Raw genomic sequence first — 72,089 nt, 5'->3', positions numbered from 1 at the left:
TTTCTTCCAAATTCTAACTTCTTTATTTTCTGATTTTTCACTTCCACATTCTAATATCATTTTATATCATAAAGTGTTATTTCCAGAATCGGAAATTATCACCTATTCACAGAATGCAGCTCCATTCAAGCTTTTTCTCACTGCACGGACTACAGTGAGGAGAAACTGGGGATCACACCTCTATTCTCGCAATCAATGGGAGTCCAAGCGGTGGGGCCCCCAGTGATAACACAATTATTACCAAGTCTATTGAGGGATCCTTGAAAAAAGACAATAATAGGACGTGTCCTATTTTTTCAGGGGCCGTCCACACGGTCTGTTAAAAAAAATGGCCGTGTGAAGAGCCCAACAGAAGTACATTGATTTTAATGCAGTTGGGTGATAGTCGTTAAAAAAAAGGCTGTCACAGGGCCGATTATCCAGTTCGTATGAATAAGTCTTAAGTCTTGTTTAACCCCTTAGTGACCAGCCTATTTTAGACCAAGCCATTTTTTACGTTTTCCATCGTCTCATTCACTTTTTTATGTTTGCGTCGAGATAGCTGTATAAGGTATTGTTTTTTGTGGGACCAGTTGTAATTTTCAATAGCACCATTTTGGGGTAGATAGAATTTATTGATTAACTTTTATTAACTTTATTTTGGGGGGAATGGAAAAAAACCTGCAATTTCGCCACACTTTTTTGCATCCTAAATTTACGCTGTTTACCGTGTGGTATAAATAACACAAAAACTCTATTCAGTGGGTTGTTGCGATTGCAACGATACCAAATTTATATAGATTTTTTATGTTTTACTACTTTTACATTGTGAAAACACTGTTTTTTCAAAATTATTTGTTTTTGTGTCTCCATATTTGAAGAGCCATAACTTTTTTATTGTTTCGCCGATGCAGTTGTACGAGGGCTTTTCTTTTGCAGGACGACTTGTAGTTTTTATCGGTACTATTTTGGAGTAGATGCAAGTATTTGATCACTTTTTATCACATTTTTTTTAAGGCAGGATTCAAATAAAACAGCAATTTTTAAATATTTTTTTTATTTAATTTTTTACGACGCATACCGTGCGGGTTAAATGATGTAATAAGTTTATAGCCGGGCTGGTTACGGACGCGGCGATACCAAATATGTGTAACTTTTTTACTTTATTTTGTTTTTTAATAATAAAGCAGTTTGTAAGGGGAAGTGGTGTTTTGTAAAAAAAAAAAAATGTTCACTTTTTGTTTTCTTCACCTTTTATTAAACTTTTTTTTACTAGTCCCACTAGGGGACTTCACTATGCGATTATCCGTTTGCATTTATAATACACTGCAATACTTTTGTATTGCAGTGTATTATGCCTGTCCATGTAAAACGGACAGGCATCTGCTAGGTCATGCAAGCAGGCATACACTACAAGCATTCACGACAGGCAGACCTGGGGACCTTTATTACGCTGCCATAGAAGACACAGACACTCGGCGATCTTATCGCCGGGTGTCGGTAGGGTGAGAGGGAGCTTGCTATTGAGCGCCGCATCTGAGGGGTTAAACGGGTAAGATCGATACTGATATCGATCTCACCCGTTCGAGCAGGGATGCACCCAGCTACCTCTGGCAATATAAAATGCCCGGAGAACCCCTTTAAGTCATGAGGTATATAGAATACTTTCTAGTTAAATACATGCCCAAAAGGGAATGGCGTTTACACAGGTGCAAGTGACTAATCATGAGTAAATGCAATAATCACCACATATATACTCTGTGCAGAGGATGATGCATAAAGAAGTTTAACCTTGAAGTGATATGACTTCTGAAAAGAAACATAAACTGACATATACAGAATACATTTTCCCTAGGAAACTCCACATACCTCATAAATTCATTAAGAAATGTTTAAAAGTTGTTACGATTTGTCTGAACACCCTGATGGTAGTTATTAATATGATGATAATGATGGACATAATAATTATACTGTACTAATGCAATTAATATTCTACATTAGATATAAGCATGAGAAATCTTAGTGAAACCGTGCTGTGGAGCCACATTAATGTTTATATTGAACAATTAGATCACACGCAAATAAGATGCCATACAGCTCAAGCAATACCCCACCCAATACAGTATTAATATAATGGTGCTAACCAAATTAGTGCCTATGCAACAGTAACAGTCATATCAGTGTCCAAATCATTGAATCATTCGTATCAGTGCGTATTTTATTTTAAGTGTCATCCATAATGCCAATATAATAGTAACAGTCATAGTTCTCATAAAATAGTGCAACCATATAATACTGCACAGCAATCTTCTGTGGACAGACATTAATTATTTAGGTCTTTTTTTATTTCATTTAATGTGTACTTTTTCCAATAAAACCTACTAAAGTGTTTCATGATTCTGAGGTTGTCAAGATGTTTCCTATCAAGACATACATCAATTGCAACAGCGAATTGGTGATTTACATCATCGAGTGCGCGAGTGCAATTTCATGTATGTCGGATGTACTAGTAGAAAATTTAAAACGAGAATTTTGGTGCATCTTGGCTACATCAGAAATCCCATTATTAACATCTCTAATGCTACTAAACATTTTGTTACATATCATCAGTGGCGGATCATCATTAGGGCGGTTCGGGCGGCCGCCCGGGGCCCATGGTTCCCAGTGGGCCCATGGGCGCCGGAGCTGCACATGACCGCACGGGCCCCCTCATACCAGGTGGCATCTCTAGCACCGGAGGGGGCCCCGGTGGTAGCGGCAGCCACATTTGTTTGTATCTGAGTCCTCAGGACTTAGATACAAACGAATGTTAAAAGCTGCAGGCCACGTTAGGTCTGCAGCTTATAAGGCGCTGGGATGCCTCCCTGCGCAGGACGGCGTGATGAGGTACTGCATCACACCGGTCTGCACATGCGTCTCGTCCTGAGGCTTCACATGCGTCCAGCTGGAGCGGCCGCCAAGGAACGAGGCAAGGTAAGTAAACTGTATATTTTTTTTAGGTGGTGGTAGCGCCGTGTATATATTCAAAGAGGGGGGTGCACCGTGACGCTATATACAAGGGGGGGTGTTCTCCGTTACACTATATACAAGGTGGGAGTGCTGGGTGGCCCTATATACAAGGGGGAGGGGAGTGCTGTGTGGGCCTATATACACGGGGGAGAGGAGCGCTGTGTGACACTATATATAAAGGGGTGAGTGCTCCGTTACACTATATACAAGGGGGGGTGCTGAGACCCTATATAAAAGGGGGGAGGCGAGTGCTGTGTGGCACTATATACAAAGGGGGAGCGCTGTGTTCACTATATACAAGGGGAGCGCTATGTGGCCCTATATATAAAGGGGGGAGCGCTGTGTGACACTATATACAAGGGGGAGCGCTGTGTGACACTATGTACAAAGGGGGAGGGCTGTGTAACACTATATCGAAGGGGGGCTAAGTAGCGCTATCCACAGCGGTATTTGTGTGGCGCTCTTTACAGGGTGGCTGTGTGGTGCTATCTATAGGGGGCTGTGTGGCGCTATCTATAGGGGATGTGTGGCGCTATATATAGGGGGCTGTGTGGCGCTATCTAGAGGGGGCTGTATGCCTCTATCTATAGGAGGCTGTGTGTAACGCTCTATACGGGGGGGATGTGTGTGGTGCTAACTATAGGGGGATGTGTGATATCTACAGGGGGCTTGTGTGTGACGCTATCTATGGGGGTGTGTAATATCTACAGGGGCATAGTGTATGGCACTATGTACAAGGGGCTGTGTGTGGCACTATGTACTGGGGGATGTGTGTATGTGGTGTTTTACAGTGTGTGGTATTATTATATTCAGGCGTGCAGTGTTTGGTGCTATTATATTTAGGGGCACAGTATGTGGCACCATGATAACTTTATTTTCATTTATAGGTGTGGAAATGTTGGAAAAGTGAGGAGCCGCAGACATAAGAGTGGCAAATTCTGCAGAAATGCGTCATGGCCGGTAGAAGTCGTCATGAAGTCTGGACCAGATGGAGAAGAAAAGAGGAAAAAAACTACTAGAATCTGAGACGTCGCCACCTGTGAGCAACTAGATTTATAGAGAATCTGTCACCTCTCCTGACATGATTATTATAGGAAATCCTTGTATTTCACAAAAAGTCTTTCTGCAGTCCAGGACTGATAGACAATTCCCCTTGTCAGGAGGATGTGTCCCTGCACAGTGTGATACTGTCAGTATGTAGGGACACAGCCCTGTGACAAGGGGAATCGTAAAGGTAGTGTTAAAAATAGTTACGGCGCAGCAGGGCGGCGGTGCGGAAGGGGGGCCCAAGTTTGGGTAACAGCCCAGGGCCCATGGTGTACTTAATCCGCTACTGCATATCATAATAGATCAGTTATAACACTTAAGTGTTACGCTATAGAGAGGTTTAATACCCCGATCCGAGGAGGCAATCTAAAACACAAAATATTAGACAGAGAAGCTTTTTGGATCTACAGCCTTAAAACTAGGTTTCCTAAAAGTCACAACCTCAGGAAAGAGTTAATGTTCCACTACTGACCATAGGTAGACTAGTACCCCTATAATAGTTGCTACGATAATGGCGGGATTCTCACTTACAGAGAGCAAACAGTCAAAAATGCAGATGTATTTTTTAGCCTTTTTTCCTTTGTTATATATATATTTTTTGTGTGAGTATGTATCCATTCCAATGTTTACATCCGGTCGTCATGGTTTTGCACTAATACACGTATAATAATATGGGATCATTTGAAACCGCGACTATCATGATAAACTATTATACATTTAAAATTTCTCCCTTCGTGTACTTTGGAAAACGCCTCAAGATAGGGCATGCCTCTTCTTTTACCCGCGAGCATTTTTTCCCGCTCGCGGGAGAGAAACGCCTACACCACCCATTGAAATCAATGGGAGGCAATTTTGGCCATTTTTGCCACAGTTTCTGCGGCAAAAAAACGTGTAAAAAAAAACTCTGTGTGAACCAGGCCTAAAGGTGCCCACCCCACCAGTAGTCAACAGGTTCCGCTAAAATCAGCAGGTTCGGCTGACTTTATTCTAATGTGTAAAGGCAACCATAAAGTAGTAAAGTACAGCAAAAGAAAGTTATATAATCAGTGTCGGGTAATATTGTATGACATGTTGAGTCAGTAGTTACAGAGTATATTCAAAATGTATTTTGGGTATATGGTAAAACCATCTAGAATAGTATATAGTTGAGCATAATCCTGTTTTTGGTTGTTTTTTTTGAGAATTTAATTAAAAAATGTTTTTAATCCTGTAGGGGTTTTCACCAAATCATAAATGATCACCTATCCACAGTACAGCAAACTTTCCGATCGCTAAAGGCCCCACCACAAAGACCACTACCGATCATGAGAAAAGGGTAACTGAACTCACCGTTCCTATTCACTTCTCAAACGCAGTGAGGGGGCCATTGAATGGAGTAGCAGTCAAGCATGCATGTTGCCACTCTATTCAAGGTCTATGGGAATTTCGGTAAGAGCCGAGTTCACCGCTCGTCTGTTTTTGGCATTCTCATAGACAGTGAATGGAGCAGCCGGCGCATGCTCGACCATTGCTCTATTCAAGCTCCTTCTCACTGCGGAGGGTGCAGTAAGGAGGATCTCGCGTGTTCTGGTCCCTGTTCTCACGATTGGTAGGGGTCCTAACTGTGGGGCCAGTAGCGATCAGAAAACAAATACCTATCCTGTGGATAAGTGATAATTTAACCCATTAGTGACCACCAATACGCCTTTTCATGGTGATCACTAAGGGGCCTTAGGCTAGGCCGCCGCCTTTTCATGGCAGCCTAGTCTAAGTCCTGCACGGGTGTCCCGTGCAGGCTGGAGCGAGTGCTCGGCTGTCTCATAACAGGCAGAATCCTGCTGCAACAGTAGCGATCGAAGTTTGCTTAGATCTCAGCAGTTTAACCCGTTAAATGCTGCGGTCAATAGCGACCGCAGCATTTAACTTGTTTACAGAGGGAGGGAGCTCCATCTGTCACAAATCGGCGGCCCATAAATGCAATCGCGGGCCTCCGATGGGGAGTCATGGCAGCCGGTGGCCTAATAAAGGGCCCCAGGCCTGCCTTTGCTATATGCCTATTAGGATGTGCCAGAGGCCAGATGTGCCAGATTTACATTGACAGGCAATAATGCTAAGGTATATTTATACCAAAGCATTATATCTGCGATCTAAAGATCGCAAAGTGAAGTCCCTTAGGGGGACTAAAAAAGTAAGTAATTAATGTTAAACAACAATGATTAATAAAAATGACAGTAAAAAAAACAAAAAAAAACATTTTTTTACACAAAAAGTGGATTTAGTAAAAGTGTAAAAAAGAAATAAAAGTACACATATATGGAATCACTGTGACCGTAATGACCAAAAAAATAAAGTTAACATGTAATTGAAACCGCAAGATGAATGCCGTAAAATTAAAAAAAACGCAAAAAACTATGGCAAAATTGCTATTTTTTCCATTGCCCCCCCAAAAAGTCATAATAAATGTTAATCAATAAGTCCCATGTACCACAAAACAGAACCAATCAAAACTAAGTCTAATCCTGCAAAAAAAACAAGCCCTCAAATGACTACATTGATGGAAATATAAAAAAATAACGGCCTTTGGAAAGCGAAAATGCAAAATCAAATAATTTAAGTTCAAAAGAGTTTTATTGTGCAAGAGTCGTAAAACATAAAAAACCTATACGTATGTAGTATCGCCGTAATTGTATCGACCCTAAGAATAAAGGTAACATGTTATTTACGCCGCATATTGAACGTCGTAAATGCATAGAACAAGGGCAGAATTTCAGTTCAACTAATCCCGCAAAAAAAGTCCTCATACAGCTATATCAATGGAAAAATAAAAAAGTTATAGCTCTTTGAATGTGACTATAGAAAAATTGCTGGGTCATTAGGGCCTAAAATAGGCTGGTCACTAAGGGGTTAAGATTCTGGGAAAACCCATTAAAATTGTAAAACATTGTGTATATTTATATACACAGTGAATTTGGAAAGTCTTCAGACCCTTTCACTTTTTTCACATTTTGTCATGTTGAGGCCTTGTACTAAAATAAAAAAAAAATTCACGTTTTTTATTCTGCACTCAAAACCCCATATGACAAAATAAAAACAGAATTTTAGAAATTTTTGCTAATTTATTAAAAATGAAAAACTAACATTTTGCATGGACATAAGTATTCAGACTCCTTGCTATGACACTTCAAATTTAGATCTGGGGGCCTCTCATTTTTCAAGATCATCTTTGAAATGTTTCTTCACCTTGATTGCAGTCCACCTGTGGTAAATTTATTTGATTGAACATGATTTGCAAAGACGCACCCCTGTCTATATAAAGTCTCACAGCTGACCATGCATATCAGAGAAAAAACCAAGCCATGATAAGGAAAGAACTGCCTGTAGAGCTCAGAGACAGGATTGTGTGAAGGCACAGATCTGGAGAAGGGTACTAAAAAAAATTCTGCTACTCTGAAAGTTTCAAAGGGCGCAGTGGCCTCCATAATTCTTAAATAGAAAAATTTTGAACAACCAGGACTCTTCCTACAGCTGGCCGCCCTACCAAACTAAGTAATCCGGGGGGGAAGGGCCTTGGTAAGAGAGGTGACCAAGAGCCCAATAGTCACTCTGGCTGAGCTCCATAGATCCTGTGTGCAGATGGGAGAAACTTGCAGAAAGTCAACCATCACTGCTTCTCACCTGCCCAATACCATCTCCACAGTGAAGCATGGTGGTGGCAGCATCATGCTGTGAGGGTGTTTTTCAATGGCTGGGATAAGAACACTGGTCAGGTTTGAGGAAAGAATGAATGGAGCAAAGTACATAGATATTCTTAATGAAAACCTGACCTCAGACTGCGCCGAAGGTTAACCTTCCAACCAGACCCTAACCCTTTTCTTGGACCCCTTTCTACTGCCCCTAACTACATTAACCCAGCTACTTGCCTGATCCTGCTCACCCATGTCTTCAACCTCCAGTTCTAACCCACTAACTGCATGTTCTGTGAGCAGCATGCTCCGCTCAAGATTGTCTATCTTCCTCAGTGTTGCATTTTGCTCCTCCAGATCTCTAATGCGAGCTGCCAGGTGACCAACATGCTCACATCTGCCACAGAGGTATTCACCCTGGAACTCAGGCTCCAGTCGTGCATACATATGGCAAACTGTGCACTGAAGAAAACCTCCAATCTTGCTGTCCATTATCCCAGTTACAAAAAAAACAGCGAACAGTTGTTAATGCAAAAAGAAAAGAAGAGTACTTACTGGGGCTTTAACTCCTCTTTTTAACTCCGGTTTTGTAACTCCACTTGATATACAAACCACATGTTTTACAAGCCCATTAGAGCAGGCTCTCTAGAGCCCTGAGGGCTAATTTATACCACCTGGGACCATATATATATAGATCCTTCTCAATGAATTAGAATATCATTAAAAAGTAAATTTATTTCAGTAATTCTAATCAAAATCTATATTATATAGATTCATTACACACAGATTGATCTATTTCCAGCATTTTTTTTCTTTTAATGTTGATGATTATGGCTAACAGTTAATGAAAACCCAAAATTTAGTCTCTCAGAAAATTAGAATATTGGGTAAAAGTTCAAGATTGTGGACTCAGGGCTTATTTAGACGAACGTGATATACGTCCGTGCAACGCGCGTGATTATCACGCGCCTCGCACGGACCTATGTTAGTCTATGGGGCCGTGCAGACAGTCAGTGATTTTTACGCAGCGGGGGTCTGCTGCGTAAAACTCACGACATGTCCTATATTTGTGCGTTTTTCGCGCCTGACGCACCCATTGAAGTCAATGGCTGCGGGAAATTAACGCGCACCACACGGAAGCACATCCGTGGGACGCGCGTGATTCACGCAACAGCAGTGAAAAGTATGAATGAAAACAGAAAAGCACCACGTGCTTTTCTGTTTACAAAAATCCAGAGTGTCATCATGATGGCGGCTGCTCGAAAAGCACGCAGCCGCGCATCATATGGTGATGACACAAGGAGCTGTTAAGTGCCTTTTGCGCACGCAAAACGCCACGTTTTTTGTGTGCGCAACGAACACGCTCGTGTGAATCCGGCCTCATGGTGTCACACTCTAATCAGCTAATCAACACAAAACACCTGCAAATGTTTCCTAAGCAGTTAACTGGTTCCCGACTACTGGCTGTGTTTTTACGGCCAGCGTTCAGGGTCCTTAAAACCAGAGCCATAGACTTTTTACGGCTCGGGTTTTAACTTGCTGCCCGAGCGATCGGGCAGCTGAATGTCGGGTCACCGGCTGTCAGTGACTGCCGGGGACCCTGAGGAGAATATAGAAGCAGCTTTCGCTGCTTCTGTCTTCTCTGATCACTTGTACACAGCGCTCAATGAACGCTGTGTATAGGAAAAAAGGCGGCGCACGCGCCACTGTCTCTATTGCTCCTGGTGTTCATGTGACTTGTCACATGATCGCCAGGTGCCGTTAGTGACAGACTGCTGCTGGGTCTTACTAGACCCAGCACAGCCCTATTAGTAACAATCGTCACTATGAGAGGGCTGATTTCCCCTGTAACTGGGGCTGCTGTGCAGCTCCAGTTACAGCGGAAAAGCATGGTGCAAAAGAAAGAAAAAAATATATTTAAAGTTCCCCAAAGGTCTTTTCTGACCTTCGAGGGACAGACCATAGTAATAAAAAAATAAAAGTAAAGTAAAGTGAATTTTTTTTTAATAATAAATACACATAAAATACCCACCCCAAAAAAACTTTCCCCTCCCGCCAATCATTGTCGTAACGCTAGCACGACCCATATACTCTAATATAGACATGTAATATATTAAAATTTACGGTAGACAATGACGATCACAAATAAAAGGTCTATTTTAGGGTAAAACTATGTTATTACCAAAAACAAATAGCTCAAACATAAAAAAGCTTATTTTTTTACTATTTTCAAACTTTAAGAATAAAAATTCTAAAATAGCAAAAAGGATGTGTATAAAAACGATAAAAAAAGAAACCTCATTATCTACGAAATAAAACATTGCAAAAATCACGTAGTTAGCACAACAAATAAAAAAGTTATAGCAATTTAACTAACACGTGCTAAAAAGGGCTAAACGGTGTCTAGTCCTGAAGGCTCAAAATAGCCCGGTCCTGAACTGGTTAAATGGTCCAACAGTCTGGTTCAGTAGGCTACACAATCATGGGAAAGACTGCAGACTCCACAGTGGTCCAGAAAACAGTAATTGACACCCTCCACATGGAGGGTAAGCCACAAAAGGACATTGCTAAAGTTGCTGGCTGTCCACAAAGTGCTGTATCCAAGCATATTAATGGAAAGTTGAGAGGAAGGAAAAAGTGTGGTAGAAAAAGGTGCACAAGCAACAGGGGTAACCGCAGCCTTGAAAGGCTTAGAGTCAGTGCTTCAAGAGCCACCACACACAGACATATCCAGGACATAGGCTATGGCACTGTCGCATTCAATTGTGTCAAGCCACTCGTGACCCAGAGACAACGTCAGAAGCGTCTTACCTGGGCTAAGGAGAAAAAGGACTGGTCTGTTGCTCAGTGGTCTAAAGTCCTGTTTTCAGATAAAAGTAAATTTTGCAATTTATTTGGAAATCTAGGTCCCAGAATCTGGAGGAAGAGTTGAGAGGCATACAATCAAAGTTGTTTGCGGTCCAGTGTGAAGTTCAAGTCAGTGATGGTTTGGGGAGCCATGTCATCGGCTGGTGTTGGTCCGCTGTGTTATATCAAGTCCAGAGTCAACAAAGCCATCTGCCAGGAAATTTTAGAGCACTTCCTGCTTTCCTCTGCTGACAAGCTTTATGGAGATGCTGATTTCATTTTCCAGCAGTATTTGGGACTTGCCCACACTGACAAAAGTACCAATACCTGGTTTAATAACCGCAGTATCACTGTGCTTGATTGGCCAGCAAACTCTACTGACCTAAACCCCATAGAGAATTTATGGGGTATCGTCAAGAGGAAGATGAGAGACACCCGACCCAACAATGCAGATGAGCTGAAGGCCTCTATCAATGCAACCTGGGCTTCCATAACACCTCAGCAGTGCCACAGGCTGATCGCAGTAATTAATTCAAAAGGAGCCCCGACCAAGTATTGAGTGCATATACTGTACATACTTTTCAGTAGGCCTACATTTCGGTTTTAAAAATCATTTTTGAAATTTGGCTTATATAATATTCTAATTTTATAAGAGACTAAATTTTGGGTTTTCATTAACTGTTAGCCATAATCATCAACATTAAAAAAAAAAAATTCTGGAAATAGATCACTCTGTGTGTAATGAATCTATAAAGTATATTTCACTTTTTGAATTGAATTACTGAAATAAATAAACTTTTTGATGATATTCTAATTAATTGAGAAGGGCATGTATATATATATTTGTTTTTTTGTTTTTTTTTCAGTTAGGTCCAGAATTATTTGGACAGTGACACAATCTTCATGATTTGGGCTCTGCATGTGTCAAGATCTGTGGGTATGTGGATCCATTGGGTCCCACCGCCGTAGCAGGGTTGCAACTAGCCAACAGCCACAGCAGTGTACCAAGTCAATATAAAGTCCAAGCACAAGGGTACCTGTAATAGTCCAGACAGTAGCAACCTCTTATGCGCAGATGGGACCTTGGTGGCAGGAGATGCAAAATGTAGCGGATGACACCAGACGGGGTGTAAGTCAGCAGGCGCAGTAGACGGCACAACACGACACCAACACTAGAGATGGCACAGGAACAAATACAGCACGGGACACAGGATACAGGTAGCAGAGCACGGGAGCACAGGGAACAGGATACTACTAAGGGACCATTTGCAAGGCTAACACAGGAATACAAACAACGCTCAGGCAAGGAGTGAAAGTGCAGAGCCCCTTTTATAGTCCAGAGTGATTAGGGCTAATTTGTTACATTATTAATGTGCGCACGCTGGCCCTTTAAGGCCAGGCAACCTACAGAGCGGATGTGAGTGCTGGTGTCTCCTGGGGAGGAGATGCAGGCCTGAACCCATAGATCCATGGCCGTCGAGGGGTGAGTCAGAGTCAGGGTCCGCGGTCATCGACGTTACAGCATGCCAGCACATTGGATTTAAAATGAAACAACTGAGATGCAATTGAAGTGTAGACTTTCAGGTGTGAAACGTTTAGGAATTGCAACCATTTTTCTACACAGTCTCCTCATTTCAGGGGCTCAAAAGCAATTGGACAAATTAACATTACCATAAATAAAATGTTTTTGTAAATACTTTATAGAGAATCCTTTCCAGGCAATGACTGCCTGAAGTCTAGAACCCATGGACATCACCAAACGCTGGGTTTCCTCCTTTGGGATGCTTTGCCAGGCCTTTACTGCAGCTGTCTTCAGTTGTTGCTTGTTTGTGGGTCATTCTGCCTTACGTTTTGTCTTAAGCAAGTGAAATGCATGCTCGATCGGGTTGAGATGTGGCGATTGACTTGGCCATTGTAGAATATTCCACTTCTTTGCCTTAAAAAACTTCTGGGTTGCTCTCGCAGTATGTTTTGGGTCATTGTCCATCTGTACTGTGAAGCGACGTCCAATCAACCTTGCTGCATTTGGTTGAATCTGAGCAGAAAGTATATCCCTGAACACTTCAGAATTAATCTGGCTGCTTCTGTCTTCAGTCACATCATCAATAAACAGAAGTGACCCAGTGCCTTTGGCAGGCATGCATGCCCATGCCATCACACGGCCTCCACCATGTTTTACAGAGGATGTGGTGTGCTTTGGATCATGAGCCGTTCCAAGCCTTCTCCATACTTTCTTCCTCCCATCATTATGGTACAGGTTGATCTTAGTTTCATCTGTCCAAAGAATGCTGTTCCAGAACTGAGCTGGCTTCTTTAGGTGTAGTTTGGCAAAGTCTAATCTGGAATGACAGCGGAGGCAAAATGGAACATCACATCCCAAGCTTAGGGCGGCAAACAGTGTCGACACAACCATCAGAAGGCATAAGCCAGATGTCCAGCTACAGGTGTTCCATTGACCACATACCACTGCTCTCAAAGGCTATCATGGTGCACAGCAAGATGGCAATGGAGGCTGGAATGGAGGTCTATCCTCTTTAGGGATGAGTCCCGCTTTTGTCTTAGACACAATGATAGCCGGAGATTGGTCTGGAGACCACGTGGGCAACGCCATAAAGAGGCCTACACAAGAGAACGTCACACTGGTCCTAGTCCCGGGATTATGGTGTGGGTGGCATAATGTATGGTAGCCAGACCCCTCTAGTCTTCATATCAGGCACACTTCTCGGCATTACATTGATTTGGTCGTGGAACCAGCGGTAAGGCAATTTCTCCAAAGTGTCCCAGAAGCTGTTTTTCAACAGGACAACGTCAGGCCGCGTGTTACCCGTGCTACTGTGAGCAGCCTGCAAGGCCTAAACGTGCTACCATGGCCTTCAGTGTCTTCGGACTGGTCTCCCATCAAGCACATCTGGGACGTCATTGGTCGGCAATTGCAAAGGGAGCTGCCAGCAGCCAATCTTGAGGATTTGTGTTCCCAAGTGCTTTCAGTGTAGCATAACATTCCTCAGACAACCATTAATAACTTCATCAATAGCAGAGGCGTAGCTAGGTTCTCCAGCACCCGGGGCAAATATTCCGTTTGGCGCCGCCCCAAACTCTTTCCCGACATCTCCATCCCCCTCACCATGTTTGTTTTCTCTACCAATCAATGACGTGTCATTTCTTTTCCACGTGTTTTTTTATGTAACTTGAGCATAAAAACATTTGTACATTCTACAAGCAATATAGTTATATACACAACACCAGAACCAAGCTCATTACATATATACAGCACCAGAACAAAGCTCATTACATATATAAAGCACCAGAACAAAGCTCAGAACATAAATACAGCATCAGAACCAAGTTCAGTACATAAATACAGCTCCAGTACCAAGCTCTGTACATATATACAGCACAAGAACAAAGCTAATTACATATATACAGCACCAGAACTCAGCTCATTATATATATACAGTACCAGAACTCAGCTCAGTACATAAATACAGCTCCAGAACTAAGCTCAGTACATAAATACAGCCCTAGAACCAAGCTCAGTACATATATATAGTACCAGAACCAAGCTCAGTACATATATACAACACGAGCACAAATACAGCTCAATTTAGTGCAACCCCTGCACTAAATTGTTTCCAGGTCCCAGCATGGCCCGAACAATAGTAAGGATATGCTGGGAGTTGCTGTTTCACAAAAAAAAAATCATATCATAATCATACCCCCCATCATCTCGCTGCAGATCATACAGTGACTACAGTACTGATTAGAGGCAGAATAAACATTTATATTAAGTGTGACGTCTCAGATTCTAGTTCTATTTCTCCATCCAGTCCAGACCTCTATGATGACTTCTCCCGGTCACAGCCCTCAGATGTCTTCAGCTTCTCACTTTTCAAACATTTCTACACCTATAAACAAAGATAAAGTTCTCATACCACACACTACGCCCCATAATATAATAGCGCCATACACTGCACCTCTAATTATAATAGCACCATACACTGTGTCACACACACACATTCCGTGTCCCCTGTAGATAGTGCCTGCCATAGAGCCCCCTGTAGATAGTGCCCCCCATAGAGCCCCCTGTAGATAGTGCCCCCATATAGCCCACCCCGGTCTATAGTGTCCCACATATAGCTCCCCCAATAGTGTTCCACAGATAGCCCATCCCTGTATATAGCCCCCTGTATATATAGCCCACCCCTGTATATAGTGCTCCACATATAGCCCTATAGCCCACCCCTGTATATAGTGCTCCACAGATAGCCGATCCCGTATATAGCCCTCCTGTAGATAGAGCCCACCCCTGTATATAGTGCTCCATATATAGCCCACCCCTGTATATAGTGCTCCACATATAGACCACCCCAGTATATAGCCCCCCTGTAGATAGAACCCCCGTAGATAAAGCCACCCTCCGTAAATAAAGCCACCCCCTGTAGATAATGCCACACACTTTTTAATCAGGATAAAAAAGCAAACTATACAAACTCACCTTAATCCCATTCCTGTGCCATCCAGCGGCAATGGAGACCTGCCCTCTTTTGCGCAGGTCTCCTGGGGTTGAACGACGCAAGCAGCGCGATGACGTGATCGCGCTGCTTGCGTCTATGAAAGGCGCTGATTGGCAGGGCAGAATAACTTTACCTGTCAATCATTGCCTTTCAACGACGCAAGCTGCGCAAAGTATCGCAATGCTTGACTCGCAGAAAGACGCTGAATGGCCGGGCACGGAACATACCTGGCCATTCAATGCTTCTAATTGTACCTGTGTCCTGTAGACGCAGGTACAATTATAGTGCAGAAGGGGGTAGTGGCGGCTGGTTTCAGTGGCGCCGCCGACCTCTCAGAGAGGCAGCAGGCCGCCGTCGTGTATGGTGCGGCCCTGGCGCCCCCTCTAAGTTGTGCCCGGGGCACATGCCTCACCTGCCCCCCCTATCAACGCCCCTGTAATTAGCATGCCAAGGCGTGTAAGTGCATGTGTTTATGGCGTGGTGCTCATACTCAAAACTGAATAAATCAAGATGTTTGGAATATTTTGTTTCTATCTTTTTATCATTTGCACATCTTTAACATCTCTATCAATCCTGCAATTTCCACAATTCCAAAACTTTTTTTTCTTGGTGTTGCAATTTCAAAGTTGAGGAGTGTATATATACACACATATATATATATATATATATATATATATATATATATATATTTGTATACTAGTATATATACAAGCAGTGATAAGCAGCACTCAATGTCAAAATCCGAAATGGTAGCGGGTGCAAGCGGGTAATCCTGATACAAGGATTTTTAGAATATTGTAGAAGAAATCCCACAGCACTCCAATGTAGCAAAAATATGTGCTTTATTTGTGGTTTAATCTGAGCAGAAAGTATATCCCTGAACACTTCAGAATTCATCTGGCTGCTTGTGTCTTCAATCACATCATCAATAAACACTAGTGACCCTGCGCCTTTGGCAGCCATGCATGCCCATGCCATCACACTGGCTCCACCATGTTTTACAGAGGATGTGGTGTGCTTTGGATCATGAGCCGTTCCAAGCCTTCTCCTCCATACTTTCTTCCTCCCATCATTCTGGTACCAGTTGATCGTAGTTTCATCAAAGTCTAATCTGGCCTTTCTATTTGTGAGGCTGATTAATGGTTTGCACCTTGTGGTGAACGCTCTGTCTTTGCTCTCATGAGGTCTTCTCTTTATGGTAGACTTAGATACTGATACACCTACTTCCACGAGAGTATTCTTCACTTGGGTAGATGTTGTGAAGGCGTTTTTCTTCACCATGGAAAGGATTCTGCGATCATCCACCACTGTTGTCTTCCGAGGATGTCCAGGCCTTTTGGAGTTCACGAGATCACCAGTGCGCTCTTTTTTTTTTTTCAAGAATGTATCAAAGTATTGATTTGGCCACTCCTAACATTTGTGCTATCTCTCTGATGGATTTCTTTTTTTTTTTTTCAGCCTAACGATGGTCTGTTTCACTTGCATTGAGAGCTCCTTTGATCTCATGTTGTGCGTTCACAGCAACAGCTTCCAAATGCAAATGCTAGACCTGGAATCAACTCCAGACCTTTTACCTGCTTAATTGATGATGGATTAACGAGGGAATAGCCCATGCAGCCCATTAAATAGCTTTTGAGACAATTGTCCAATTACCTTTGGTCCCTTGAAAAAGAGGCAGCTACATATTAAAGAGCTGTAATTCCTAAACAATTCCTTAAATTAGGATGTGAATGCCCTCAAATTAAAGCTGGAAGTCTGCAAATAATTCTGGACCTAACTGCATATACAGTGTATATACATATTGTAACGCATTTGCTTCTGTTTCATAAATCATTCATCTGACAGCAGCAAGTGTGTTTAACCCTGCTATCTTTCTATGGAAAGGGCCTTGGATATTGTTATAGAACATAAAAAGTGCATGTGCTGAGTACCTGAGGGAAGTCACCATCTGCTGAAGATAAAGAAAAATGCATGTTTGGTCAATGATCTTCTTAAACCTCTGTGTGTCAAGGTATGCAGAATTAGAAATATCGTAGTATAATGATATTTATTTAAAGGCTATGTAAACCTTTGATGGGCGTTTTTTTTTTGTTTTGTTTTTTATAAACAGGGCAGTCAGTGTGTTTGGTGTAACTTTATAAATAGTCTTTATTAAAACTTAGTTTTACTTTTTGAGATACAGCTGCTCTGCAGTCCCTATACAGAGCATCTGAATGTAGCGCTAAATCCTGTTCCCGTCAGGTCCGCGGGACTGACGGGTTCAGTGACAGCGGGTTAGACATGCAGGATTCACCTGTAATCTATCACATCTACGTTTATAACTTAAATGTGAACGATTACAGGTGGATCTTGCGTCAGAGTCACGCAGGACTTATTGTCACTGAACCTGTCAGGCGTGCAGGACTGACGGATTCAGGTCAAAACGAAAGATACAGCTGCTGTGTACAGAGAGTACAGAGCAGCTGCATCTCAAAAATAAAAACAACATTTTAATAAAGACTAATTATAGAGTTACACCAAACACGCTGACTGACATGTTTATTTAAATTTAAAAAAATGCCCCTCAAAGGTATACATGGCCTTTAATAATCTTAGAAACGTACTTTCTATAAACTTACTATCAACTTTATTTTGGCGAATGAATACTTCCCTGTGAAATTATACTACATATAATTTTTTTAAACTGATTACAGTTATTCATATCCTATATAATATGTATTACTTATCTTGCTGTAATATATATATATATATATATATATATATATATATATATATATATATATATATATATATATTTAGGGCAATTACAGAGAACGAGCTTTCGTTTGCATGCTTGTTTTCCCGATCATTGGCCAGTGTAAAAGGGCCTTTAGGCTTGGAGTATGATCGGCAACATAGGAATGTTTACACTTGTATCCACATCAGATATCTAGTGGTGTAAGTGGTTTTGGGGAGGGAGTTCTATTCATTTTCACTTTTGTGCTTGACATATTTGTTGCCCCGAATATATTTTTCTGTCTACTTCACAATAGAATAAACTAAAATCATATGATTTTTTTTATTTGTTATTTCTTCTTAATTCTTTCTCTGCGTTCACACATGGTGTTTTTCTGGTGTCTTTCTTTGTATTTTGCTACAGAGGTCAAGCTTTTAAGGGCCTCCGGCATATTCTATACCACGGTATAGTCTGTCTTTCACAATTTTGTTGCATTTTGTCCACAGAACATGATGGGTAGGGGTAGGGCCAGATTGGCCATCTGGCAGTTCTGGCAAATGCCAGATGGGCTGGTGCACAGTGGGCTGTTGGATGCCACCCACACAGTCCTTAATACTAATAGCTACGGACTAAAAGCTATTCACTCTGGGTATCTGGCCAAGCTTATGGCAAGGGGTAGAGTGATTAGGTTGACTGGCTATGTACTGTACAATTGGGCAGCGGAGAGGAAGCTGTGCTTCCTCTGCCAAGAAGGAAAGAGCATGCCATTAAGCCCAGCATTGGTTAGTTCAATGTTTGGTCCATAAGGGTAGTGCCACATTGGCAGATTTTACAGACCTTTTTAGATAAAAGAAAGAGAGAAGGCACTGCTCAGTGGTTGCTGCATTCTGAGGCAATAAGTAGCCATGGGACTTGACATACAGCCCCTGCTCATCAGTGCCACTCTCCCTATTGCTGTCTGCAGCTAATCAACACCCACCAGTACTGGCACAGAAATTAGGCTCTGTTTGCATCTGCGGCAGAGCATGTCGCAGTTTTAGGCAGATTTACATGCTACATGCTGCATTATTTTTCACGTCAAAACGACGGACACGCCAAAACCACCATTATAAGTCAATGTCCTAGTTTTGAGTGGCACGTGTGCGGCAAGTGTTCTAGGTGTATTCCAGGTTATTCATGTGTACTGTACACTATATGGTGACATTATTCATGTGCACAGTATATAGTGGTATTATTCATGTGTACAGTATACATGGCGTCACTATTCATGTAAACAGTATATATGGTGGCTTTATTCATGTGTACAGTATATAGTGGTGTTTTTTGTGTACAGTACATATGGTGGCATTATTTATGTATAAATAATATTTAGCAGCATTATTAATATGTTGGAATATCCGTGGCTGCGGGCTGTCAGCTCCAATCCCCTCCTGACACCCGCAGCCACGTGTCAGCAAGCGCTGGCCCCAGCATCCTCCTTAGGAGACGCCAGCACTCGCTTCCACCCAACTCAGCCGGATCCCGTAGAGTGCGCGCGCACGCTCATACCCGCTCTTAAAGGGGCAGACTTCTTGATGAACTTTGACCCGTGAGTACCCTGGACTATAAGAGGGGTCCAGCCCCATGCTTCTATGCCTGAGCATTGTTGATGTTTTCTGGTTTGGCTATATGATGGCCTCCTAGTGTGTTTCCTGTTCCTGTACCTGTTCCAGTTCCTGTTCCTGTACCTGTTCCAGTGCCTGTTCCTGTTCCTTGCATTCCATACCATCCTGGTCGAGCACTGTGCTGTGCCAAAGTCGTGTCGTGCTGTATTCCACGTCTGACCTGCTTCACCTCGCCTGACGTTTACCTGCTGCCTAGTCCTAGCCGAGCCTGCCCTGCCGCTGTCTGAGCTGCCACAGGTACCTATACATACTATACACTTTCACCTGCGCCCTGTTGGCCAGCTGCCTTACCGCCAAGGCGGTATGGCTCAGTGGGTCCACAGACCCTTCGTGACATATGTACAGAATATAGTAGTGTTATTCATGTGTACAGTATATATGGTGGCATTATTCATGTTTATAGCATATATAGCAGTATTCATGAGTACGGAATATATGTTGGCATTATTTGAAGTGGCGTTATTTATGTGTACAGTATATATAGCGCCATTATTAATGTATTTAGGGACATTCCATGTGTATAGTATATATGATGCCATTATTGTATGCTATATATGAGTAAGTTCGTGTGTACAGTACATAGCGGCATTATTTAGAATATGTTGAATATGGCCAGTGAGGATTACTGAAGTATTAATTTCATCCACCTAATGATTACATTTTTAGAGATCGGAGGGGATGTCAGTGCTCAGACCACCACCGATCAATACTTCTGACATGTCAATATGACGTGAAAAGTTTTGTCAAAGTTTAGTTATCCTTTAAGAATATATGTGTGCAACAAATTGTATACATTGTACACTACCAGGATATATAATGTGTCTCTAATTTATTTATGAAATTAATTTTGGGCAGTAAGAATAACTGAAGTATTTTTGAAAGTTTAGTTACCCTTCAATAATTCTGAAATATTTTACTTAGAACTAGAAATTGAATTTCTGTGTATTGCCACCATTGACTCCTCAATATCAGGTCCCCGTTCCTGCTGCTATGACGGATAATCAGGCACCGTTCCTGTATGAAAGTTATGACTGGTGTATACATTCAGCCCATCACATGCTGTTCCAATTTAGAAGTTTTGTGGGTTTTACTGATTCATGAAATATCTGAGTAGAACAACAGGAAGACAATAAGGAGGATCAGAAACAATGTGCAATGATTTTGTATAACTGGGAAGTGGGCCCGCAACTGTGCAAACATATTGCATGGACAGTAGGTGGACCTGTGTGCTTTAAAATGTCAGGGCTGATTTTATGCCCCAGTCCAGCCCTGATAGGTGGCACCACTCTTGCCCTGTGAAAATCCTGCCTAGTAATGACAAACGATCCAGGGTTGGGACCTTCACTTTGTAGATACATTAAAAAATGTGTTAGTGTTGTTGTTATAATTAGCAGTAAATTGCTTTTAATCCCTTAACGCATCGTCACATACATGTACGTGACCAGCGTTATAGAGAAGTATGGAGTGCGCTTTGTATTCTGCGGGTGATGGCTGTGAAACACAGCAGACACCTCACTGTAATGGGGCCGATGGTTGCCATGGCAGCCTAGGGGCCTAATGAAGGCCCATAGTTCTGCCATCTTTGCACTCCTATTAAGCACTACCAGAGGCAGGTCTTAATAGAAGCATGTCAAAATCGTGATATACTGCAATACATCAATGGTGCAGTATATAGTGCAAGCAATCCAATAATCGCTGGTTCATGTCCCCTAGTGGAACACAGAAAGAAAAAAAAATTAAAACTGTTAAAGTTTTCTTTAATGTCCAAAAAAATTAAATATGAAAAGTAAAAAAAAAAAACCTTGTCCCATTTTTTCCCCTCTAAAATTATGTTAATGAAATTTAAAATTAACATAACTCGTATTGCCACGTCCGTAAAAGTTGAAACTATAACAATATAATGTTATTTAATCCGCATGGTGAACGCTGTAAAAAAAAAAAAGAAACATTAAAAAAGCCAGAATTGCTGTGTTTTTAGTCACCTTAGCTTCCAAAAATAATGGAACAAGTGATAAAAAAGTCAAATGTACTGTACTCCAAAATGGAACCAATAAAAACTACAGCTCGCTCTGCAAAAAATAAGCCCTTATATAGCTTATTCGATGAAAATATAAAAAAGTTACGACTCTCAGAATGTGGTGAAACAAATTTTTTTTATTTTTTTAAATACTTCTTTCTTTGAAAAAGTAGTAAAACATAAAAAACGATATCAATTTGGTATCGTCGTAATCTCTTATCAGCCCATAAATAACGTTAACATGTCGTTTTTACCGCACTATTAATGCCATAAAAACGAAACCCAAAAAACAATTGCTGTTTTTTAACTATTTCACCCCACATTTTTTTCAGCTTTTTAGTACATTATATGGTAAAATAAATGGTGCCATGAAAAAGCTACAACTTGTCCCGCAAAAAACAAGCCCTCATAAGGTTATGTCAATGGAAAATAAAAAAGTTACGGCTTTTGGAAAACGGGGAGGAAAAAAAGAAAAACTGAAAATTGGCTTGGCCATTAAGGGGTTACATAAATTTCCTAATATCAAGTATGATCTGTGGATGCTAGGGCTGCCAACTGACAATCAATTCCTGGACAGTCTGTAAAAATAAACTATTTTTTTTGTGTTCGTTAAAAAAAAATGGATGTGTCCATGTTTTTAGCTGGAGGTTATAGGTTTTATGTATAATTATATGACTGGACAGTCACATAATTTCAAGTTTCCATCTGCTACCTATCCTCTACTAACAACCATACTGCTGGCGTTGATTTATGGCAGCCTGTATTCAGCTAAACGGGCAAAGAAAAACTACTGGAATCAGCAGGAAATAGGCTGCTGTAAGGATTTAGAAATGTACCTTGCTGAAACATACTTAATGAACTAGAGATGAGCGGTCCGGAATTATGTATGGCTTATGTCTGCCTCACTTCACTAGCCTGATGAAGGGGTTTTGCCAGAAATGTCGCTCTTTTTCTGTATGACGTGTGCATCATTAGTGGTGAATACTATTATGGTAACCATTTTGTTGGGGCGATACAATAAAAATACTTTACTAAACATTCCACCACGTTGGTTGGAGTGCTGTTCAATTAACATGGAGTGCTTTATTTTGGGTCTGGTATGGCGCCTGAATTTATTTTTTCGTTTGGTCTGGGAGGTCTGAATTTATTTTGGGATCTGATATGGGGTCTGTATTTATTTTTGGATCTGGTCTGGGGGAATCTGAATTCAGTTTGTGAATTTATATTGTGGTCTAGAATTTTTATTTATTTAGGTGTCTGCACGCTACTGTTTATCTCTGGGGGCACATATGGTGGGCGGCACAGTATATCTCTGGTGGCTCATGGGGCAGCACAGTATATCTCTGAAGCACATGTGGTGGCACAGTATATTGGTGGGGGCATGTGTAGTATGGATCTCGGACACAGTATTGGTGGTACTATATTGGTGGCACTAACTTGGGGGCACAGTTTATATCTCTGGAATACAGTACTAGTGAGACAATAACTCAGTGAGGCACAGCATTAGTGGCAGGCACACAATTGGGGGTAGCATCACACACAGGGAATTTGTGTTGCTATAGAACCTGCTGGAAAAGTGAGTAGACAAAATTGTCTGGGTGGCAAACTCTGCTGAGGAAAGTTCTGACCAAAAGAAGTTGTCATGACAGTCCAGGCAGAGTGGAGAAGACAAGAAAAAGAGAGGGACTTCAATCAGAGAAGACGTCACCTAATGTAATTGTTTATTCTTCCTCTGCCTCAATTGTCTAGTCTGCAGCGAGATGATGGCTGGTAGAATTTCAGTTTGTGAAATAACATCTCATAACATCACTAAAAAATGTCTGTATGATTACAAAATCTATTTATTTAACAAATGCAGGCCCTCATCTTTATCCTATTTGAAGCAGGTCAGTAAAACAACATAAAATCACAGACAGAAGTCACAGAAGTGGCAATGCCAGGCTATATGAGCATGATTGTAGTATGAATATCTCAAGTGGCAAGTTTTATTTCAATAAAGACAAACAGTTGGATTGCAGTAACTACCACTAACCGACAAACCCCATCATCAGAATATAAGCACTGCTTCAGGAAAAATATATTCTGCAAATGACATTTTCACAAGAGCGGTCACAGTCTGCTGAAAGACATTGTGATTGCCAGGGAGAGACTCCGGCATTAACATTATACTATGGAACTGCTCAAAATGCAATTCCCCTAAAATGAAAGTTGCTCCAAACTATAGCTTGATGTTGTAGCTTCACTAATAATTTAAAATGGAATATCCCTTTAATTCCAAGTCGCATGTGAGGTGGATACTGCTACATACTGTATTTAATACTGTAGTACATTTATTTGACAAATACAATAAGTACTTGGACCGAATTATTGGTGGTAAATGTCTGCATATGTAATAGAGAACATGAAATATACAAAAGTCTAAATGGACTGGAGCTAGTCAGGCATAAATATTTTAAAGGTCATACAAAATGTGACAACTCTTCAAAAGGCCATAATCAAAAGCAAGATATGAATGGTTAATTACCCAGGGACAACCGGGGGAATGAAATCAATAACCAGACGCTGATAAAGAATTGTAGCCTTAGAGGGTAATGGGCGGATCACTTGGAGAGTTGTTAATAACCAGCTTTCAATGTTTAGTTCTAGTATTCCCCCTTCATTTACTGCTTGGATTTCCACAGATGACAAGTCTCGCAGAGTTCATGTGTAGACTCTATATCCGAAGGACCACACAGAGGAAACGGGAAGGAAAACAAGTGCGTATCAATAACTCTTCTATTTATTGAAATAATAATTCTTTTTTGTGTTGTTTTTTTTACATGGATTCTCCATAGTCCAATATGGCACATTTCTGTCTAATGGATTGAACTTTATTTTTTTAACATTTCACATTAACATTTATTTCATTAATAATAATTGTATTTCTTCTTAACCCCATCTATCAAAAAAATCTTTCATTTTCTACTTTTTATGGTAATTTACCACAATCAGCTATTTTATCGCCCATTATTTTGTAATAAGGTTTACAATTGGGATTCAGGTAGTTCTAAATATTTTCTCACCTATCATCGAGCCATGCCCAGCTTTTCAAGATACAAAAATCTCCCAAGTGGCCAAGATTCCTTTGTTCTGGTGATTGTTGGTGGTTCCAGTTCACATTATCATTTGACAAGTCAAAACCAGAGCTTTGCTTTCAACTCCATTTAACATATTTACGCTGGATTCCCACGTAGCCTTTAAAGTTAGGTTTTCATGGGGTTTTTAGTAGTGATTTGTTTTGGCCATTTTTTATTGCTAAAAACACAGCGGCCAAATTATTTCTGGTAGTCAATAGGAGAATATGAAGTTCTCTTTACTAAATATAGATATTTTCTTGTTGTTTTTGGCTCTGGTGGCATTTTTAAATTCCCCACCTATTGACCTAAATTTTAACTAAATCTGCACCATAAATGATTACCGTCTGTTCTAGCTGCTGTTTTTTTAAACAGTTTTTAAAAAAAAAAATTTCTTTGCAGTTTTTGTTGTCGTTTTTGGTGGTTTTCTACGCAGTTTTTTATTAGTCAAAAAAAGTGTACGTATAAAATAAAGACTTATACATTGCCAATCTTTTGTATACACTCCTGTGTTTGGCTTAACAAAACTGCATCAAAAACTACATGTGTGATTCCTGCCTTACACACATATTTTTTAGTGTTTTAAAATGCTTGTAAAGGTTTAATTCTTTCAATCTTTCCTCATAACTTAAATTCTCCATGCCCCTAATTAGCTTCGTTGCTCTTCTTTGTATTTTTTCCAACTCCAGGGCATCCTTTCTATGAACTGGAGCCCAGAACTGAACTGCATATTCTAGATGATGCCTCACTAATGCTTTGTAAAGTGGCAATATTACATCCCTGTCCCGTGAGTCCATGCCTCTTTTAATACACGACAATATCCTGCTGGCCTTTGAAGCAGCTGATTGACACTGCATGCTGTTATTGAGTTTATCATTTACAAGTAACCCAGATCCTTCTCAACAAGTGAATCCGCCAGTGTAGCTCCCCCTAGGACATATGATGCATGCAGGTTGTTGGTACCCGGATGCATAACTTTACATATATCTACATTAAGTTTCATCTGCCAAGTGGACGCCCAAACACTTAGTTTGTTTAAATCTGCCTGCAATTCATGAACATCTTCCATAGACTGAACTATATTACATAGCTTGGTGTCATCTGCAAAAATAGAAATAGTGCTATTAATCCCATTTTCTTATTACCGGGGACCATTCAGAGTAGGAATCATTGACCACAACTCTCTGGATACGGTCCTTGAGCCAATTCTCAATCCAATTACAAACTATATTTTCTAAACCTATAGTCCTTAATTTACCCATTAAGCGTCTATGGGGGACAGTGTCAAATGCCTTTGCAAAGTCCAAAAACACTAAATCCACAGCGGCCCCTCTGTCTAGACTTCTGCTCACCTCTTCATAATAACAGATTAGGTTAGTTTGACAACTTCTGTCCTTAGTAAAACCGTGCTGGCTGTCACTTATAATGCTATTTATTGTCACATAATCCTGTATATAGTCCCTCAATAGCCCCTCAAACATTTTCCCCACGATGGATGTTAAGCTCACTGGTCTATAATTACCCGGGGAAGACCTAGAGCCCTTTTTGAAAATCGGCACCACATTTGCGCTGCGCCAGTCCCTTGGCACTATACCAGTCACTAGAGATTCTCTGAATATTATGAAAAGGGGGACAGAAATAACTGAACTAAGCGCTTTAAGAATTCTAGTGTGTAACCCATCTGGTCCCGGGGCCTTGTGCACATTTATTTTATTTAATTTAGCTTGGACCATATCTACATTCATCCAATTCAGTAGATCAACTGATATATTAACAGCACTGGCACCGGCTACATCAGCTGCTCTTTCTTCTGTTGTATATACAGAGCTAAAGAACCCATTTAGTAACTCTGCCTTCTCTTGATCCCCTGTGACCAACTCCCCATTACCATTATCTAGGGGTCCTACATGTTCAGACCTTGGCTTTTTAGCATTTATATACTTGAAGAATTTTTTGGGATTTGTTTTACTATCCTTGGCCACCTGCCTTTCATTTTGTATTTTTGCTAATTTTATTACCTTTTTACAGATTTTATTAAGATCTTTATATTTTACAAAGGCTACAGCTGTACCCTCAGATTTGTATTTTTTAAATGCCCTTTTTTTGTCGTGTATTGCCCCTTTCACAGAAGGTGTAAGCCATGTGGGGTTTCATTTGAGTTGTTTATACTTGTTACCTATAGGAATAAATTTTGCATTATAATAACTCAAAGTAGATTTGAAAACCTCCCATTTATCATTTGTTCCATTATTTGACATTAGTTCTTCCCAGTCCATATCCTGAATTGCAGCCCTCATCCTGGGGAAATTGGCTTTCTTAAAATTAAATGTTTTTGCCCTCCCAGCCTGCGTTTGTTTTTTACAGTATAGGTAAAATGTAACTATATTATGAACACTGTTACCGAGGTTTTCACGAACATTGACATTCCCAACAAGATCTGCATTATTAGAAATGGCCAGATCCAACAGAGCTTCACCTCTAGTCGGGTCTTCCACAAACTGGCCCATAAAATTTTCCTGCAACAGGTTGAGGAAATGTCTCCCCTTTGCAGTTGAAGCTGAACCATGTCACCAATTAATATCCTGGAAATTAAAATCTCCCATTATCACTACAGTACCCGCCTGTGCAGCCCGCTCCATCTGTTTATATAGCTTAACTTCCATCTCCTCAGTTATATTGGGGGGTCTATAGATTACACCAAAAGTAATTTTGTGAAGAAGGGTCCCAGCGTTACTTTGGAGATGTAAACGGTCCCTGCAATATAGTGGAGCCCGTTCCTTTCTTCAAATCAAGTATGGGCTGCAGCGGCCACAGTATACGGTGCCGGTGGGTGGGACCATTTTTTTTTTTTGTATTTTGGCCCCCTAACGGCAGCCCTGAATATGACTTGCCAACAAACATTTACCATGCTGAATTCCAGATCATTCTAATAAAATGGTTTTGAGTATCAACAGATAATAAGTAAGAGTTGTTTCCATGAATATTTTCATGGGCTTGAAAATTTTGTCAACTCTGTCTGGCTTGAAGCCACTATAAGCAACCTTTAAGCAGTTAGTAATAGGAATTAAATTAGAGGAATATAATATAAATTAACTTGTTGGTCTGCTAAGATCCCTGAGGCAGCAGACTCAGCATGTCAGTCCCACTGACTGGCCAAAAGGTGCTGCTTTTTGGCAATGATTTGCTTTTCTTAATTGCCATAAAACTTTCATCACGGGAATGTATCATTATCCAATGAATATTCAAAGTCTGCCAATGAAGATGGATAACATAATGAATAAACGCAATGACTCTAGATTTAAAAAAAAGATACAGAATTAGAATGTTAGGATTGAATGTAATGTTGTATGAAAAATATTATTGGCAAGAATAATTCTAAGTTATAACTGTAGAGAATAAATTAACCATTAAAGTTATTTTTAGTTACTTATGGCAAAATGCTTTATCACTTAGCATCTTTAGAACTGACTATAGACATTAATTTAGGATGACTGCTGACAACTTAAAGGGGTATTCAGGTTACAACGCATTAACTGCCACTCCATTCATTCTCTATTGGAGCGCCGGAAATAGCCGAGAACAGTGTTCAGCTATTTCCGGCGCTGCCATAGATTATGAATGGAGTGTCAGTGCGTAAGAGCGACCTGCTGCTCCATTCAAAGGGGGGGGTACGGGACCCCCTTTCTCAACTGTGTCTCAACAGCTGACGGACACCCACCGATCAGCAAGTTAAGTTGTTGTAACCAGAATACCCCTTTAATGTCCATGGAGTCTGGCAGACAGTGGGAAATTTCATATACTCCTCTATGATCCCCAACTACTAATTGCCATTAATAACAATGGTGCATTATGTGGTAAAGAGCTTTGGGCCCCCTCTGCCACCAGGGCCCGGGTTTTACTGCTACCTCTGAATCTCGTATAGCTGCACCTCTAACAAAGAATGTGCATAGATCGCACTTGATCCCTGCTTAATGGTATCTTTTTGAGTCGTATGTCCTATTAGAATATTATAGATGTTGGTCCCCTGCTTGGGTCCTGCCTCCATTAGTCACGTAGGAAAGCCACTAGGAAAAAACATGGCCTGGGCAATGCATTTAATGGTCACCCATTATTTTAAATAGACTCCATATAACGCTACATTTCCCTACAGGGCTCATTGCAGTGGAAGGGTATAGTTGCAATTCACCCCAGCAATAACAGTTGATCACCTGTGTTTTTAGAAGCCAAGAAAACCTCTTTTAGCTATGTGGCAACTAATATGGCATTCATTACAGCTTCCTCAGGAGCTGGTGCCCAACATTCCTAGAGACCTGAATAGCAAATCTGTTAGTGATGCAGTTATTAGTCCCCCAACTGCATCACTGCAATATAATGGGGCCCGTTCCTTTCTCCAAATTATCTATGAACAGCTGAGGTGGTGGACAGTGCAGGCAGATATTTTATTTTAGTTTTTTGGTCAGCCCCCTGATGGGAGTACCAGCAGTACTGTCCTTATTGTGGCCCTGAATATTAGGCTTTTCAACAAACCTTTACCATGCCGGATTCCAGATTATTGTAATGAAATTATTTTGAGCATAAAGATATAATAAGTAAAAGTTCTTTCTATGAATATTTTCATGGGCTTGAGAATTTTGTACTGTCAAGTATGTCTGTCAAATTGACATTTTAGGAATCCTAAAAAGTTACGCTACATTAACGCCAATATTGGTTATCACCCAGCTATACAAGAAGCAGATATAACTAAAAAATGCTGAATAGAATTTTTAAGTATTGATGGAAGATGATAACTCAAGAACTTGACAGATTTTTTTTTTCATTTATTTTAGGGGAGATGCAGTTTAAATTTAAGCTACATTCACATGACAGTAAAAAACGGCCATGTAATGGGCGTTTTTTTAAGAGCTGTTACACAGCCATTTTCAAAACAACGGGGTTCTATGGGCGTATTCACATGACAGCTTTTTAATGGTCCGTGAATACTGTCCATCAAATAATAGAACATTTTCTATTTATGGCTATTTTTATTTCCCGACGACCCCCATATAAGTCAATGGATCAGTTTTTAACAGCTGTTTTTCAGAAATCAATCCTTGTGACGGCTGTTTAAAACGGATCCTGGCCCTCACAAGAGGACTCCCTGGCAACAGTGCTAATTTAATCGCTAAGCCGGGGGAAACCTTTGACATCACTGTCCATATATGGACAGTAATGTCCGGGATTTCAACTATGGAGTCCCCGGCCAGAGCATCGCAAGCTCTCTGGCCGAGGACTCCTGTCTTGGCAAAACATCTGACATCACTGCCCCTACATGGACAGAGACGTCAGGGGCTCCCTCTAGGAGTGGAATCACCAGCCAGAGCGTTTCCAACAGGGTGTGTGGTGTTATCTTCAAGTGGGGTGTGCCACATTCTACATGGACACTGTGGCACTATGTGGGCACTATCTACAGGGGATAATGTGGTGCTTCCTCCATGGACACTGTGGAACTATCTATGTGTGCACTACGGCACTTTATTCGGCACTTTATATGTGGGCACTGTGGCATTATTGGGCACTGTGGCACTATCCACAGTGGGCACTGTTGCACTGCCTACAGGGGCATTGTGGCATGATCTACATGGGAACTGTGGTGTTTTCAGGGGGTTGGGACAAAAAAAACCCTGACAAATGAAATCCTACTATTTTTTTAATGGCTATAAAATACTGATGGCGAACGGATTAAAAATGGCCATTAAAAAAACTCAGACGAACTTGAAATGGATGAAAATTTTGAGACACACTGATGCCAAATGGCCATGAAAAACTAACAGTTGATCAATTTTTAATGGCCACTTTATTTTTTCACTGTCGTGTGAATATAGCCTAAAGAAGAGGAAAATAGATTATACATAGACCAAACAGCATTTCTGAGAAGCATATGAGGAGTTGTTAGATGCATGTGGGAAATAGAATGAGAGATATATTCTAACATTGGCTAACAGATTTTATTACCATATTCTATAAAAGAATGAGTCTTGACATGAGCATTAATTCTTATTAAGCGTCACTCAGAAATATTATAAGCTTCTAGGACTATTAACAGGATATGCTTATGTGCGGAACTAGGATCAGTCTAGACTCGGAGTACTTGTAGGGTGGTAATAGTGCGGCAAAAGGTTGCACCATTACAGCACTTAAAAAAACCTGCATGTAAATGCAGGTTTACTTCAGACTTGATTTTGCCGCAATTGTGGTTTGGAATGGAAGCTGTTTTTTATGGAAAACTGCATCACCGCACCATAATAAAAATTGCAAGTAATGTTTTATTTTCAGTTTTCATTGGAATTGCCACAAAAGCACCACAAATAAGGCTTCCATTTACACAGAGGTGCAAAATCAAAGCCTGTAAAAACCAGCCCATTACAACCCAGACATCTGTGTTGAACCCTTCTACTCTTCTTTACACAATCCAGACAAATAAACATAACGGGACAGATTTATTAAGAACAGCATTCTTTACCGCAATCTTGGTCGGAAGCCCGGAGGAGTAAGATGTAACAAATGCGCACGTCTCTTGGCCCTTTCCCGACCCATGATGAAATTATACGTCATGGAGCGGGGGGGGGGAGTTTGGAGATGGCACACGTGCTGAGCCCGCTCCATATACTGCAGGTGTCAGCTGTGTATTGCACTGTTTCTGGCTGTTTAACTAGTTAAATGCCGCGGTAAATAGCGACCGCGCATTTAAACCGTTAGGAGGGGCGGCCCCCTCCGACAGCCCAATGCCCGCCCCCCGTGGCGCGATCGATGGCTGTCATGGCAGCCCGGGGGCCTAATGAAGGCCCGCAGATCTGCCTACTGTCTGCTTCTGCTAAGTCATGCCTCCGGCAGGGCTTGGCAGAGGCCTGTAAGATTTACAATATACTGCAAATACATTAGCATTGCAGTGTATTGTACCAGTGATCTAACGATCGCTAGTTCAAAGTCCCCTAAGGGGGACTAATAAAAAGTAAAAAGTTAAATACATTTTGTAATAATATAAAAAATATTTAAAGTTGATAAAAATAAAACCTTTTCCCATTTTTCCCGAGCACAATGTAACAAATAAAAAAAAAAAAATAATTGTTATTGCCACGTCTGTAAAAGTCAGAACTATTACAAGATACCATTATTTAACTCGCACGGTGAACAGTGTAAAAAAATAATAATTAAAACACCAGAATTTGTTGTTTGCTGGTTTAATAGGTGAAATGCTGGTGACAGGTTCCCTTTAAGAGCCTAAAATAGTTCCCTAAATGTACCAAACAATATAGCAAAATTTAATTACTTTATAGTTGTACACCTCATTAAAATTACCCAATTAAAACCTAATATGCAAAAAGTTGCACACAAACAGGACAGTGTGATATAGAAGACAGAACAAAACAGTTTTACATATCTGCTGATCCATATATACACAAGACTAAAATATCCATCAAGAATTTATTATACAGGCAAGGTTGCCAAAATGCTACATAGTATTACATCCATGGAAACAAATGTGAACTCAATACACCAGTAGACATTACCCACCATACAGGGGCGTAACTAGGAAAGACTGGGCCCCATAGCAAACTTTTGACTGGGGCCCCCCCTCCCCTGGGTGTCACACAACCCCCCCTTGTAGATAGTGCCTTTTTTACAGCCCCCCCCTGTAGATAACGCCATACAGCTACCCATGTAGATAACACCATACAGCTCCCCAATGTAGATAACGCCATACAGCCCCCCCTGTAGGTAACGCCATACAGCCCACTCTGTAGATAACGCCATACAGCCCCCTCTGTAGATAACGCCATACAGCCCCCTCTGTAGATAACATCATACAGCCCCCCTGTAGATAACATCATACAGCCCCCCCTGTAGATAACACCATACAGAGTCCCCCCTGTAGATAACGCTATACTGCCCCCTGTAGGTAACGCCATACAGCCCCCACTGTAGAGAACGACATACAGCCACCCTGTAGATAACGCCATACAGCCCCCTGTAGATAACTCCATACAGCCCCCTCTGTAGATAACGCCATACAGCCCCCTCTGTAGATAACTCCATACAGCCCCCTCTGTAGATAACGCCATAAAGAGTCTCCCCTGTAGATAACGCCATACAGCCCCCTTTGTAGATATCTACAGAGGGGGCTGTATGGCGTTATCTACAAAGGGGGCTGTACGGCACTATCTACAGAGGGGGCTGCATGGCGTTATCTACAGAGGGGGCTATATGGCGTTATCTACAGGGGGCTGTATGGCGTTATCTACAGGGGGCTGTATGGCGTTATCTACAGAGGGGGCTGCATGGCGTTATCTACAGAGGGGGCTGTATGGCGTTATCTACAGGTGGGCTGTATGGCGTTATCTATAGAAGGGGCTCTATGGCGTTATCTACAGGGGGGCTGTATAGCGTTACCTACAGGGGGGCTGTATAGCGTTACCTACAGGGGGGGCTGTATAGCGTTCTCTACAGTGGGGGCTATATGGCGTTCTCTACAGTGGGGGCTGTATGGCGTTATCTACAGAGGGGGCTGTAACGCTATACAGCCCCCCTGTAGGTAACGCCATGCAGCCCCAACTCCCCAAAAAAAATCTGACCTACAGTGTGTCCTACAAAAGACATGTATCCCCTATCCACAGGATAGGGGATACATGTGTGATCGCTGTCAGCGATAGGGAGAACGGGGGACCAAAAGTCCCCCGAAGTTCTCCATGACTAACCTCTGACTTCTGGCGTCTGCGCAGCTCAATAAAAATGAAAGGAGCGCTGGTCACGCATGCGCACAAGCGCGACCGGCACTCCATTCATTTCTACGGAGCTGCCGACACAGACCCCGGAAGTCCGAGGTTTCTCATAGAGAACTTCAGGGGACTTTCGGTCCCCCGTTCTCCCTATCGCTGCCAGCGATCACACATGTATCCCCTATCCTGTGGATAGGGGATACATGTCTTTTGTTAAATGGCAGAGCGGGGAGATACCTCCGTGCTCTGCCGTAGTATCCAGTGACGTCGCGCTGTAGCAGCCATAGCGGCAGCTAGCGGTGCCTCCGGCCATGGTGGGGGCCCGTGCCGGCGGGCGACACGGGCCCCCTCATGCCGCGGGCCCCGTAGCAGCCGCTACGGGTGCTATGGCGGTAGTTACGCCACTGCCGCCATATGCCATACTAACTGCCTTCACACTGTCCAGCACCCCAACGGGCATTTTGCACCTGGCTTCGTCTAGTTTCTAGTGTAAACTATGGTAAATTTGTTGGGCCGCGGGTGGCCATGTCCCCTCCTGCTAAGCCCCAGCTTTTTTCTAAAAGAGACATAAGTGGCGTAAATGAGAAAAGTTGTACATTTTTGCGCACATTGCGACTTTCTACTCCAGAAAACTTGCGCAGATCGTTTGATAAATTCCTATGAATTGGAATTTCCTCTGTCTTAACATTAAGGGCTTATTCAGACGACAGGGAAAGTCAGCCGTGTGACCGCTGTTTTTTTTAACGGCTGTCCCATGGCTGCATTAATATTAATGCATTCTATGAGGCTATTCACATGGCTGTGTTTTTAACAGACCACATGAGCGGCCCAGGAAAAAATAGGACATGTCAAATTTTCGCCCGTTTTCCTGGATCCCCCAACAAACTCATTTCTATGAGTGATCCGTGAAAACGGGTCCCACACGGGTGCAAATCGTTTTTCACGGCTGATATGACACTACGCTATTGCTTCCGGCAAAACTACGGATCCGGTGCACAAAAGAGACAAACGGAAACCACGGGCACCGGATCCGTCACCATTGAAATTAATGGTGAGGGAAACGGAAACCTCTGGTTTCCATCGGTATCAGTTTGTGTCTGCTCATTGTCCCGTTCTGACAAAAACCTCCGACAGAACGTCAGAACGGGACCCCAACGCAGATGTGAACAGAGTCTTACCATTAAATGGATGTCATCCAGCATACAGAGAATTTATTCCTTCATGTAACCTGGGTACAATCCGATGCATTTTCTTCTCTTACACAATTTACTATACATACGGTACAGATGAGCAAGGCTTATTATGATATAACATTTTTTAGATATGTAATTTTACTTAGGACTGCAGGTAAACCTATTTAGGGAAAGTTAACACTGTGCAGATTTGAAGCAGAAAATGCTGTATACATCTTAGGCTATGTGAACATTACATTATATGAACATGTCCGGCATATGTGCTGAATGTAGCCATAGGCCCATATTCACCTAACAGAGGCCAAAAGATTGTCCTTTTGGCCTCCGTCGGGGTGGTATGAGCCGGCTATACGTGTGGCTAAACTGTGGCATACGTAAGAGATATACATCGGAGGTATTTGTCGGAGGTTTATTTGGGGGAATACTCCTATCGTGTACCTCTTATGTATAGCCCCAACGCAGTATAAACAGAACCTTAACGCAACAAACTCATTCAGATTTATGGAATAATTGTAGAAATGTTTGCAACAAATCTGCTGCATGTGAATAACATACCCTTAAAGTTGTTAGAATTTACAAACAATTCATATTCATAGGAGTATGTTCACACAGGGTGGATATGCTGCATAAAAGCACACAGCTTATCTGCCCTGTGCGCTGCAGTCTCATACTTACGTAGCCATGGCAACGCGTCCCTCTGCCGTCCTGCAGGCCGGCCTCCTGGGATGACATTTCATCCCATGTGACCGCTGCAGCCAATCACAGGCTGCAGCAGTCACATGGGATGAAACATCGTCACAGGAGTCCGGTCTGGTCGAAGAAACACAGAATTCTGGGTAAGTACGGATGTAGTCAAGTTTATCTTGACTCTGATAACTTGCTGCAGCGATATATATCACACAACAAAAGCCATTGAAAAAGTTAAAGATTCTTTCCATTGTGTATTTAATGCGGTTTTTGGTGCCGGAATCGCTGCTATTTGTTGCGGGTTTTACCTCCTCATTGAATTCAATGGGGAAAACCTGCAACAAATAAGCAACGATTACGCAAATACAATTGACATGCTGCGGAATGAAAAACAGCACCACAGGTCAATTTCGGAGCGTTTTTTCCTTTCATTTACGCAGAGTGTGGCTGTTCAAACACTTTGCTGCTATTGTTTTATGCTGCGGAATTTCCGCAACTAAATCCGTTGTGGAAAATCTGCAGTATTTACGCTATGTGTGAACTTACCCTAAGTGTTTTAATGGAAGAGATATGAACGTAATGAGAGGTACAGAAATCTCTCCGCTAAAATCTTAATAGTTTGTCTTTTTTTGTTGTTTTTTACAGAAATATGGCAAAGATTTAAAATTGTACTACTTATCATTATGTGCTTAAAAATTTGTGCCCATTAGTCGCCCGAGGTCCAGCTGCCTGCAACCGAATGTATACATTGTTCATACACGGTACGGTCCATATAGCGGTCCTGTGACCTCGTCCTATCACTACCAGCCCTAAAAGGATTTTTTTAATATGCTATTTCCATTTAAAATAATTACTTCTTATCAGCACTATAAAAATACATAGAATTTGGAATAATTTTAAGCCTTTATCATTCACTTTCTGCACAGAACAGTAATAGCAACTGAACTATGTAAATGTAAAATCTAAAAGTTTAGACCGAGCTTATAAAGCCTGTAAAATACCTTTTTATGAAAAAATAATCGGCAAGCAAATCAAATACAATGCCATATCCTGCATTAAGACCGTGTGCTGAAGGTTTTCTGCCTCTGCTGGAATATGTCCCGTATTGGACTTGCCGTTTTCTGTGAATATCTGATCTGTAAAAGGCTGCAGAAACCTGACAAGGACTAAAGATCTGTTAAATTCAAGGACCACTGCTGTGAAAGTGAACATCTGCACAATTACTTACAGCAACTGCCACACTCTCAGCTTCTTTTTATTCCATTACAAGGCAAATAGAAGCCTCATGGGACCTCAGTAACAGCAGTTAGCAGCAGCCAATGGCAGGTGGAACGAGCAGGGAACAGGTGCTTCAGCTGGCCATTTACAGGGGCACTCCTAGCAAGACTTAGTAAGCACATTGCTGCAGAATTGGTCATTAGAACAGACTGAAAAGAATGTAATTTTTTGGAAAAGTGAGCAAAAAAAAAATAAGGACCAGAAATTTGACGTTACCTGACAAAATTTTACAAGTTAGTTAAAGTGTGAACATTATAATAAACCAGTCCGTGACCTCAAAGTGAAAACCATTTGGAGGAAAATGTTGGCAATTTGTAGATGAAAGATCCAGCATGAACAACGTCGACTTTACATGTCTTTAATACCGTCGCATTTTGCTACGTGGTGATCTAAGTTCTGTGGCGGTCCTGGTGTTACAGTCCTAATATTAACGGGGCATAGCTTTTAGTAGTGCTGAGGTGTAGCCGCATCTGGTGTCTGAAGTGGTCCCTGGGACATAAGAAGACACCGTTTTAATTTTTGTTTATTTCAGGTTTTTATTAAAGCCAAAAACATTGCGGCCAGATGTTTGCTGTTAGACTATAAGAACATATGAATATTTCTACAGACAAAGGGAAAAAAGTATTAAGACTTCACCAGTCTTAATAGAAAACAAGGTGGAGTAAGATGCAACAAATTTATTAAAAAGCACATGCCTTTTAATTAATTTGTCGCATCTTTGGCTGTCCATGTGACACTGAATAAAATATATGCCAGCCAGGAGCTGTTGTACATTTTTGCTATTATTTATGCAAATTACAGTCAATCGTGCCAGACTGCGGTGACCACACCCATTTTTTGTAAGCTCCACCCAATTTTAAAGCGGCGCAAGCAGGCCAAAGCTGCCCAAAAGTCGTGGAAGTTGAAAATGTTATCAGATTTTTATCATGTATTCTGTGTTAAAAAACCTCAGTATAAAATCATATACAATCGTAGCAAAATCATAGACAAAAAAATAGCGGTACAAAATGGAGCCATATATTTGTGTGGGTGCCATATTCAGGATCTATGAGACAAGGAACTCAAATACAGACATGTGTATGGGCCCTTGTGTGAACTTTTCAAGACACATCTTGTTTGGAAGCATTTTGTGGATACATTTAAAATAGACATATGTCCGTGTAAATATAAATATATGTGTGTGTGTGTGTGTGTGTGTGTGTGTGTGTGTGTGTATGTGTACATACATATATATATATATAGGTATGTGTGTGTGTGTGTGTGTGTGTGTGTGTGTTTGTGCTTGTGTTTGTGTGTGTGTGTGTTTGTGCTTGTGTTTGTGTGTATGTATGTCTATATATATATGTGTGTGTATGTGTATGTATATATATGTGTGTGTGTGTTTGTATATATATATATATGTATGTATGCGTGTGTGTGTGTGCGTGTGTGTGTGTGTGTGTTTGTGTGTGTGTGTGTGTGTGTGTGTAGATTTTCCTAGGAAATTGTCACTTTAAAGCATACCTAACTTTTGCGTACTTGAGAAGTAACAATATTTCTGTCCACTATATGACTTATAGATGGCATTTTTTTTAGCAGTTTTCCCCTCTACAGGATCTATCTTCCCAGTTGTCTCTGAGCTAGTGGGTGGAGCCTAACTGCTATTTTGTCTTCCATACACTACACACATAGATAGAGATGAGGATTCTCCTCTTATATCACACACACACACACACACACACACACACACATATATATTTATATATATATATATATATATATATATATATATATACTTTAGCAGCTTGGAGGAGATTATACAGCAGTAATGAGCAATGTAGCTGAGAGTCCAGCAATGGGCAGAGACAGTAACACTTACCATGATGCTGCAGGACATCTGTCCGTCTTTCCCACTATGCTCCTGCTGTGGGCAGCGTATGTGTGTGTCTCTCTCTTCCCCTCCCTGCTCCCTATTCCCCCTCCCCTCTCCATAGACTTGTATTGGCAGGCAGTAAAGAGACATACCCCCACTTACAGCAGTCCATCTGTAACTAGGGACGGATTTTGCTTGACAACAGGTGGTGTACAGCAGATAACACCTAGGGGCAGTAACTTCACAAAGAATTTGCATTGATAAAACAACAAAATTTTAACAGTAAGTAAGTATACTGTACTATTAGATTAGCATAAGTTGTTTGAAAAGTTAGTGTCCATTTAAATGAATAAAGTAAGTTATATTGAATCTTTTGCTACGAAAATATACATCAATCTGCTCACCTACTCCTGCTCTATAACATGCTGGCCACAGATTGGACTGCATTTTTAACGTAACAGGTTCCCTTAGGTTTTATTTATACAGAGCCATTGAACCCAACTGCGATATATAAGTGTGTTTGTATAGTTAAAGGCTATGTAGACCTTTGAAAACGATTATTTTTTTTAAATAAAAATGTGTATTAGTGTGATTGGTGAAACTTTGTAATTACATTTTTATTAAAAATTCTTATTACTTTTTTAGATGCAACTGCTTTGTATCCTGCATACAGAGTAGCTGTACCTTGCGCTGATACCTGAATCCGTCAGGTCAGCGGGACTGTCGGGTTCAATGACAGTGTGTCCTGCGTGTCTCTGATCGAGCTAGTACCGATCACATCTATGTTCATAACAGGTTTCTGCCCATAATGAGCACCGATCGTTCACATACGGTAAGTCGATCGGTGCTTCTTTACAGACCCTTTTACACGGGACAATGATTTCTGTATGGGGACGAACGATCGCATATACAATCGTTTGGTCCCTATCAGTTTGTATCATTGTCGACAGCACAACCCTTCTTTACACTGGGAGATGTGCTGCCAACGACGATGATTTTATAGGTTTCACAAATGATGTGATCAGCCAACGAACGAGCGTTTGCTTGTTTGTCGGCTGATCGCTGCCCTGTTTACACGGGCCAATAATCGTGAACAAGCATTCGTAAGTACGCTCGTTCCACCAATTATTGGTCCGTGTAAATGGGCCTTAAATGATAAAGGACATGAAAAGTATCTGCCAAAATTCTGTTTTAAATTCTAGGTTTATCTGTGCATCCTTGATCCGACATGATATCCCTTTAAGGGTTCATGCACACGACTGTTGTGTTCTTTAGTGTCTTATGCGTTTTTTTTCCATCTCACCCATTATAGTGTCTGACAGCAACACACGGAAGTCACTAGGATCCATGTTTTGCGGTCCACAAATGGAAATGGTCGTGTGCATGATGCCTAAAGTCTTTGCTATTTCTATTTTCAATAATTGTACAGCAGCTAAAGTTATCTTTAAAAGTATCACATAAAGTACTTGTCCAATACACATTCAATATCACAATGAAAACAAACGACATGGGATATCATTCATCATCAGCTCATGTGTATGGACTTTGTTGTAAAGTTCTGAGACATGCAGCAATTTAAAGCATCAAACTCACATTCACAAGATAGTTATAAAATAATCAATTTAATAATGTAACTCTCTGATCAACTAATAAATTAGAAAGCCTTGGTGTCTTTGAGTGTCTTTTTTACAGCTTGTAGTAAAGGTGTGGTTGTAAAGCTCTGACAGATGGTACTCAGCGTTTGACTCCTGCTGTGCCCAGCAGGACCACGGCTTAGAATGTTAGGACTGTCAAAAAGACTCTGTCTTCCAATTGAATAACAAAGTATAGCCTGGCAGTTGATTTCACATACAAAACTTGAGAGATTCTGCCTTTCATTTCCAGATATGTTTTATGCGTGCTGCACTTATCATCATCATCCAAGTGTTTGTGTCCAGAGGAAATTCCAGACACATCCGTGAATAGTGGCAGAAAATAGGAAAATGGCAACAAAAGGTATCGTAAGGCTTTTTCTTTTAACAATTGTTTTGTCAGGCTTGTCGAATGAAGTGATAATACGGTACAAGGAGACTCAAACAAATACAAATGTGGAGAAGAAAATATTATTCTGACTTCATAAATATGTACACTAAATTAGGCCTTTGTCATGCATGTGTTTTCAAGTGAAGATAGATAGATAGATAGATAGATAGATAGATAGATAGATAGATAGATAGATAGATAGATAGATAGATAGATAGATAGATAGATAGATAGATAGATAGATAGATAGATAGATAGATAGATAGATAGATAGATGATTTATGTTGTTTATACAAATTATTAAAAAAATATCTAACCAGGTATTTCTTTATAAGTTCTATAAAGATGAAATTTGTTTTATTTTAGATGTAAAGGGAATTAATTACTGCGAAAACATTTTTGCCATCCACTGCACTTTGGAAGTTAGATGTCATATATAATGACAGGTTTGTTTTTTTAGAAAAAAAATATATTGAAAAAATGCTTTGTATAAAACAGCATTAATAGATGATATTACAGTTTATTATTGTATAAAAACAAATATAAACATAGTATAACATATTTAATAAATATATTACCCGTTTAATAATTAGTAAGATACAAAACATTATATACATCTTCACGTTAGAGGGTTTGATTTTTTGCTATAAATGACCATAACCATAATCCGAATAATAACATTCTTCCTTCCTATCCTTGATCCTGTATCCTTTATTCTTTCCTTGATCCTACTTTTCTAGGACAGGTGAGGTTGCCTCGGCATTGTCTTCACAGTGCAACAAATGATAAAGGAAATCCCAGAGCGATAAGTGGGATCTTCTCATTTAAGTATTAAATAATTTTTTAACACATTTATTCTTGAACTCAACGTCAGGGCATCTGTACATGCAACTAGGACAGCAAAATTTAGGGTGCGATGAAGACACTAGAATGGGGTCATTTTATGAGGCACAGCCATAGGGGGTGCAGGTTTTTTGTTTGCAATCTATGAACATATACAGGGATTTTTGCACATATCATATTTTTATGGTCTCTAAGGCCATGTTCAGATGTGACAAATTTGTCACAGCAATTTACAGTACAATATAATACAATACTCTGATGGAAATATGAGCTTGCTTGGATTTTTCAAATCTGCAGCAAGTTTATTCTGTTACGGAAAAGCTGCGGATTTCACAATTTCAATGTATAGAGTAAAATCCACATGTAACACAATACCGCATGCAATCCACATGTAACAGTATACCGCATGCAATTCACATGTAACAGTATACCGCATGCAATTCACATGTAACAGTATACCGCATGCAATTCACATGTAACAGTATACCGCATGCAATTCACATGTAACAGTATACCGCATGCAATTCACATGTAACAGTATACCGCATGCAATCCACATGTACCCAGAATACCTATGTAATAGGACGAGATATGGAGCACCATACAGCCGTACATCTATTGCCTATAGCTTCATAGCACTCCTGTTGTGCTTCCGTTGGCTTTAAGGTTATGTTCACATGCAGAGTTTCCAGGCGTATCTCTGGGTGTAAACGCTTTGAAATACGCCTGGAAAAACGATAGCTAAACACCTAGAAACATCTGCCCATTGAATTCAATGGGAAAAATGGCATGTAGTTCAGATGGAGGGGTTTTTTACGCCGCTGTTTTAAAAAATTCAAAAAACGCCTAAAAAACCTTATTCGGCTACAAAAACGCATGAAAATCAGAGGCTGTTTTCCCTTGAAAACAGCTTCGTCATTTTAAGCTGTATTTGATTTTGTGTGTGAACATAGCCTAACGCCCACAGTGTAGTATGAAACTGAATGGACTCAGTATCCCTCCATAAAGCCTCAGTGCACACAGCTGTGCCTTCATGAGGACATGGACGCACTGGATAATAAGATAGATGCACATGTACACAGAAGAAATGCTGAGAAAACTTCCATCTCATTCAAACTATTGAAAATATATTTCTTTGTTCCAGTTAAAAAGTGAGTTAAAAAAAAATAGGGGGAGGGGGGGAGTGTTGGAGTAGGACGCGCCTATTTTATTAATCATTTAGGTGCATCCCTGGCCGACCGTGCGCCAGAAAGCAAAATCTACTCCACCTATAAACTTGTGAAGGTTTGCACCATAATTTCCACCAATTTCTGGCGATAATTATGGTAAATTTGCCAGGCCGTGGAAGGCCATGCCCCTCCACTCAGCCCCATCCACTTTTTTGGAAAGTGCCTTTGCGACTTTTCTACACCAGTAACAAATTCCCCTGAGTATTTCTCATCTGAATACTGCACATAAACTGACACTATGGCCCCTGTATCCTCACTCCTTCCAATCAGAGTTCAGAGATGAAAGCATACGCGCACCTTTGTAAATTATTTTGCAAATCACTGTTAGAATTGACCTACATATAAAGTTGAGTACCTTTGTAAATACATTACATTTCTGTACTATTCCGGAATTGCGGCCTAGATTAACCCTTTAACCCCTTCCTGTCGTAAACAACTTTTTCATTTTCGTTTCTTCCTCCACACCTACCAAAAGCCATAAAATGTTTATTTTTCCGTCGATCTAGTCCTATGGGGCTTGATTTTTGTGGGACGAGTTGTAATTTTTGTAGCACCATTTATTGTGCCATATAATGTACTAGGAAACAGGAAAAACATTATTTGTGGGGTAGAAAATGAAAAAAAACTGCGATTCTGTAAAGGATCTGCCAGGCACTACGTCTGTGGAGACTCCCAGGGTTAATCAGTCGACACCTGAGGCCAGACCTCTTAGACTGACACCGGCTCCCACCAATCAGGGTGGCAGGCTCAGGAGTGGGAGAGCCTATCGCGGCCTGGTCAGTCAGAGTTAGCTCCGCCCCCTGTCCATTTATACCTGCAGTTTTCTCTTCCTCATTGCTTGTTATTCTTTTGGATTCCTGGCCCCACTGCTGCTTGCTCCAGCCTGCTTCTGCCGTGCTTCTGCCTTGCTGCAGTTCTCCTTGACTTGACTTGCTTGCTTTGCTTTGCCCCTGGCTTGCTTCTGTCTCCGTGCCCGCTCGGGTTACTCACTTCGTCCTGGTCCTGACTGTTCGTTCGCCGCTCCGTTTCCTCGTGGCGTTCCGTGGCTACTGCCCCTTCCCTTGCGTGTTCCCTGTTTGTTTTCCTGTGCACTTAGACAGCGTAGGGACCGCCGCCCAGTTGTACCTCGTCGCCTAGGGCGGGTCGTTGCAAGTAGGCAGGGACAGGGCGGTGGGTAGATTAGGGCTCACTTTCCCTTCACCTCCTTCCTGCCATCACAGAATAACAAGCCCTTACCTAGTCTACCATTTCTCCTACGCTGTCGCTATCATGGACCCCCTTGAGACCCTGACCCAGCAGATGCAGGGCCTCTCCCTACAGGTCCAGGCCCTGGCCCAAAGGGTTGGGCGCACCACCTCACCTCTAGAACCCGACCTCAAGTTACCTGACCGGTTTTCAGGGGACCGTAAGACGTTTCTCTCCTTCCGGGAGAGTTGCAGACTATATTTCCGCCTTAAGCCCCACTCCTCAGGTTCCGAGAACCAGCGGGTGGGTATCATCATATCCCGACTCCAGGAAGGGCCCCAAGAGTGGGCCTTCTCCTTGGCTCCTGACGCCCCTGAACTTTCCTCTGTTGATCGTTTTTTCTCTGCCCTCGGACTCATTTACGACGAGACTGACAGGACTGCTTTAGCCGAGAGTCAGTTGGTGACCTTACGTCAGGGTAGGAGACCGGTTGAGGAATACTGTTCTGATTTTAGGAAGTGGTGCGTAGCTTCTCAGTGGAACGATCCGGCCCTAAGGTGCCAGTTTAGGTTAGGATTATCTGACGCCCTGAAGGATCTGCTGGTTAGCTACCCCTCGTCTGACTCTCTTGACCAGGTTATGGCCCTAGCAGTACGACTTGACCGACGTCTCAGGGAACGTCAGCTAGAACGCTTCAGTGTGCTCCCCTCTGACTTTTCTGCGATCCCCCCCGAGGTCCCGCCTCCTCGCCCCTCCACGGAGGACTCGGAGGTACCTATGCAACTCGGGGCCTCCATGTCCCCTCGACAACGTAGGGAGTTTCGCAGAATGAACGGTCTCTGCTTCTACTGTGGGGACGACAAGCATCTACTGAACACCTGTCCCAGGCGCAAGAATAAGAAGCCGGAAAACTTCCGCGCCTAAGTGATCATCGGGGAGGTCACTTGGGCGCACAGGTATTTCCCGTTAATGTGAAACGCAATAAAATTTTGCTTCCCTTTCAGGTCTCGTTTGCTGGCCGGTCTGCCACGGGCAGTGCTTTCGTGGATTCTGGCTCATCTGCTAATATCATGTCTGTGGAATTTGCTATGTCTCTAAAGATGCCTTGTATTGATTTACCTTATCCTATCCCTGTAGTAGGAATCGACTCTACTCCCCTTGCTAATGGTTATTTTACTCAGCATACTCCTGTTTTTGAACTCCTGGTTGGCTCCATGCATTTGGAGCAGTGCTCTGTACTGGTAATGCAGGGATTATCGTCTGATCTGGTTTTAGGCCTTCCCTGGTTGCAGTTGCATAATCCCACGTTTGATTGGAATACTGGGGATCTCACCAAATGGGGTAATGAATGTCTTATGTCATGTCTTTCTGTTAACTCTATTTCTCCCCGGGAGGAGGTAAACACGCTTCCTGAGTTCGTTCAGGACTTCGCCGATGTGTTTTCTAAGGAGGCCTCCGAGGTGTTGCCCCCCCATAGAGATTACGATTGCGCTATCGATTTGGTGCCTGGTGCCAAGCTTCCTAAAGGTAGGATATTTAATCTTTCATGTCCTGAACGTGAAGCCATGAGGGTGTATATCCAGGAATGCCTGGCCAAGGGTTTCATTCGCCCCTCGACTTCTCCTGTAGGTGCTGGCTTCTTCTTCGTGGGGAAGAAGGATGGTGGTCTTAGGCCGTGCATTGATTATCGTAACCTGAATAAGGTCACTGTAAGGAACCAGTACCCACTTCCTTTGATTCCGGATCTTTTTAATCAGGTTCAGGGAGCCCAATGGTTTTCTAAGTTCGATCTACGGGGGGCATATAACCTTATCCGCATCAAAGAGGGGGATGAGTGGAAAACTGCGTTCAACACACCCGAGGGTCATTTCGAATACCTGGTCATGCCCTTTGGGTTGTGTAACGCCCCTGCTGTCTTCCAGAATTTTATTAATGAAATCCTGAGAGAGTACCTGGGTAATTTTCTTGTTGTGTACCTTGATGACATACTGGTGTTTTCCAAGGACTGGTCCTCTCACGTGGAGCATGTCAGGAAGGTGCTCCAGGTCCTTCGGGAGAATAATCTGTTTGCTAAGACTGAAAAATGTGTCTTTGGGGTACAGGAGATACCATTTTTAGGGCAAATCCTCACTCCTCATGAATTCCGCATGGACCCTGCCAAGGTTCAAGCTGTGGCGGAATGGGTCCAACCTGCCTCCCTTAAGGCGTTACAGTGTTTTTTAGGGTTCGCCAACTATTACAGGAGATTTATTGCCAACTTCTCGGTCGTCGCTAAGCCTCTTACGGACCTTACCCGCAAGGGTGCTGATGTCCTCCATTGGCCCCCTGAGGCCGTCCAGGCCTTTGAGACTCTCAAGAAGTGCTTTATCTCGGCCCCCGTGCTGATTCAGCCCAACCAAGAGGAGCCATTTATTGTGGAGGTTGACGCTTCCGAGGTGGGAGTGGGGGCCGTCTTGTCCCAGGGTACCAGCTCCCTCACCCATCTCCGCCCCTGTGCTTACTTCTCTAGGAAGTTTTCGCCCACGGAGAGTAACTATGATATTGGCAACCGCGAACTTCTAGCCATTAAATGGGCTTTTGAGGAGTGGCGGCACTTCCTGGAGGGGGCCAGACACCAGGTAACGGTCCTTACGGATCACAAGAATCTGGTTTTCCTAGAATCGGCCCGGAGGCTTAATCCTAGACAAGCTCGGTGGGCACTATTCTTTACCAGATTTAATTTCTTGGTTACCTATAGGGCTGGGTCCAAGAATATTAAGGCTGATGCTCTGTCACGTAGTTTCATGGCCAATCCTCCTTCCGAGAAGGATCCCGCTTGTATTTTACCCCCTGGTATAATCGTCTCTGCCACGGATTCTGATTTAGCTTCTGATATCGCGGCTGATCAGGGTGCAGCTCCCGGGAACGTCCCTGGGGACAAACTGTTTGTTCCCCTGCAATACCGGCTGAGGGTACTCAGGGAAAACCATGACTCCGCTCTATCTGGTCATCCTGGCATCTTGGGCACCAAACACCTCATTACCAGAAACTATTGGTGGCCTGGGTTGCCTAAAGATGTTAGGGCTTACGTCGCCGTTTGTGAGGTTTGCGCTAGGTCCAAAACCCCTAGGTCCCGACCTGCGGGCCTACTACGTCCCTTGCCCATTCCCCAGAGACCTTGGACCCATATCTCCATGGATTTTATCACCGATTTGCCTCCATCTCAGGGCAAGTCGGTGGTGTGGGTGGTAGTCGACCGCTTCAGCAAGATGTGCCACTTTGTGCCCCTTAAGAAGCTACCTAACGCCAAGACGTTAGCTTCTTTGTTTGTGAAACACATCCTGCGTCTCCATGGGGCCCCAGTCAATATCGTTTCGGACAGAGGGGTACAATTTGTTTCCTTATTTTGGAGAGCCTTTTGTAAAAAGTTGGAGATTGATCTGTCCTTCTCCTCCGCCTTCCATCCCGAAACTAACGGCCAAACGGAAAGGACCAACCAATCCCTGGAACAATATTTAAGGTGTTTCATCTCTGACTGTCAATTCGATTGGGTCTCATTCCTTCCCCTTGCTGAATTTTCCCTGAATAACCGGGTCAGTAACTCGTCAGGGGTCTCCCCGTTTTTCTGTAATTTCGGGTTTAACCCAAGGTTCTCCTCCGTCTCCCCTGGTTGTTCCAATAATCCTGAGGTAGAGGATGTTCATCGGGAACTGTGCACTGTCTGGGCCCAGGTTCAGAAGAACCTAGAGGCGTCCCAGAGCGCACAAAAGATTCAGGCGGATAGTAGACGTTCTGCTAACCCCCGGTTTGTCGTCGGGGATTTGGTCTGGTTGTCGTCCAGGAACTTGCGCCTTAAGGTCCCGTCCAGGAAGTTTGCTCCCCGATTTATTGGGCCTTATAAGGTCATTGAAGTCCTCAACCCTGTATCCTTCCGTCTGGAGCTGCCCCCATCCTTCCGCATACACGACGTCTTTCATGCTTCCCTCCTTAAACGCTGCTCCCCGTCCTGGTCCCCCTCTAGGAAACCTCCTGTTCCCGTTCTCACCCCTGAGGGGGTGGAATTCGAGGTGGCCAAGATTGTGGACAGTAGGATGATCCAGGGCTCCCTCCAGTACCTGGTCCATTGGAGAGGATACGGGCCGGAGGAGAGGACTTGGGTACCTGCTCGAGATGTTCACGCTGGGGTATTGGTCAGGAGGTTCCACCTTCTCTTCCCCACTAAACCGGGTCCTCTTAGTAAGGGTCCGGTGGCACCTCATAAAAGGGGGAGTACTGTAAAGGATCTGCCAGGCACTACGTCTGTGGAGACTCCCAGGGTTAATCAGTCGACACCTGAGGCCAGACCTCTTAGACTGACACCGGCTCCCACCAATCAGGGTGGCAGGCTCAGGAGTGGGAGAGCCTATCGCGGCCTGGTCAGTCAGAGTTAGCTCCGCCCCCTGTCCATTTATACCTGCAGTTTTCTCTTCCTCATTGCTTGTTATTCTTTTGGATTCCTGGCCCCACTGCTGCTTGCTCCAGCCTGCTTCTGCCGTGCTTCTGCCTTGCTGCAGTTCTCCTTGACTTGACTTGCTTGCTTTGCTTTGCCCCTGGCTTGCTTCTGTCTCCGTGCCCGCTCGGGTTACTCACTTCGTCCTGGTCCTGACTGTTCGTTCGCCGCTCCGTTTCCTCGTGGCGTTCCGTGGCTACTGCCCCTTCCCTTGCGTGTTCCCTGTTTGTTTTCCTGTGCACTTAGACAGCGTAGGGACCGCCGCCCAGTTGTACCTCGTCGCCTAGGGCGGGTCGTTGCAAGTAGGCAGGGACAGGGCGGTGGGTAGATTAGGGCTCACTTTCCCTTCACCTCCTTCCTGCCATCACAGATTCCTCCATTGTTTTTTGCACTTAGCTTTTGCGGAATTCACTCTGCAATTAAAACATGTTAGCTTTATTCTGCGGGTCAATACAATTACGGCGATACCAAATATATATAGTTTTTTCTATATTTTACTACTTTTAAAAGTAAAAAACGAAGTGTAAAAATTTGTATTTATTTTGTGTCGCCAAATTCTGAGAGCCATAACTTTTTTATTTTTCGGTCGATTCAGTGGTATGAGGGCTTATTTGTTGCGGGATAAGCTGTAGTTTTTAAACATACTATGTTTGGGTACATGCGACATTTTGATCACTTTTTATTCCATTTTATGTGGGAGATTAGGTGACCAAAAAGTGGCGATTCTGGCGTTTAGAATTTTTTTTTTTACGGCGCACATCGTGCGGGTTAAATAATGATATATTGTAATAGTTCATACTTTTACGAATACGGCGATACCAATTATGTTTATTTATTTAGTTTTTTTACTATGCTCTAGGGGGAAAATGGGAAAAGGTTTTTTTTTTTTTACTTTTAATTTCTATTTTATTTTTACATAAGAAAAACCTTTATTTTACTCATTTTAACTGTTTTTATCAGTCCCCCAAAGGGACGATCGTTGGATCGTTTGCACTATATACTGCAATACTAATGTATTGCAGTATATCAACTTTCTGACAGGCTTCAATTGAGCCCTGCCAGAGGCAGGGCTTAGTAGGAGCACAAAAATGGCTGCCTGGGGGCCTTCATTAGGCCCCCAGGCAGCCATAGCAACCATCACCACCCCACGATTGGGCGCGATGAGCTGCTAGATGGGGTCACCCCCTCTTTCTAACTATTTGAATGCCACGGTCGCAAAAGTGGCATAGCTAGCTCAGGGTCTGCATCTGACCGAGGAACAGTCGGATATGAAAAGGTAAAGGGGACTGGATAAAGAAGGTAGAGGTTCACTGCTGCCAAGATCTGTGCAGAGGATTGTATAGCGGTAGATGACTAAATTATGTTGATCAGAGTAATTACAACAACGCCCTGGAGAGACAGTAGATAGCACATAATATTGCCATTTTGATATGTGTCAAAAAAAAATGTTCAATGTTATTTAATGTATGCTGCTGTGAGAACTTAGAGACAAATGTCTGTTGTTTTCTTTTTGTATTAGTATTTTACACGAGTGAAATAATAAAAAATGTTAAATGAGCGGGATGACGCTCGAGCACGATCCCGCTCGTTACTGCGAAGTGTCGGCTGTAACATACAGCCGACATCCGCATCATATGGAGCAGGTTCACTCCGTGAGCCCGTTCCATACTTCCCCTTCCTGGCTATGATGTATGGATACGTCAAATGTCGGGAAGGGGTTAAAGAACCAGACATTTTTTGTTTTTGCATTTTAGTTTTTTACTACCTGCATTCCAAGAGCCATAACTTTTTTATTTTTCCGTCAATAGAGTGGTGTGAGGGCTTATTTTTTGTGGGGGAATTTTAGTTTCTATTGGCACCATTTCAAGTACCATATAATGTACTGGTAAACAGAATAATTTTTTTTCGTGGTCTGTAATTGGAAAAAAACTGAATTCCGCCATTGTTTTTTGGGTTTCATTTTTATGGTTTTAACCGTGTGGTAAAAACGACAACTTAACTTTATTCTGCAGCTCAATACAATTATGGTGATACCAAATTTATATAGCTTTTTTTATATATTTTACTACTTATGCAAAGAAAAAACTGTTAAAAAATAGTTTTGTTTCACCACATTCTTGGGGGGCCGTAACTTTTTTATTTTGTCATCAATTGTGCGGTGTGAGGGCTTATTTTTTGCAAGACGAGCTGTGGCTTTTATTGGTACCATATTTTGATACATACTATATTTTGATATACTTGTTATGCGGCCAGGAACAGAGCGATCTCTGTTCCTGGCCGTTAGAACAGTGTGTCAGCTGTGCTACACTGCTGACACCTGCAGCATATGGAGTGGGTCCCCCGCTCCATGACGTACAGTTTCGTCATGACGCGGGAAAGGGTTAATGCCCAGAGCTGCATTTAGAATTCTGCTGGTTTCAGAATTGTAATGTCCCAGCATTCCTTGCACAATGCCTGTACAACGCTTAAGCTGGCCATACACATTTGATCTATGTCGACCGGACCCTCCGAATTCGTCTAGTGGCGTCTAGATTTTTATCGGGGCAGAGAAGGGTTGAATTTAAACATTTCCGATTATTTTCTTCGTTAGTAGATGGGCTGCTGCCAGAGGAGTTTGACAGCTGCATTTTCCCTTCTCCCTATTGAAAACACATGCACGAACATTCGGCCAACAGCTATCTAAAGTGTATGGCCAGCTTTAGTCTGGTAAATTGTATTCTGGAAAGCGACATCTTTACACCAGGCACTGTGCAGCAATCTGATATAGGCGACTGCAGTGCATTATAGGAGCTCAGCTAAACTATTAGAGGTGCGTCCGACAACATGCTTGTGGACTGTTTCCAATGGAAACCAGCAGAATTGTAAAGACAGCACAGGACTATATGTAGATGATAGCTACAGTAAAAATCCTTTTAATCTGACATTAAAGCAGATCTGTTGGATATAACATACTGGGGTGAACTTTTTATTTATACTTTTTTGGACAAACATGTTAGACTTTTTTGGCTGCTCCTCCTGCTCCTGCTGTGCGCTCAGTTTTAACAAAGGAAAGACACTTTCTTTGGTGCTGATACCTCTAGACATAGTGAAGTCCCCATTCTTATGTTTAGACGCCATTGCATAAAAAAAAATCAATAAACAGATCTCTGTATTCACGTGCCCTGCATACATAGTAGTTAGGTCTCCTTGCCTAAGATGTCTTTGTTCTGAACTAAACAAGCACAATTTTCTAATATTTCTTTATAATGCAATCCATGCTTTTCATTTAAGGATTACTTTCCACTTTTTCTACCATAAGTTGCTCACTTAACTAAAGTTAAAGTCAAAGAAATCAATTGGTCTCATAAAATATGGCAATTGATTGGCCACAGAATTGTGATTCCATTTGTGAATTTGATGCAGAATTGCTTTATTTCTGGTCTGATCCCAAAAATTTGAGTTCGAGCCTTGCAGAGAAAAGTGAGACATGGGGGTCATTTCCCCCTGCAGTTTTCTGTTAAGGACCTATTAGGTGAAAAGACACAAAATAAGAAAAATAAAAAGCGCTCAGTCGCTTCACTTCTGTTCGCCTTTTTACGGAAAGCCGATGTATCGGAGTATGGGCTCATAGACTTTCTCTGATACACTGATTTCCGGAAAAATCTGAACAGAAACGAAGCGGCTGAGCGCTCACACGAGCAATTCTGCCGCTTCGTTTTAGAGATTGGTGGGGGTCTCAGTGCTCGGACCCCCACCAATCAAAACTTCTGACATGTCACTATAACATGTCAGAAGTTCATTGAACGTTTAGCTACACTTTAACTGTGAGAAGTATTATGTTTGTAAGGTTTTTAGCATCTGAATGTGAAATAAAGTGTTTTCTTTCCCTGACAGTAAGCAGAGAACTTATTAATGATTAAAGGGGTTATATGGGGACCAAAAATTATTAGCAGTGTAGTCACTGCAGTATGTGAGTACACTCGCTAATATACGTTACGTTCCCCCTGTCACGCTGATTCTGAGATTTGTATAGCGCTGCTGGGGGACCGGAAGTCCAGTTGCACAGTCTTCTTTGATGACAATACGACTCTTCGCCATGTGACGGCCCCGCTGTACAGTATGTAGTACTCTATGTGGGCAGTAGTACATCGATTATGCAGAGTACTGCGGGGCCGGTCACATGACGAAGAGTCGTATTGTCATCAGAGAAGGCTGTGCAACTAGACTTCAGGGTCCTTCGGCAGCGCTATAAAAATCTCAGAACCAGTGCGACGGGGGACTGGAATGTATATTAGCGAGTGTACTTACATGCTGCAGTGACTACACTGCTAATAATTTCTGGTCCCCACATAACCCCATTAAGATTTATTTACATATGTCTGGACAAACCTGTCGAAGTGTCTGTCCAGGCAACAGTTATTTGGAGAATTTAGGTTCAATAAACCTTTAATACATTATCTAATTTTATGCATAAAGTTTAAAATATTTTTTATATGCAAAGTTAAAAGCAGGGTATATTTATTTCTTACAATGAAGACATTTCGTTCAGACAATTTCTACTTTTTATTAGCTAACGAGTTATTTTTAATGTTAACATTATGAAACAGGAGAGGGAGCTATTATTTCATGAAATAATGCTTTTGAACTCGCTTAATTCCAATATGAGCTATCGAGGGAAAAACTGTTTTCTGCTGAGCTCTGGAAAATAAGATAAAATGTATTTTGCCAGCAAATTATACAGTACACAATTGATATAATTAGAAAGAAAATATAGTCTAGATTTCCGGGAGCAGAAATTCTTATATTTCTTACACTAGAATACAGCAGTTCTGTTAGTGTAGAAAGGAACAAGGGGTTTACAGAATCTTTGTCGTGATATGGAGAAAGCCAAATGACCACTGGAATCTCTGGACACCAGGGACAAAACATTAAAACACTAAATAATGGTAGCTACACACTGAAACACTGAATGTTAACCACTGGATTACCAGAGGTATAGTGTTATCCACTGGACCACTAGGCTCTGGGTAGGAAGCCTATGGGTCACATACAACAAATTCTAGGCTACCAGACCACTAGTCACTGAGTGAGAACATTACCACTAGTTTACCAGGGGCAATACATTTCTCCACTAGATCACTTTGGGCATAAACCTTTCACACTGGGTAGCTAGATCATGGGCATTTTTTAAAAAGTCGAGTAAGGGCAGGACATGTGCTCGATGGCTCACTAGAGAAAGAAAACCATTTTGTTAGAAACAGGCAGGGGCAGCTTATAGGGATTGCACAAGAGGCACATGCCCTGGGACATCTACCACTTTGGGGACTTAGTTTTGCTTACTGCCATTCTACAGGAATTGGGGTACATAGGGATCAATAGCAATCAATACCAACCTATAAAAAATATTTACAAAACATCTTTACCTGCTAAAATCATTAGATGGTGACACAGGTGAAGGTCCATGGGCTCTACCATCCACTCATTTCCTAAACAAAGAGCCACAGGACTTTATATAATATCCAAACCCCTTTGGTGGACCGTTGATTTCTTCACTTTCAGAATTGGTGGGAGTTGGAAGCCCAATGATGCCTGACATGGTTTTAGGTGAAAGTCCCCATGAATAAATCCTGAATGTCCACTGACAGTAGGGACCTGCAATTCATTTATGGAAGTACCAAACAGTTTTCTTTCTCTTCGTCACTTGCATAACAGATATCAACAAAAAAACAAAAAAATGTCTAATAAGCCCAAATAAAACTCAATTACTCCAAAATAAATATTATGATCATCTTTATTAGTCCCCAAAGGACAAAATACCCCCCGACAATAACTAAACAAACATTGTACAAAACATTTAAAAAACATAAATTAAAAATGATCTCAGGTGAAAATAAGCCACACTAATCCACTGTAGATGATAGAATCACAAACGTTATATCTCATTAATTGTACATCAGAGGACAAAAAATACCTAGGATCGTCCCACTGAATGTACCACCGTTCTAATCAGACTAAAGTGACAAAGTGCAAGAAATTCAATAATAGAATTGATACCTGTGGTGGACATGATGGCAGATGAAGAGGTATGCACTGAGGAGACACCTCGACTCGCGTTTCGCACCCTTTGTCAGGAGATGATGAATGCTAGCCACAAACAGGGGTTTAAATACTAAGCCAAATAAATGCTAGCCCCAAACAGGGGTTTAAATACTTAGCCAAATAAAGCGGCTTTAGTCGGCGCATATCGCCTCCCGTGCCCATCCAGTCCCATAACTACCGCGTCGCTTCCGTCCATTGATGCAGACTCAATTGCGCACATTCAATGCACTGACAACTTCCGGTATGGTTCTGACAGAGACGCTCAACGCGCATGCGCACAGACTGCAAGTAGAAATACGTGTCAAATAGTGAAAATCACCCTTTCAAATAAATACCATGTCAAACAGGTGAATAGGCAAAATCATCGCCATCATGTCAAACACGGCAAATGCAATCATAGTTCAACAGTTATTAGACTATAACATTATAGACAATATTATCAGAGCATATCAGTACTATCGTATATCATTATTTATTTTCCAAAAATTGCCATGTCTTACATCAAATCAAGTATATCAGAAAATATATCTAAATATCCAGTACACGTAGAATACCAAAATATGTATAGCACAAGAAAAATAAAGAGCACAAATTACCGGGACCATGAGAGGGAGAGAACCGTCCGTGCTCAACACGAGCGGTGCATATCCCCCGCAAAGACCCAGTAGTTGCCCGTACTGAAAAAACAGCAAAGAGTGTGTACACACTACACATGCAAACCGCAAAAAAAGATCATTATAAGTACGTAAAGAATGTATAACAATATAAATTAAATGAAAATAAAATAGTTTTAGAAGCCCCTAACAAAGCATTCAATGATCTTGTTTTGTGGTTTGCATGCGTAGTGTATACACACTCAGTTAGCTGTTTTTTTCAGTACAGGCAACTACTGGGTCTTTGCGGGGGATATGCACCACTCGTGTTGAGCACGGACGGTACTCTCCCTCTCATGGTAATTTGTGCTCTTTATTTTTCTTGTGTTATACATATTTTGGTATTCTATGTGTATTGCATATTTAGATATATTTTCTGATAAACTTGATTTGATGCAAGACATGGCAATTTTTGGGTAATAATTAATGATATACGATAGTAATGATATGCTCCGATAATATTGTCTATAATGGTATAGTCTAATGACTGTTGAACTGTGATTGCATCTGCCGTGTTTGACATGATGGCGATGATTTGTCTATTCACCTGATTGACATGTTATTTAAAGGGTGATTTTCCCTATTTGACACGTATTGTTACCTGCGGTCTGTGCGCATGCGCGTTGTGTATCTCTCTCAGAACTATATAGGAAGTTGTCAAAGTGCATTGAATGTGGGCAAGTGAGTCTGCATCAATGGACGGAAATGACGTGGAAGGTATGGGACTGGATGGGCGCAGGAGGCGTTATGCACCGACTAAAACCGCTTTATTTGGCTAAGTATTTAAATCCCTGTTTGGGGCTAGCATTCATCACCGCCTGACGAAGGGTGCGAAACGCGCGTCAAGGTGTTTCCTCAGTGCATAATTTTCATCTGCCATCATGTTCTCCACAGGTATTTAATCAGTTCTATTATTGAATTTCTTGCACTTTGTCACGTCGGATTGGAACTGTGTTACATCTAGTGGGACAATCCTAGGTATTTTTTGTCCTCTGATGTACGATTAAGGAGATATAACATTTGTAATTCTATCATCTACCGTGGATTAGTGTGGCTTGTTTTCACCAAAGATCATTTTTAATGTTTGTTTTTTAACTGTTTTGTACAATGTTTGTTTAATTATTATAGGGGGGTACTTTGTCCTTTGATTGGGGACTAATAAAAATTATCATAAAATAGATTTTGGAGTAATTGAGTTTTGATTGGGCTTATTAGACATTTTTTTGGTTTTGTGGACTATAAGTCCTATGTCTTATGCTATAGATATATGCTCTGGATATATATAAAGGTTATCTTAACAGATATCAAACATATTTCTTTCAGTGAAAATGACAAGATTGAGCCGTGGGAATAAATAATAGTTGTAGACTGGCATGTCATCATTTTTTTGTGCCAGTTGTCAAATCAATATATGAGCACTGCATATTACACTGAGAAATATATGTCTATGAAATTGAATACAGACTTTGGTGGATGACACCTAGTTTAAAATCAAACTTCAACCAGCATGGCCAGAGTTAATCATTGTCTTCAATCACAACGTAATATTTTCCCTGCTACACATCAAGCCAGCTTGAATGACATTATAAAACAACACTGTCCATTTATAAGAAGACGTTTCAGAAGGGGTCAGTGCTTCCGAGCATGATAATGAATCTTATTTATGATCAGTCGGCAATGTGCTAATAACATGGGAGGCATGAGTCGAATATGATATAAGATGAATTATTCACTAAAATGTGTCAATGGGAGTTTCTCTAGTTTCAGGCCAAATCAGCACTAATATATTACTGAGTGGCAAACCACTAGACATGATGTGGGTGTTCTTATACGAGCCATATGTGAATGACAGCTGGTTTATAATCATTGACATAGTCTGTTGCTTCATCATATTTTTCATTTTGTGGTCATTTGCATGTGAAACAGTGCACAATAATGGTATGGTGTCATAATTTCCTCATGTGTGAACCTCCATAAAAAAAAAGGTTAAAAGAGTATTGGAAAATATAACACATAAAAAAAAATAAGATATTTATCAATACATTTTTCTGCAAATACTGATGCTGATACTGATGAACATTTTGCGCCTTTTATAGTAATAATCCAGTGTCCCTTTGTGCGCACACACCAGAAGAGGACATCGATGCACAAGCGCGGGATTTTGTGTGCTGGGGGAAGGCGAGGAGCTGTCAATCAAAAGTAAGGAGGCGGAGTATACTCGGGAAGACTTGAGGAATGAAGATATGACTCTCTTCAAACTAAGATTTGACTCTTTTCATACGAAGATTTGACTCTTTTATGCTCATTAGCATACGGTGTGGGAACACTAAAAAACTGAATGCTAAAGCTACAGAGCCGACTAAGAAGATAATTATATGTTATATAGAAATGATTGTTCACCCACTACCACCAGGTATTGCTGGTTTAATAGGTGAAATGCTGGTGACAGGTTCCCTTTAATTAAAGGCTTTCCTTAGTTTAAAGGGGTTGTCCACCTTCTGACAACTGATGACCTTTCCACCAGATAGGTCAGCAGTATGTCATCGGTGTGGGCCCGACACCCGGACCCCACACCGATAAGCCGCTCCTGTGGCCTGCGGGCACCGGATGTGGTGGCACATAATGCTATATACAGAGCCCGGAAGCAGTTGGCTCCGTACATAGCATAGCGGCCGTGCTTCCGAACTGCTTGTCTGCTCCTATACAATTGAATAGGAGCTGAGCTGCAGTACTGCAGCTCGGCCGCTATTCCGTGGCCGGAGCTAACTGCTTCCGGCATGTACGTCCGGTGCATGGACCAGCTGATCTGTGCGGGGCCAGAGTGTTGGACCCCCACAGATCATGTACTGATGACCTATCCGGTGGATAGGTCATCAGTTGTTAGAAGCTGGAAAACCCCTTTAACCATGACCACATCTCCAAAGCCAATGCAGTCAAATATGTATATAAAAATAATAGTGCCAAACATGGCCCATAAAATACTACCAGCTACATTAATGAACATGATCCCTAATGTCATATAATAATAATAATAATAATAATAATAATGACCAAAGTACATATATTTTGATACTAATACTAGCACATCTATTATAGTGACAAGCCACTATATATATATGTAGCCATTCATAGTGTATACATAATAATACTAGCAACATTGCATGCACAGTAGTGCAAATACCAGTGGACACTAGTACCAGTCATGGTACATACAGTATATAGTGATGACAGTCATGGAGACCCATGTAATACTTAATATAGTGTCCCCATAATAGCCACATATAATGCAATAACTTCCATTGTACATGTGGCAAACCCAATAAGAGATTGGCATGTGCTTAGTTGCTCTGCAGGAATTAAGGGTTTCTTTACATTCCCTCTGGGCACAGTAAAAGACATTGAGAATTCCTTCAGTGACATGTTTTCTTGATATGACAGTGAATCTTATTATAATTCTCCGCTCTACTGCAATCAGCAGAAATCCTGACCCAGAACTTTTTCATTCAATATTGGTACAAAAGCTTGATTAGCTATAATTTTTCAGATACTGTATATTCCTTATAAGGGCCAGTTCACACAGAGATTTTTGACACGGAAAACGCGTCAAAAAATGACCGAAAATGCTTCCCATTGATTTCAATGGGAGGCGGAGGGTTTTTTTTCCCGTGAGCGGAAAAAACGTATCACGGGAAAAAGAAGCGACATGCCCTATCTTTGGGCGTTTACGTCTCTGACCACCCATTGACATCAATGAGAGGCAGAGAAAGCGTATTTCGCAGCATTTTTTGCCCGCGAGCAGGCGTGCAGGCGTAGCAAAATCTGAATTCCAAACTGAATTTTGAGGCAGATTTTCCGCCTGCAAAAAACTCTGTGTGAACCCAGCTCAACAGTGCCAAGCAGTCCATACCCACATTTTTTGACGTGTTCAATCCTTGGTCTATAGCGTTCATTACGTTCGTCTTTTTTCTCAGCTTATTAGAGTAACCTTTTCCTATTTAGATATATAAATAACCTCCAGGGAGCTCATTGCAAAGGTCAGTTTCGTATTGTAATCCTATTATCCCATTTACTGCACAAAGTAAAGAACGGTTTACTTCACTTATTTTAGTGTGAGAAGTTATAAGCCATGCATGAGTCCCATCTGCTCCATGTCCCTATAACAACACTTCCTGTTCTGTGATCTGATAGCTCTATGATCTCATAAGGATATTGTATGGATCCAAATCACCATCCGCATCAATGGCCGGAGTCATAGGATTTGTATATACCCAATGAGGCATATTCATCAATGTAATTCAGCCAGTTTGCTAACATAATTTCATATTTATAAAGTCCCGCTTCTTTTTCTGACTCTTTACAATATCCTGTGTCAGAAAAAAGGTGAGCGGCTGAATATTCTGTAGCTTGTATACACTGCGTTCCAAATTATTATGCAAATTTTATTTTTCGCTGATTTTCCTAAATAGTCGATGCAAATGGCAGTCAGTATAATCTTCAAGCCATCAACCGTTGGAGTATAATGCGAATTTTATTGAACAAATCTCCTAATTATAACAGATTTTTTTTTAGAAGTAAAAAACTCAAAATGCACGGTTTCACATTATTATACACAACAGAGATCAAAACATTTTAAAGGTTGTAAAGAGAACTAAAATGGTAATTTGTTTAACTTGCAGCATCAGGAGGTCATATTTACAGAAATCAAAAGCTCTTTCAATAAAAAAAAACTTAACAGGCCAAGTTACATGTTAACATAGGACCCCTTCTTTGATATCACCTTAAATTGTCTTGAAATATCCAATGTTTTCATACCTTGTCCAAGGTATTGCACTATTTCACGCTTTTCGGCAGCAGAGAGATCCTTTTTCTTTCCCATATTGCTTGAAACCTGTGGCCTGCTTAATAATGTGGAACGACCTTCTTAAGTAGTCTTCCTTTGATTGGGCACACCTGGCAAACTAATTATCACAGGTGTCTGAGAATGATTACAATGATCCAAAGAGCCCTAAGACACAATACCATCCATGAGTTTAATTGAAAAACTAATAATTAAATGTTTATGACACTTAAATCCAATGTGTATAATAATTTGGAACACGGTGTAATAGTCTATACGAAAGAATCCCAGAGACTCATATTGCTATGAGTGCGCTGTATTCATGAGGAGAATGCTCCCCGCCTCTTTCAGCTTAACTCACCATTGACTGACAGCCACTGTATACATGCCTATATGAACAGCGTCCGCCAGTCACTGGTGAGGGGGGTGGGAAGACGAGGTGTTAAGTCTATGGCCGGGGGTCGTCGTTCAGACTTACCCCTTGACGATCCCGGCCATGGACATCTCTCTTCTCGGCGTCCGTTCCCCCCAGGGAGATGCCGGCACTCTTTTTCGGGTCCTCGGACTGTTTCCCGCAGGGCGCACGCACCCGCGCGTGCACGGCCTTAAAGGGCCAGTACGCATCCAGCTGTCTAACATCAGTTATCAGCCCAAATGGCTGCTGGACTATAATAAGGGGCCCTGCCCACTGGTTCCTTGCCTGAGCGTTGTTGTATACCCTAGTTTGTCTTGGAAAAGGTCTCCCAGTGTTTTCCAGCTCCCAGTGTTACCCGTTCCTGCTGCCTGTTCCCTGTATCCCGTGCTATTGTATCTACAAGTGAATGTCAAGTCGTGCCTTCCCGCTGCATCCATGGCGTCACCTGCTGTGAAAGTCAAGTCGTGTCTTCCCGCTGCATCCGCGGTGTCACCTGCTGTGAAAGTCAAGTCGTGCTCCCGCTATTGTCTACATTGCCTCAGGTACACGTTCTGAACTATAGACATTGTTTTGTACCTTGTTGGCCAACTGCCGGGTTTTTCTTTGCCAAAAAGAAGGATGCATTCCTTTGACCCTGCATTGACTACCGGGGTCTCAATCAGATCACGGTGAAGAACAGGTACCCTTTGCTGTTGATTTCTGAGCTCTTTGATCATATACGGGGGAGAAAAAAACTTCCAAGCTTGACCTGCGGGGGGCTTACAATCTAATCCGGATCCGTCAGGGAGACGAGTGGAAGACTGCATTTAACACACGTGATGGACACTACGAATATTTGGTCATGCCCTTCGGTCTGTGTAACGCTCCCGCAGTATTTCAAGAATTTATGAATGACATTTTTCGTGACCTTCTCTATGTCTGTGTTGTGGTGTATCTCGATGATATCTTGATTTTTTCCCCAGATCTTGTGACGCATCAGGGCCATGTCCGCCAGGTGTTGCTTAGGTTAAGAGAGAATCATCTTTACGCCAAGTTGGAGAAGTGCATGTTCCAAGTGAAGTCTCTACCCTTCCTGGGCTACATCATCTCTGATCAAGGTCTCAAGATGGACCCTGAAAAGGTCAAGGCTGTCCTGGAGTGGCCACGTCCCCAAGGCTTAAGGGCCATACAACGCTTCCTGGGATTCTCCAACTTCTACAGACTGTTCATTCCCAACTTCTCTTCTCTGACAGCCCCCATCTCCACCCTCACTAAGAAGGGTATGAATGCCAAGGTATGGACTCCAGAGGCGGAAATCGCATTTGAAACCTTAAAAAAGGCCTTCACGTCTGCCTCCATTCTGCACCATCCTGATGTATCCCTACAGTTTTCATTAGAGGTGGACGCCTCCTCTGTTGGTGCCGGTGCACTATTGTTCCAGAGGGGTTCGAAAGGCAAGACGGTGGTATGTGGTTACTACTCCAAGCTGTTTTCTTCTGCAGAGCGCAACTACTCGATTGGAGATCGGGAGTTACTGGCCATCAAGCTGGCCCTGCAGGAGTGGAGACACCTACTGGAGGGTGCAGCTCATCCTATCCTGGTCTTCACGGACCACAAGAACTTGACCTACCTACAGACGGCTCAATGGCTGAACCCTCGTCAAGCCAGATGGTCATTGTTTTGTGCACGGTTCCGGTTCGAACCCCACTACCAACCTGTCGACAAGAATGTGAGGGCCGATGCCTTGTCTAGGTCATTTGAGACAGAGGACACTGTGGAGTCCCAACAGAATATTATCGCCCCTTCCTGCATCTACTCTGTTAACCCTCTGCAGGTTAGAGACATCCCTCCAGGAAAAAATTTCGTACGGCTGGCAGACAAAGAAAGTATACTTCACTGGGGTCACAGTTCCAAGCTGGCAGGACACGCGGGTGCCCGTAAGACCCGAGCCCTAATTGCCCGTCAGTTTTGGTGGCCCACACTGCCCAAGGACGTCATGGACTTTGTCTATCCTGTACGGTGTGTGCAGCCAACAAAGTTGCCCACTCCAGACCAGCCGGTCTGCTCCAACCACTGCCTGTGCCCGATGCCCCCTGGCGGCATATTGCTATGGATGTTGTTACAGATCTGCCTCTCTCTGCGGGATGCAGTGTGATCTGGGTGGTGGTGGATCGTTTTTCTAAAATGGCTCATTTTGTTCCTCTGACTGGCCTGCCTTCTGCCGCTCGAGTGGCTGATCTCTTCATGCAACACATCTTCCGTCTGCACGGATTACCCCTGCATATTGTCTCGGATCGAGGGGTCCAGTTCACCCCAAAGTTCTGGAGAGCACTCTGCGGCCTACTCGGTGTAAAGTTGGACTTCTCCTCAGCTTACCACCCTCAGTCCAATGGACAAGTTGAGAGGATTAACCAAATTATGGAGAACTACCTGCGGCGCTTTGTCTCCAGAAGACATGATGACTGGGTGCAGCTGCTCCCGTGGGCGGAGTTCTCTTATAATAACCATACCAGTGAGTCCACCACCTCCAGTCCGTTCTTAATAGTCTTCGGCCAACATCCTCGAATACCCCTGCCCGGCTCTACTATGTCTCAGGTGCCTGCAGCCGACTCTACCTTCAGGAACTTTCTGGAAATATGGCAGCAGACACGATCTTCTATTCTGCTGGCGGTGGACCGCATAAGAGAAAGGCAGACACTAGATGTAATGGCAGGGGGTAGGGAGACGGACAAGTGAGCCCTAATCTACCCGCCACTCTGTCCCTGCCTACTTGCAACGACCCGCACTAGGCGACGGGGTACAACTGGGCGGCGGTCCCTGCGCTCAGTAAGTGCACGACAAACATACAAAGGAACACAAGCAAGGAAAAGGGGCCGTTGCCCACGGCAACACCGTGAGCAACCAGAGTGGTGAACGAGCCGAGTCAAGCCAGGAGTGTGCGAGGTACAAAACGAAAAGCAGAAGAGTAGTCGGTAAGCCAGGGTCTGTATGGAGCAGGATCAAAAATAGCAGGAGCTGTAGCTGGGCCAGGAAACCACAAGGAAAGAATCACAAGCACCGAGGGACAGGAAGTGCAGGCTTAAATAGACCGAGGGCGGGAGCTAGCTGAGTCTGGCCAGGTTACGATAGGCTCTCCCACTCCTAAGCCTGCCAGCCTGAATGGTGGAAGCAGGAGTCAGTCTCAGGGATGTATTCTCAGGTGCTGACTGATTAGTTCTGGGAGTTAACCCCGAAGCTGTGCCTGGCAGATCCTTTACACTAGAAGACGAGAACCTCCCCAGTTTCTTCCAGGTACAAAGGTCTGTCTGTCTTCCAGAAATATCCGGCTCAGGGTGCCATCTTGCAAATTTGCTCCCAGGTTCCTTGGACCCTTCGAGATTCTACTACAGATCAATCCTGTGTTGTACAAGCTTCGACTGCCTCCTACCCTCAAGATCCCTAACTCCTTCCACATCTCCTTGCTAAAACCCATGGTTCTGAACTGCTACTCCAGGACTCCTAGTTCCGCAGTGGCTCCTGTCGGTTCATCCGGAACTTTTGAAGTGAGGGAGATCCTGGCCACCAAGAAAGTAGGAGGCAGGACGTTTTACTTGGTGGATTGGAGGGGATTTGCTCCAGAGGAGAGGTCTTGGGAGCCAGAGGAGAACATCGATGCTCCTGTCCTCGTGAAGAAGGTTCTTTCCCGCTCTGGTCCCAAGAAGAAGGGGCGTAAGAGGGGGGATACTGTTACGTCTATGGCCGGGGGTCTTCGTTCAGACTTAACTCTTGGCGATCCCGGCCATGGACATCTCTCTTATCGGCGTCCGCTCCCTCCAGGGAGACGCCGGCACTCTCTTCCGGGTCCTCGGACTGTTTCCCGCAGGGTGCGTGCGCCCGCGAGTGCACGGCCTTAAAGGGCCAGTACGCGTCCAGCTGTCTAACATCAATTATCAGCCCAAATGGCTGCTGTACTATAATAAGGGGCCTTGCCCACTGGTTCCTTGCCTGAGCATTGTTGTATACCCTAGTTTGTCTTGCAAAAGGTCTCCCAGTGTTTTCCAGTTCCCAGTGATACCCGTTCCTGCTGCCTGTACCCTGTATCCCGTGCTATTGTATCTACAAGTGAAAGTCAAGTCGTGCCTTCCTGCTGCATTCGCAGCGTCACCTGCTGTAAAAGTCAAGTCGTGCCTTCCCGCTGCATCCGCGGTGTCACCTGCTGTGAAAGTCAAGTCGTGCTCCCGCTACTGTCTACATTGCCTCAGGTACCCGTTCTGAACTATAGACATTGTTTTGTACCTTGTTGGCCAGCTGCCACTCCGCTACGCGGTACGGCCCAGTGGGTCCACACCCTGCGCCGTGACACGAGGGTAGAGGTATTCTACTTATGAATACAGCCGACTCATAACTATGAGTCTGCTGAATTCTGTTTTAACCCTTACCCCTTACGAACCAAACGGCACAATATTTTTTGGTAATTTAGCGGACCTGTCATTCTAAAATGTTCCCCTTAATTTTGGGCAGCATATTACAGATCCGCTTTCATAAGATCCATAGTACTGTAGCTTATCACCTGCTACAACTACACTTTTTTTTTTTGCATGGATTTCCCCTCCAATGTTATTACCTAATTAGGAGATGTACATTGACATGACATTGGAAAATGAAAAAATTACATTGCTTTATGATCTTCTAAAAGAGGTATACTACAAATCAGAATGAATGACTTGCACTTTGTTTCAATTGTTTCTTCTTCGTTGAAAATAGTTGCAAAATATTATCTCCTTTTTCGTTCCCCCAAGTGTTTGCTGACCTAGAGTAAAGTTACAAGCAGAGTACGCCCTTGATGACTAACTGCTAGAATCTGACTTGCACAAAGGATGCTGGCGGGGGGTGGATCAAGATGTTACGTTCTGTACTCACTGTAATTGAAAAAGTGTGTTGGCTTGTTGTCAACGCTTTACATAGACAAAGAACAAGGTTTTAAACTGACTCTAATGAAGATGCCGATAAACACTATTAAAAAGACTCCAATTATTGCAGACATATATGCTAGAAAATTCTATATTTCTGTAGTTATTTTCATTTAAAAAATTTATTTTATATTCTTTAATCGGAGTGTTTATGGTTTTACCGGAAACAATAGCTCAGCATGCTGCGCTATTATTTCCAGTTGGTTTTTTTTTAAGCTGGATCTGTAACAGAGGCCCCTAACAAAGCCTTCCATGCAGATGTGAACGATACCTTATAACTCTACTATTTCGTTTTAGTACTCAGGACTTTTCACCAAATTCCCCCCCTCCCCTGCATACAGTTGCATTGCCCAGTGTACAGTGTATTGGTTGCTGGCTGGCCAGTCACCATCCTTGTCTCCCCTTTGATTGTTCCTGATGCCCCCTTCATCCTCAGAGTGCATTCATGTAAAAAAAAATTGTGTACTCTTCTTAAAGTGGTTTGTCTGCTCACTACAACCCTTTTCAATCCTTTATATAAGGGCATATAGATGTCTTAGGGAAGGGGTCCCCTACTCGCTACCCCCTCTATGAATTAGAGAAGAAAGCCACTATCATAGAGAGGTTCTCTGGCAGACTAGGCCAATTTATGTACTGTATTATATGAAAGGTCATTTATTTGATTGTTTGGCATGTACTACTGCATTTCATAAATATATTGTCAGCCGGAGCTAATTTTGTGGTTCCTGAAGCTAGCCCCCGACGATCAGCGGATCAAACTTTAATCTGAAAAGGGGTTATCTTAATGAGAAAGCTCCTTTAATTTGTACAACATTCTCTCTATGGTGTACTTGAAGTAATTTGCTATTACCTGCAATGTGTTATTTTATGCTGACATTTCTTTACTCTTGCATTGTTTCTAATAAAACTTCCTGAAAAAAAATAGAAAGGGAAAAAAAATACCCAGATTAATTACAAAATCACTGTGGGTATTTTAATAAGCCAGTTATTAAGACAAAAAGAAAGGAAATTTTGTTTTGGTTCTTTTTTTTATTTTGCTTGCATTGTCTTTTTTTTTGTATGTATTCTAGAATTCAGTGATTTATACAATTGATGCCTTTTCCTTTAAGGACTGACAAACATCAAAGTTACAAATCTGGATCATAGCGTGAATTATATAACTCATTCTGTATTTAAAATGCTGTTCTCCAAATACCCAAGAACATGCACATGTTAAAACCCATGACCTCTCTTCTGAAGCAACATGACTCACACCTGCAGAGGCGGAGGGGGTAGCATTGTTGAAATAATGAAGCGCGTGCTGCTTAACTGTTGCTACAGAAACTGTAGCCAAGCAATGGGTGGTCTTTGCCCTTGCCATGGTTTACAAAAGACACGTGCCAGATGCTATTTAACAGCCATTGTGGACAGCCGCTCAAGGACAAGTGACAGTTCACTTTGTTGCAATGCAAATGACCTTTTGCTAGAGACATTGACGACTCAGATTAGAAGTAGATTGCAATTTTATTGCATGTGTTTGTCCAAGAAGCAAGGAAATAAAACAGTCCATAGTCATAAGGTTATTGCTTGACTGCAATCTATGTTATAGAAACAGCAACAGCTGCAAAATAAGTACTCATGCATACAGCTGTATCCCGGAAGAATATGTTCCTATGAGATGACGTATTCGTAATACGGGACTTCATGTGCACAAGCCCAAAGGGAAAAACAACTGAGGGAACATATACTAGATGTTAGTGACATTAGCAGTAAAATACCTAAATGTTTGCATTCTATGTGATATTAAAGAGGCTCTGTCCCAGTTTCATACTTCCCTATCTCCCACCTAATCTAATAGGCGCTGTGTTGTAGATAACTACTGTGTTGTTTTTGTTTTGTTTTTTAAAACGTTTATTCGTTTACTGGAGCGATGAGAGAATGACCAGACATCGCCTCCAGCCGCCTCATGGCAATGTCTGGTCATTCTCCCGACGCTGCAGTGAAGGAGCTGCGGGAGTAAGTGACGGCACAGCGTGATCTCGCGAGATCACGCTGTGCTGTGACTAAAGCGGGGCATAAATGAGGAGAAGTGTATGATGCTGATTGGTCAGCGTCATACACTTTTCTTTGCAACGCTCACTTGGTGAAAAGTAAAAAAAACGCCCAGTTGGGCTTTTACCAAAAATTTTCATAAATGTTAAAATGCTCATAACTTTGTCACTAATAAACTTTTTTTTTTAAAAAAACCAACAACAACACAGTAGTTATCTACAACACAGCACCTATTAGACTAGGTAGGAGATAGGGAAGTATGAAACTGGGGACAGAGCCTCTTTAAGTTGTACTGATCAGGAGTTACAGACCATATAACAGCCCATTCTTATCCATAGGATTCACAATTTTGCAGGCTTGCTTGTTTAGTGTCTTAAATTTGTGACATGGCCCCCCTCCTATTCACTGTGCTATTCACATCCTATTACGTAGCAGAGGGGCCCTTGGGCCGGGCTTTACGACTGCTACCTCTGAACCCCCTTTAGTTAAGCCCATGTGGTAGTTTGAAAGCTGAATGCAAGAGAACATTACATAAGTGTCTTTCAACAAGCTTGCTATAGTATAACACATGCTACAACTTCTTGTACATAAAAAGATTGTGTAATGCATTTATACATGAACTACATTTTATTTATATTACATTTTATCTATAAAACTGTAAAATGATGCTTTATAGAGGACCTGTCCACTCTCCCGACATGTTTATTTTAGTAAATACTTGTATTCCCCATGAAATAACAATACTGGAGTATCTTTTCTTAGAACTTTGAATTTTGCCATTCCTCTATTTTTCTTCCTAGAAATTTCTGAATAAATTGACAACTAGGTATTAGCATTCTCTTTGTCAAATGGGCATGCCCCCAACTGGTAACACCCAGTTATCAATTTGTTCTTAAATTTCTAGGAGAACTATTTAAGAAAAGATGCTCCAGAAATGTGTTTCTTGGGGAATATAGTTATTTACTAAAATAGACAATTTAGGAGAAGTGAAAGGTCCTCTTTAAGGTGAACCATACTTCCCAACTTTCAGACAGATAATAATGGAAATCAGCCTGCGGTGCCTGCACAAATTGTTTGTATCCATCTTTCTAGGTACTTATGGATCCCCTTTAATGGTGTTCTCCACAAGTTAAATGTAATAGAACCTCCATTGACAACTACTGTATTTGTAGGTACGTATGTACTCAAACGGTGGTCACCCATACACAAGATCATGTGATTGCTAGGCATCTTAAAGTACCACAACATAGATGCTGCAAAAATGAAAGAAACACTTTGGGCAAAACTGATAATGTAAAGGATCTGCCAGACACAGCTTCTGTGTCGACGCTCGTGGTTAATCAGTCTGCACCTGCTCCTAGGTCTGATAGAGTGACTAGATCTGCTACCACTCAGGCTGGTAGGCTCAGGAGTGGGTGAACCTATCACAGCTTGGCCAGACGATTCTAGCTCCCACCCTCGGTCTATTTATACCTTCATTTCCTGCTTGTCTTTGCCTGTGATTCTTTCCTGTTTCCTGACTCTGCTGCTCCTGCTATTATTATTGACCTTGCTTCATTTTGACCCTGGCTTTACTGGCTATGCTCCTGCTCTGTGTTTGGTACCTCGTACACTCCTGGTTTGACTCGGCTCGTTCACTCACCTGTTGCTCACGGTGTTGTCGTGGGCAACTGCCCTATTTCCCTTAGCTTCTGTGTACCCTTGTCTGTTTGTCTGTCATACACATATTGAGCGTAGGGACCGTCGCCTAGGACAGGCCGTGCAAGTAGGCAGGGACTGAGTGGCGGGTAGATTAGGGCTCACCTGTCTGTCTCCCTACCCCATCATTAAAGATAAACTGTGTTATAACTAGTGCAGGGCCTGAGCGGGTGGTGCAAGTAACAGGAATAATCTCTTGGGTGGTCTTTGAATCCCTGTGTCATATATTTCCGCTTTCAGACCTAAACTAGGCAGTACAAAGTTTATCAGATTCAGCGAGAAAGGAAGAAGGTAGGATCAGCAATCATACCAAGCACACTATCAAAGCCATACCGGTGGGAGAAATGCACCGTGCTAAAAGGAACTGTACATCACAAAAACAATTTGAAATAGAACAAGAAATAATCAAAACAAGACTCAAAGAAAGAGGCTATCCCAAATGGTCACTCAATCGGGCCAGTAACATTATGACCAAGAAAAGCAGACCTCAACTTCTAGGTCACCGTAGCAAAATAGCAAACTCAACACACAACACGCAATTGATGGACAACCAACCAACGTTGATCCTACAACAGAGTAATCAGTTCACACAAATCAAAAAAATAGTAACTGACTACTTACCTATTCTCATGGAAGATGATACTCTACGCACGGTGTTGTCCGGAGGGTGCAGAATAGTGGCAAGGAAAGCCTCCTCCCTAGGCACCACTTTGTCTCCATCTTTATTCACTGCCAACGAAAAACCAAAAACAACATGGTTAGAGACTATGGGCTTCTACAAATGTGGGCAGCACCCATGCAAAGTGTGCTCCCTTGTTCAGATTACCAAAACTTTCAGTGACTCCACAAAAAAAGACAGTTTCAACATTCAAAACTATATCAACTGCAATTCTGAAGCTGTCATTTACATCATAGAGTGCACTGAATGTAATTTAAAATACGTAGGCTGCACCAATCGGAAGTTTAAAGTAAGAATTCTAGAACACCTCAGCTATATCAGAAATGAAAATATTCTAAACATATCAAATGCTGCTAAGCACTTCATTTCCCAACATCATAGATCCATCAAATTTTTTCGCTGCTACGCAATAGAAAAAATTCATCCCTGCAAACGGGGAGGTGACATAAAACACAAAATCCATCTTAGGGAAGCTTACTGGATATACAGACTCAATACAAGGTACCCAAAAGGCTTAAACCTAAGAAAAGAACTAATGTATCTATACTAAGCAGTCATCATGCATACAAATATTACCAGTCAATAAATACAATTACTATATATAGAAGCAACATCAGCTACACATGAGCATAACATCAGGATAGAGTCACGACTCACAAAAATTAAAATCGAATTAACTATGCGAAGTCGTCCAAGGTACAAGTCCCCCAAGCGATGCATGCATAACATGTGCTTTTTGTCATGCACACTTTTTAATTCACACATCACCTAGTCTTGTTGTCTCTTCACTTGTTCCCAAATCCCCTTTGAGATTCAGTTGTGTCCTTCCTACACATTCCCCACACAGTCCTCATCCTCAATGCAGAGCGCGCTGTCACACATTAACAGGTCTTTATGCATACTTCATTTCTAGGCAAACAACATCAGTCACGTAACAATACCAGTCACAATTCAACTTTCATGGCCACTTATATATGACTTGATAATCCATCAGGACCAGCTCGATAGGGCCCCTAGTTTTCGCTACAATCAACAAGTAAACACAACCATTTATATATAAATCATCGGGTATACGAGTGTAATTTTATGTTCCAGTGTTACTTACGGCCAACACGAACGTTCATGATGGTTTCTGGGAGACTTTTTAGACCTGGATATACATCTAAGCCGGACTCCGTGATTGTTATATATCCACTCAAAAATCTGAAACGTCACAATTAAATCAAAACACAATTATTATCAACATACAGTACCTATCACAAACAGATATAATATATCATATAATCCCATTTGTCCAGGCAGACAAAGTTTTAGAATAACCTTATTACTTACGGAAAAGATCCAACCGAAAACACAGGACCCTATGACCATTTCCGGTTTGCGTTCCAACGCAAAATAGATGATGACACGCATCAATAAACAGCTGACTAGGTATTAAATGGATCATTTCCGGTTTGCGTTCCAAAATAATACAGACGATGACACGCATAAATCAGCTGACTGAGTATAAATTGACAGCGCGCTCATTTCAAAAATCACTACAGCCAAGTTTAAGGACGCGGATAGTCGTCCGAAACGCGTAGGCCCCGAGGACACGCACCTCCACTTCTCACTCACCCAGGACTACATGCAACTGGACTTCCTTTTAATCTATTTCCAATAAACTTGGAACAGAAAATCCGTTTTAATTGCACCCAGCGCTGGATCCTACCTTCTTCCTTTCTCGCTAGCCTGCCGTGTGCCGACACGAGGATCCGAGCGCCATCCATAATCCACACCACACTGGAGTGTGAAAGGTGAGCTGGAGGTCTCCTCCCCAGTTTCTATTTATCAGATTCACCTGGATTATTTCTGTAAACCATGTTTTTGCACTTACAATAGTGAAATTAAGATTAAGATGGACTGTCCAGGAGAATAAAAAAAGGTCAGAACCTTTTTTTTCTAATACTGGATAACCCTTTAAAGAGGAACTCCAGCAATTATACACAATCTCCTGTTGGTTCCCCCTCTTTGAAACCTACAAAAGTTGATGACCTCGCTCCGGGCCTGAGGAATAATGGCTACTTTGCTACCTCCCTGGTATCGGAGTAAAACTGCTTGCCATGTATGGCCATATGGAACAGTATGCTAACTATGAATTAGTATTATTTATCGGTCATTTGAAAGGCAGTATCTGAAGTCTGTGTTCTCTTCTGGTCATTGGATTGGATCTCCGCAGAGGGAAGATGGAAAACCTCTGTGATTACCATGTTGGACTGTCAGCAAAATACATCCACTATATCCCGTGTTCAATTTATGGTATAGCAGACACAGGCTGTCATAAAACTGCAATTGGTTACCCTTTGGCTGCTGTGCTCTAGTACTGGATTGCAATAGCTGATAAAGAGAGTGATTATGATAGCAGATCATGAAATAATATGGAAAAGACTGGTATACAACTTCATAATCAATGTAACATGCCAACCAGTTGACCTCCATTATATCTTCATATTTTTTAATGGATACTTTTACATATTACTAGTTAAAGGTCACCAACAAGCACCAGATTATCATTTGTTAACTCATTAGCCATATTGCTTGTATGTAAAAAAAAACAACTAAACATCTTAGTATAAAAAACTGCAGAACATTTTATCTTCTGTTTATATCAGATTTTGCTATTAAACTAAATATGCTTGTGTGGCCTGGGTTT

General features: G+C 42.1%; 1 long non-coding RNA gene across 1 annotated transcript; it reads left to right on the top strand.

Annotated features, from left to right (window-relative positions):
* Nucleotides 1–24,146: 24,146 nt before the first annotated feature.
* Nucleotides 24,147–57,439, top strand: LOC142761317 (uncharacterized). The gene is made up of 3 exons (XR_012883607.1): nt 24,147–24,211; nt 40,216–40,326; nt 56,906–57,439. It is a non-coding gene; the product is annotated as an uncharacterized LOC142761317 (long non-coding RNA).
* The last annotated feature ends 14,650 nt before the right edge of the window (nt 57,440–72,089 follow it).

Source organism: Rhinoderma darwinii, chromosome 4 (genome assembly GCF_050947455.1).
Source record: "Rhinoderma darwinii isolate aRhiDar2 chromosome 4, aRhiDar2.hap1, whole genome shotgun sequence".
NCBI classification, from domain to species: Eukaryota; Metazoa; Chordata; class Amphibia; order Anura; family Rhinodermatidae; genus Rhinoderma; species Rhinoderma darwinii.
This window is presented reverse-complemented; position numbering and strand designations above follow the sequence as displayed.